The sequence below is a fragment of the Cydia amplana genome, chromosome 3 (genome assembly GCF_948474715.1).
Source record: "Cydia amplana chromosome 3, ilCydAmpl1.1, whole genome shotgun sequence".
Classification (NCBI taxonomy): Eukaryota; Metazoa; Arthropoda; class Insecta; order Lepidoptera; family Tortricidae; genus Cydia; species Cydia amplana.
In genome coordinates, this window is record NC_086071.1 from 22,659,247 (window position 1) to 22,731,335 (window position 72,089).

At 39.6% G+C, this 72,089-nt stretch overlaps 1 long non-coding RNA gene across 1 annotated transcript; it reads left to right on the plus strand.

Annotated features, from left to right (window-relative positions):
• Positions 1 to 10,456: 10,456 nt before the first annotated feature.
• On the plus strand, positions 10,457 to 31,023 carry LOC134662855 (uncharacterized). The gene is made up of 2 exons (XR_010098087.1): positions 10,457 to 10,521; positions 30,754 to 31,023. It is a non-coding gene; the product is annotated as an uncharacterized LOC134662855 (long non-coding RNA).
• The last annotated feature ends 41,066 nt before the right edge of the window (positions 31,024 to 72,089 follow it).

A 72,089-nucleotide genomic window follows, 5' to 3' on the forward strand; every position in this document is an offset into this window, starting at 1 on the left:
AATGATATCGAGGAAGATAAATATCATTTTTTAGGGCTCAAGAATGATAAATATATCATTTTTTAGGGTTCCGTACCTCATAAGGAAAAAACGGAACCCTAATAGGATCACTCGTGAGTCTGTCTGTCCGTCCGTCTGTCACAGCCTATTTTCTCCGAAACTACTGGACCAATTAAGTTGAAATTTGGTACACATATGTAAATTTATGACTCAAAGACGAGCATGTAACGCAAACAAATTAATTTTAAACATGGGGGCTACTTTTGGGGGGGAAATTAGTAAATTAAAAAATAAAGTTTTTCAAAGTATATCGTGTTTCATATCAAATGAAAGAGGTCATTGTAAGAATCTCAAATACCTATATTTTTTTGATAATTTTACGATAAGAAGTTTAGTAGTTGTGGCGTAAAGCCAGTGGACTGTAGTTTTTTAAGTTAGTTCATTCGACACTATACTGCTTTATCTAATGGTAGAAGGGCTTACCGGTATTTGTGGTCTGCAGGTGGCAGAGGCCTCTGCGGGTGGATGGATTGCTCGCTGGTGGCTTCCTCGTTATTTTAAGGCACTGCACACTGTTTTCTGGTATATTTCGCGAATCCAGATATTCTTTCTGTTGCGATGTTTTGATGACACTGACACCGTTAGTTATTACTTTTTAGACCATTGCGAATGTGTCGCCGGCCAGTAGCCTCGCTACCTCAAATAAATCAGTATAGCAGTAGGTTGAATACTAAACACCCCCCACCGAAAGCACTATGTGGCTTTCTCATAATATGAAAAAGAGAGAACAGAACTTGCGCATGTATAGGCGCGAAAATAAAATAAAATATATGCAATTAATGCGATAAAAGAAGGGGATTTAGTGAGTATAAGGCAGAGGACACAGTTTATTAACAGGTCTCAAAAAGGAATTGTTAGCTCTTGTGCGCAGAGTAACCTTGCGCACAATGCCGTCTAAACCGGGATGTTTTTGTTGGACAATTGCAAGTGGCCAACTGCAAGGAGAAACTCGGTCGTCCTTGACTAACACTAAGTCTCCTACATTAATATTGGGAGGCGAGGTGAACCATTTTGACCTTTGCTGTAAGGTATGTAAATAATCTTGGCTCCATTTCTTCCAAAACAGTTGAGAGCAATTTTGCAAATATTGCCAACGTGATAGATGATTTACAGGTACAGACTGCAAATCATACTCTGGTACAGCTGTCAGACTCTTGCCTATCAAGAAGTGTCCAGGAGTTAGGACATTAAACTCATGAGGATTATCACTAGCTGGCAGAGCGCATAATGGCCGTGAATTCATTATGGCTTCAATTTTACAGAAAATTGTTGTCAGCTCCTCAAAAGTCAAGGCTTTGTCACCGACAGCACGCACAAGATGGTATTTCGCAATACGAACGCAACTCTCCCATAAACCACCCATGTGAGGGGCGCTAGGAGGATTGAACTGCCAGTTAATCAAGCGCTGAGCGCAGCCGTTAAAAATATCCTGTTGAGTGCTCTTGTCAGACATGAATTTCTGAACATCAGCAAGATGTTTACTGGCTGCTGTGAAATTCGTCCCGCAATCGGAATAAAAGCATGCCGAGAGACCGCGACGGGATACGAATCAGTCTAGAGTAGCCAAAAAGCAATCGGCAGATAGAGAGGAGAGCGTTTCCAAATGCACGGCTTTAGTTGAAAAGCAAACGAAGACCGCTAAATAAGCCTTCTCTATCTTGGCATTGCGCCGTAAGCTTTCCTTTATATAAAAGGGTCCGGCCAGGTCCACACCTACATGCTCAAACACCTTATTAGGTAACAGACGAGTTGATGGAAGGTCACCCATTTTAGGCTGCAGCAGAGTGGGTCTACATTTGTAGCAGCTCTTGCACTTTGAATGAATGGAACGAATTAGGCTACGAGCCGACAAGATCCAATATCTCTGGTTGAGAATATTCTGCAAGGTCTGCGGACCTGTGTGTAAATGTTTCTTATGAAAATATTCAACCAAGAGCTTTGTAAACCTACTTTGCTTCGGCAACAATATAGGATGCTTCGCATTGTAAGGCAAGTCAGAGTGCGGGATACGACCCCCCACCCTGAGGAAGCCTCGATCGTCAAGAAAGGGTGCAAGCTTCCTTAACGAAGGGATGTACGTTACGCCCTTTTTCAAAGTTTCAATTTGCTCTTTGAAATAAGCTGCTTGTACTAATTTGATCAAGCAATCATGGGCTTGATTCAAGTCTTTTGTCGTTAAAACTTGGTCGCAAATCGAAACGTCACCACGGAATCGTCGCAGTAAACGTAAGATCCAGGCGATGCTTCTTTGCATTCTAGAATAAGAAGAGAACTGGTTGCAAACACGATCAACGAATTCCAGTTTACCTTCTTCTCCCGTTTGTTGAGATAGTAAATAAAATGTATTTGTATTTAATTTCATCTCTGGGATTTGTGTTTCACATTTGTTTATGAAAGTGGAAACAGGCCAATTCTCACAATCGTCATACATCCAGGCAGGCCCTTCAAACCACTGAGTGTTACCAGCCATGAACTGCGACGGAGAAACACCTCGCGAGGCGACGTCTGCCATGTTGTTTTCGCTGTTCACATGACGCCACGCATGAGGAGGTATTGACTCTGTTATTTGTGTAACACGGTTACACACAAATGTCTTTAATTTATAAGCGTCAGTTTGTAGCCACGCCAAGACAATAGACGAATCTGTCAAAGCTGTGATTTTTGTCACATTAACCCGAATTAAGCATTCACACGCGTACTTCATTAGTTTTGCAAGAAGTGCTGCGGCCATAAGTTCCATTTTCGGGATAGTCTGAACTTTGACAGGTGCTACCTTTGACCTTGCCATCAACAATCTGCACTTAACGTTAGACTGATGTCGTGAGATGACGTAGATGCAGGCGGCGTACCCGCGAGAAGACGCGTCGCTAAATCCAACAAGTTCGCATTCAGTTACATTTGGAAGCAAGATATGCCGTTGAATCTGCAACTCGGATAGTCGGGGTAGTTCGTCAATGAACGTCAACCACTGCTCGCATACGTCTTGAGGAAGTGGATCATCCCAACCGAGACCCACCTTCCAAAGGTCCTGAAGAATGCACTTTGCAACAAATGTGCATGGAGCAATGTATCCAACAGGATCATAAATTGACGCAAGAGTCTTCAGTACAGATCGCTTAGTATTGACGGTATCTTGTTTGTTCAATGAGAAGCTGAACGCGTCAAACACCGGAGACCATTTCAAGCCTAAAAGCTTAATTGAAACGTCATCCCTGTCCTTTTGAAAAGTGACAGTAGTTTCACGATGTTCGGCCGGGACGCGCTCAAACAACTGTTCAGAGTTGCTCGACCACTTCTTAAGCACAAGTCCTCCGCACTGTAGCATATTAATCAACTCGTCCTGTAATGCACATGCCTGAGAGAAGGTGGCGCATGACCACAGGATATCATCCATATAGATGCCTTGACGTACAACTTCAGCAGCAGAAGGGAAACGTTCGCCTTCATCACTGGCTAATTGTAGTAAAGTGCGTATGGCCAGAAATGGACTCGAACTCACGCCATATGTGATTGTTTTCAACTCATAGACTTTTATCGGCTCGTCAACTGACGACCGATATAAAATATGTTGATATTTTCGGTCAGATTGGCGCACAAGGATTGCACGATACATTTTGCAAATATCACTTGCGAAACAGTATTCGAATAATCGAAAATTTGTTATAATGGCTCCTATATCACGGTATAGGTTTGGTCCCGTCAACTGGGTGTCATTAAGAGAGACGTTTGTAGACGTTTTCGCACTAGCATCAAAGACTACGCGCAACGGCGTAGATGTGCTGCTTGGCCTTAAAATACTGTGATGTGGTACAAGATATTTGCTCGGCTCGCTACCAGTATACAATTCCATGTGGTCTAGTTTCTCATACTCCAACATGAAGTCATTGTAAGCTTGCTGCAGCACTGGTGAGCGCGCGAGTTTGCGCTCTGTTGCCAGCAGTCGTCGCTCGGCAGCAGCGCGAGAGTCTCCGAGTATCGGCGCATCAGGAACAAAAGGCAGCGGCACGATATACCTCCCCCCCTCATCACGGGAGTGATCACGCACGTAAATATCTTCAGCCAGCTGATCTTGTGGGCTGAGTACAGGTTTGCACGGCAATTCCTCTACTTCCCAGAAGTCACGCAGCGTTTTGTCCAAAGTCTTCTCTAGAGAAATCGTCAGATGGAAACTCTGTGTTGGTGTTTCGGTGTCGTTACTGTCGTTGTATAATCTTCCGCTAACGACGTACCCAAAAATGGTTTCAATAACCTTTGGAATGTTCGGCTTGACAGTAGTAGGCTTGTCCATAATCAATTCGGACACGACGCCATTGTCCAGTAGAATATCCACCGATGACTTCTCGAAAAACAACGGGTCAGCCAATTCAAAATTCTTGTATTCTTCCACAACTTCTGGCGGAAACGAAACATTTGGCATTTCAGATGACACTTTCTCCACGACGACCATCTCCACCTGGAAACTCGGAACGTCCAATTTACACGGCTTCAAGTCGCACGTCACCATGCCAAAGTTTTTGACAAGTTCACCTCCAAGTCCTGATACTGTGTAAGGACATTTGTTGCGAGGTAAGCCCAAACGTTGAGCACAATTCAAAGTAATAAATGAGCTTTGCGCTCCAGAATCAAGAACAGCACGGCAGTTCTGATGTTGTCCGGTGATGTCAACCACTAGAGTCCTCGTAGTCCCCAACACTACACCGTAAGAACCTGAATTTTCACTCACGGAGTGAAGATTCTCAGTTCCAGTTGGAGCGGGCGTCACACTCACGGAGCGCGGCGGCGAAGGCCCCGCTGCATGCACGGCAGCGCGGGGCGTCTGCAGGGTCGGCACGGCCGGAGCCTGCAGAACACTTGCATCCCGATGTAGCAAATAATGATGAGGCTGAGAGCAAACTCCACAAGTCATATTGCTCTTACAACTTGACGCTTCGTGACCACTTTTCAAGCAGTTGCTGCATATCTTCAAGGCGTTGACACGGTCAATCCTATCTTGAATCAACAGTTTACGAAACTGTTCGCAACGATAAATCAGATGATTTGAGTTGCAATGCACGCAAGTCAGTTTGTTTTGGTACGAATTATTTTGAGTATCATTATTACGCGAAACAGTTAATCCAACCTTTTGCGAAGACGAGGTCGCATTCGAATATTTGAAACTGGCAGGTTTATGACTCGGTTGTGTGAAGTTGACAGGTGACTTCACTTTGACTTGTTGATGGTTTATAGTCCGGGAGCTAGTACTAGGAAAAGTATGTTCCAACACTTTTATTTGTTTGTTCACAAAATTTATTAATTCCGCGAAAGTCGGTAATTCATTTTGATCGCGGCTTTCTTCAAACAATTTCCGAGAATGACTGTCTAGCCCGCGAAGTGCCAGATGGCAGAATAGATAGTCGTCCAAGTTCTCAATCTGCAAGGCGTGAATAGCTTTCAAGGAATGGTCAAAAGTCTCCACGAATGAGGTTAAATTCGCTGCACTGTCTTTTGTCAAAGGTGAAAAATTCAGCATTTTATCCAGATACCTGCCGGTCAACGCTCTGACATCTTGGTACTTATCAAGTAAGCTTTTCCAAACTACAGGATAGTTGTAAGACGTGATCGGAAGACTCCTGATAATATTCAGTGCTGGGCCTTTGACACAAGACAGCAGATAATGAAATTTATCTATGTTCTCGAACTTGCGACTGTGAACCAAAGACACAAATGTATCATGAAATGTGGCCCAATTCTCCACCTGACCATCAAATTCAAACAAAGTCAGCTTCGGTAAATGTGGCCTAGCGAAACAATCATCCTTGGTTTCAGTGAAATTATTTTTGGTTGGCTCCTGGACTATACGGTTGCAGTTCAAAGCTACCTTTTTTACAAGCAAAATATAAATCGTCGAAACTTTCTAACGAGCTTGTTGAAGGTTTAGCCTTGGGGTTTGCCTGCATCTCCAGCATGATAATCTCCATGAAAATTTTTTCGAAGTCGCAACGTGCGTCATCGAGTTCCGAAAACTGTACCATGTAATCTTGCACCGAGTCTAGACTATCCAATTTAACAGTTTTGGATACATCATAAGCCTTTTGTAATTTGTTAAACAAATATTCTTTTTTGAGTGTCAACGTATTTATTTGCAATAACAATTGCACCTCGCCTTCCGCCATTGTTTGTCACGGACAAAAATGTATGACGAATTGGATATTTTATTGAAATAAATATCAGTAAAATCGTAGAAATAAATAGGAAACAGCGAGATAATATGCGGATACGATCCGCAAGGGAAACGCAACGGTTAGCCTATAGAAGTAGGTATAGAAGATAGGATTTTGGGGAAAAAATAAATCTGGGAGGGTTCGAAATTTGGGAAATTTAAGAATCGGCTCGGAGGCCAGAAAATGTGGCGTAAAGCCAGTGGACTGTAGTTTTTTAAGTTAGTTCATTCGACACTATACTGCTTTATCTGATGGTAGAAGGGCTTACCGGTATTTGTGGTCTGCAGGTGGCAGAGGCCTCTGCGGGTGGATGGATTGCTCGCTGGTGGCTTCCTCGTTATTTTAAGGCACTGCACACTGTTTTCTAGTATATTTCGCGAATTCAGATATTCTTTCTGTTGCGATGTTTTGATGACACTGACACCGTTAGTTATTACTTTTTAGACCATTGCGAATGTGTCGCCGGCCAGTAGCCTCGCTACCTCAAAATCAGTATAGCAGTAGGTTGAATACTAAACAGTAGTTATTCAAGAAAATAGGCAATAAATGACCATTCCCCCCCACTTATCTCCGAAACTACTGGGTCTAAAATTATGAAAAAAACACACAATATAGTTCTTTACCTATAGATTACAGGAAAACCTATTAAAAATGTGCAGTCAAGCGTGAGTCGGACTTAATGTACGGAACCCTTGGAACGCGAGTCCGTCTCGCACTTGGCCGGTTTTTTCTAAACTGAATAGTTTGCGCGAGAGATACTTCCCCCCTCCCCCATTGTAACTTCTAAAATAAGATAATGATAAAACTAAAAAAAATATATATGATGTACATTACCATGCAAACTTCCACCGAAAATTGGTTTGAACAAGATCTAGTAAGTAGTTTTTTTTTAATACGTCATAAATCCCCTAAATACGGAACCCTTCATGGGCGAGTCCGACTCGCACTTGGCCGCTTTTTTTTCGTCGTCGATATGCTATGTAGCATGAAGTTGATCTAATGCATTCGGAAGGGGTTACTAATGGATTACCGAATTTTTTTTGTCAGTTTTTCATATCCCAAACTATGTTTCCCAAAAATATAAAAGGCAACTAATCATTTCCGAACTAAACAAATCGCATATAAATATTTACCAAGAGAACGATCCAAAAACATATTTTGACATTTCCTTAGATATTACAAATTTATCTAAATAAAGTTTTCCTTAGATTAGCAACTTTTATTTTACCAAATTTTAATTACTCTAAATTATTAGTTGCCAAAGAATATAAAAACCATAACAAAACATGACAAATGTAACAATTATAAAAAAGTACTTAGAAAACACTGACTTAATATAAAAGAAATAGACACACAAAGCAGAACAAAAACGTCAAGAAATGTGGATCCCAATGACGTTTCGCACCATTTGCATTGATGATAAAAACGCTTACGTACATTTTGAGTCAAGATAAATGTTTCGTACAGAAAAGAGCTTAATGTCGTAAGCATTAAGTGTCAAATTTGCAAACATAAGCACCAACACTGTTAAAAAATTTAGTCCGATGGCACTAAACGTAACGTATTTACGTCAAACAACGTCAAACGAGAATAATGAACGAATGGAGTCACTTTGGTAGGTACACTTTAATATGTATTACTGTACAGGAAAACCATCAATTGAAGTAATAAATAAAACAAATTTAATTTAATCGGGAGCTCAAATAAAATTAATTCGTGGTTCAAATTCAAACAAATCAAATTTTTAATTCGTAAGTATAAGTCTTTAAATACTAATTTCCTTGAAATAAATTCTACTTATTAAATAACTGTGTATTTAAGATCTACATTTACTCATAGCGCGGGTGCACGGGGACATTTAGATACTGATTGGATTTTTTTTATAAAGTCTACCTATACTTTATAAAAAAAATCCTGTGGTTGTCACTGTGTTCCGACAGGTTTAGCATTTACAGTTAGTCGATATAAGCCCTTATTGGTGGTGTATATGTCGGAAACAGGGAAATGGGCCGAACACACAAGTGCCGTTTTGCCTTGTTTAAAACTGCATCACCCCTATCTCTTGCTATAATTAAATAGCAGTCCACTTTGCACGTCGCATAGGTTTTCTTGGAAATCTTGAATTTAAACATAATATTATTTCTTATGAATTCCATATAAAAATAATATTGACCTCACATCGACTCATTAGATTTTTGTTCCTTAACATCCCTTCTTTGGTACTAACAAATTAATTTATTCAAAACCATAAAATTACCACCAGATTACATAAATTATGTAATGCTATCCAAAGAACTAACCGAAAGAAATACATTCCATCCTTTTTCCTTGTTTTATCATTGTTATTTTTACATATTTTAACGGCACATTTCGTAATTGTTGACAACTTCACATTTGAGCGTTTCAAACAAGACTAAACGAAAAAGTAATGCATGATCTGTTTTGACATCACTTTTGTGGGGCCATTTTTGGCGGCTGATTGGGTATCCAGTTCTTTATACTATATCAATGTTAGAAAAGAATCCAAAAACCAAAATAAAACGTGACAACTTGTATTTTAGCAATTACTTAAATATTTACTTAATTATTTTAAATATCCCCATTTTTTAATTTTCGAATAGTAACGATAAGTATTCCGAATTTATCGAGTCTTGCTCCGCATCTGCTCCGGCGCTACGGGCAAAGCAGCCCCTTCGCCCTTGCGTATCAAAGCGCAGGCACTAATGCTCGCCTCCGCAGCTTCGGCTTGCTGGTCGCCTTCGGCTTTTTACATACACTCTAGGGGTAGGACAGACAAGACCACGTGGATAGTGGGGTCAGGGCCGGTTTAAGCATGTCGGGGCCCCTAGGCAGTGCAATGCTCGGGGCCCCCTTAGGCCCTTACAGTCAATTCTGCATACATAATGCTCAGTTTTTCAGTACCTGGAAGTAAGTTTGTGGTTTTAATTTCAACCTTCAGGTGTCGGGTGAGCCGATCCGAACATGCCGAGCGATGTCTTTTTCGCTCTTATTGCGTGGACATAAAGCTTTTTTCTATCAGTTTTTGCCGATTCCTATTTGCGTCAAGTGTGGGGAGAGCCCTTTTTTTCTCAATAGGTAGTTAAATATTGTGCGAGGCTAAACAGCGATTGTCCGACCATAAGACCATACGCCGAGCCACATGATTAAAATTAACGTAATAATACCATAGGTTTAAATAACTATTCATTCACTAGATAAGCTAGCATGTAAGTCAACCAGAAAAGCAGGCAAAAAAACGCGAGCGCAGCGAGCGCGAATTTTTTTGTGAAAAAACTGTGAAAGCGTGTTAAAAAGGCCGGGCCGGGCCTATAAATCCGAAGTTCCCCAGTGAGGCGAGCTTTCATGCGAGGTCAAAGCCGTGGTTCAGGATAAGCTCAGCCAGAGCACATGTAGACGCTAACCAATGTCCATTGTATTAAAAAGCGAGACGGCAGGCCGAGCTTGGCGCAGCGAGGACAAAGTGTGGCTGAAGGTCGAGCTCAGCAATCTCCACATTACTGAACAAGCCCGAAGCGTACTTATAACCAGCGAGGTGAGCTTTCATGCGAGGGAAAAGGCCAAGCTTCTGAAATCAATGTTTATATTTGTTAAAAAGCGACGCCGAAAGTCGAACTGTAAGAAAGCAGCGCTCTGACACGAACCAATCGTCAAATGTTACTCAACAATAATATGTGTTAAGCAAGTTACTCGGAGGGCCGAAGTTCCATTGATGAGGTATTAGGCCCTCGGGAGCCTGAAAATCGAGCTATTACAGACTTTAAATCTATAAAATAACTTAATTTATATAATCATCTAATGATTGTGTATCTGAGAAACTGATATTGGACATTAGGTATAAATATTTAGGTACCATAAAAACAATATTTATGAATTTAGGCCATATGAAACAAATATTGTTTTTGGCGCGCGCGGGGCCGCCGGGGCCCCCTAGCCGAGGCGGGGCCCATAGGCAGTTGCCATGGTCTAATAAAACATGGTCTTCTCTTCCCAGAGTGTCACTTGCCTACGTCACAATAACATTGCCACTTTATTTCAACATAACATGTCACATGGGTACATTATATCTATGGTTAATAAGTTAAAATATTTCTTTATAATTTTATAATTTTCATTCATACAAATGAATCTGAAATCTTAAATTTTACAATAACACGTCATTTTTAGGGTTCCGTAGCCAAATAGCAAAAAACGGAACCCTTATAGATTCGTCATGTCTGTCTGTCTGTCCGTCTATCCATCTGTCTGTCCGTCCGTATGTCACAGCCACTTTTCTCCGAAACTATAAGAACTATACTGTTGAAACTTGGTAGAGACAAACCAAAGAAAGTCTGCAGCGCAATAATTTGACATCGAATTAAAAAACTACATATGGCAATGTTTTTTAAGCAGTCAGTAAACGTCATGCACTATGGTATGTGTTTGTCAAAATCGTTTAAATATTCATTGTGTTTTGTGATGAACGGAATAAACATGGTGAAACCTTACAAAACCGGCGTGCGGGAGTTACTTTTCCGCATGACGAATAATTTTACACTTGTAAAAAGTCAGCACGAGGCGATTCAAGCTGAAAAACGACAATGTTTACAAAATTTGGAGTTGATGACGGGTAAGTGGAATGAAACATCTTAATACTTCACCATATGTACCTACTTAGATAATATAATATTGGTTTAGACTAAGGTTTCACAGCAAATTGAACACACCTAATAGGTATAGGCATACTTATGAACTTCCTCTAACATTTCGAGAAACTCATTGGTACTAGCCGGGTTTTGAGCTCGAACCCACAACCTCCATGCTTATGCTCACGGCATGGGTACCTACTAGTTAAAGCTAAAATTAATTTTTAATATATGTTTATTGTTTTAATGGTTTATTTCGTTTTTCCGAAAACTTTAGTTCGCAAATTGCGGGCAATTTCTCTGTCAATCTAATTACGCCTTAATGGGAGTAAAAGAGAAAGATGCTCGCATATTGAGAATTTCGGTGTTCGCGGTAGGCCCTCTGTACCTATTTACCGCCGTCGCGGATATTACAAAAGCTTATTAATTTTGATGAAGCCAAATGTCACATTCTCCCAATATTATTTATCAATATTAGTATATGTCTACATATTAATAGTGACATCTATTGTTGGAATGAAATTTATTTTACCATAAAAATTAAGCTGTGCATACAGCTTAATTTTTTCATAGACGGTAAATATGGTAGAAATTTCACAAGTATCAAGACTATTTAATCCATTTTCTGTGGTGTTGTCGCATACTGATTTTTAAAAACTACTTTTAATCTAGCGCTGCAGACTTTCTTTGGTTTGTCTCTAAGTAGATGTATTCTGTGAACCGCATTAAGATTTTCACACAAAAATAGAAAAAAAACAATAAATTTTTGGGGTTCCCCATACTTCGAACTGAAACTAAAAAAAATATTTTCATCAAACCCATACGTGTGGAGTATCTATGGATAGGTCTTCAAAAATGATATTGAGGTTTCTAATATCATTTTTTTCTAAACTGAATAGTTTGCGCGAGAGACACTTCCAAAGTGGTAAAATGTGTGTCCCCCCCCCCCTGTAACTTCTAAAATAAGAGAATGATAAAACTAAAAAAAATATATGATGTACATTACCATGTAAACTTCCACCGAAAATTGGTTTGAACGAGATCTAGTAAGTAGTTTTTTTTTTATACGTCATAAATCGCCTAAATACGGAACCCTTCATGGGCGAGTCCGACTCGCACTTGGCCGCTTTTTAATTATTCGTTAGCAATATCTTCCGATTCACGAAAGAAATTTCAGACGTTCGGGTAATTCTGTTTACACTACTGGCAACACAGGATAGCGCTGTCACATTTGACAATCCGCCATTTTGTCCCTGACCGTCATCCTTGTCGAACGCGTGTTAATTGTTATTTCCTTCTCGCTCAGTGTCAGCAGTCGCAGTGTTTTCCAAACTTTTCACGTCGTAAGCTTGGTAATTAATGTTTTGTTCCGAAAATGGTTGGCTGTTCTATTCGGAACTGTAAGAGTAGGGGTGAAAAGGGCAGTATAGATTTGTTTTATTTTACTATGTTTCTACATGAATAACTTAAAATTAATGCCGTTAAAATAATTTTCACCGTTCGTTAAAATTCTCCCACATTTTAAAGTTTGAGAACCTGTAAACAGCATGATGACGTAGGCAAGTGACAGTTAGGTCATTCGCGAATCTCGGAAGAGAGTACCAGGCGGAGTATATTATTATACCATGGCAGTTGCCTACTCTGACTCCGGCCCTGAGTGGGGTGCTCCGATTCGGATTTTGGTTAGACTTTTAAGTCTAAGTGCGTTCAAGTCTTGCACTTAATTGGTTTTTTGTTTGTGCACGAATGGTACGGAACACTTCGTGCGCGAGTCCGACTCGTTTTTCAATGCGGGGGGCTTGGTTTGCCCATTTTACCTAACCTAGACGTAACACATTTTTAGTAACATAATGTTTTGGATAGACATAATTTGTCAAGTAGTGGTTTTGCAATACATTTATTTGAACAAACATTTTTTGAGTAAAGATATTTTTGGACAAAATAATTTTGTCCAGTGATTTATTTGACAAAAATAAATTTGAGCGAACATTTATAGTCCAAGTAAAACATCTGGGAAAAAAACAGTTGGTTTATTAAAACTTGCAAAGTAACAGTTTAGGAAATTATCATTTGTCGGATTTTAAGTTTGTCAAATGTTTATATGGGAAAGATTGAGTTGACAAACGTGCAGTTGGCAAAATTTGGTTGGGAAACGAAATTTGGTCAAAAAAGTTTCGGTATTTTAAAAGGATCCCATTCGGAAGGTAGCCAAAGGGGCTATACTACCCCAGCAGGTAATCACAGCAGCATGGTTTCTGTTGCAGTTGTTAGGTCATCAGGCAAGGATGACGAGTTTGGGGAGATACCGTTCGCCATCAAGCAGCGCTGGGGGCGTATATCGTTCAAGACTAAGGGATACGCCGTCGTCCGCTTTTACGACAACTGGCCATCTGAATCAGTGCGGAGCTATGTGGTAATTCACAAATCACAGATGTAATGTTAATTGTGTATGCTATTTTTTACGTGATACGTAACGTCTTATAAATCGATGAACACCGGTAGCATGCACGAAAAAGTGACGTTGAGGACAGATCTCCATGGTAACGATCACATTTTCTTGACCCCTCCCCCTAAACGTGTGATGTTAATTAATGGATGAACCCTTACGTACATATATCTGTCGGCGGCAGAACGTAAAATCGGGCATATCGAGATATTCCTAGGCATATCATGAAACGCCGCCATTTCATGATCTGACCAGCGACTACCAGCCATATCTAGCTAAATCTGTCACGTCCGTCAAAGTTCCTTAGTTTCGACACTGACACACTCACTCACTCACTCACTCACTCACTCACTCACTCACCGATCATCATACTCGATCTCATACTTCTAGCATACCCACAAGCTTCAAATTTTAAACAAAAGTAGGTAGTTTTCAGCTTATCAAGCCATAGAAAACCTAAAAATATTGCAATACTTATCAGTCACGTTTTAAAGATCTAAGAACTGCATAATAAAGTTTGTAGTCCCATAAAAATATATGCTATTACAAAGTAATTGTTGCAGTGGGAGGAGCGCCACTCAGATCGATTACTTTCTCACTCGGAGAGACTATATCGGCAAAGTAGCCACCTGTAAAGTCATACCGGGAGAGAGTCTCACTGCCCAACACCGAGTCCTTGTGATGGACCTGCTCGTCAAGCCCCGAGGCACATACCGGGAGCAGTGCCGTCCCCAAACCCGGTGGTGGTGGCTCGAAGGAACCAAGTCCCATGAGTTTGCTGCCGCTGTCAACGACCTCAGTGTTGTGACGGATGGCCATTCCGTACAGCAAATCTGGGATAAAACTCAGGCAGCCATCACACGGGCGGCGAAGGCGGTGCTGGGGGTGTCTAAAGGGGGTCGCAGGCTTGACAAGGAGACTTGGTGGTGGGACGCTACAGTCCAGAGGGAGACTAGGGAGAAAAAAGCCCTCTTTAAAAAGTGGCAAGCGTCCAGATCTCCAGAAGACCACGCGGCATACAGGGATGCCAAACGTGCCACTAAACGAGCTGTAGCCAGAGCCAGACGAAACCACTTGCGCCCTCTGTACGATAAGTTGGAGTCGTCTGAGGGGCAGAAGTTCATTTATAAGTTGGCACGATCGAGGGTCAAAGCGGCGCAGGACATCTCCATGTGCCGCTGCGTAAATGACCCTCACGGTACCCTGCTATGCGAGGATCGCGCGGTAAAGGAGAGATGGCGCTCTTACTTCCACAACCTGCTGAATAACCAGCACAAAGAGGTGCAACCTCCGGATCTCCCTCCGAATCAAGGACTAGTGCCACCGATAACGCCAGAGGAAGTCGAGGCGGCCCTTCGCCGCATGAAGAATCGGAAAGCTGTCGGAGCCGACGGAATCGCTATAGAGGCGTGGAAGTCGATGGGCTCTCGGGGTGTGAGCATACTCACGGATATTTATAACCGCATACTCCTCACCGGGAAGATACCCAACCAGTGGAGGCTGAGTATCATTACTCCAGTTTTCAAAGGTAAGGGCTCGGTGCGGGAGTGTAGCAAGTATCGCGGTATAAAGGTTATGTCTCACACCATGAAGGTCTTTGAGCGCATAATCGATGCTCGGCTCCGACAGGAGTGTACAGTCTCGGGATGTCAGTATGGGTTTCGGCCAGGGTGCGGAACGATGGACCCTGTATTTGCTCTGAGGATCCTCATGGAGGGATACAGAGCAAAGAACACGCCTCTACATTTTCTGTTTCTGGATATGGAAAAGGCCTTTGACTGTATCCCTCGTGAGATGATCTGGTGGGCGCTGCGGTCCAAGGCTGTACCTGAGACCTATATTGACACTATCCGGGACATGTACCCCGATTCCGATTCAATAGTCAGGACCGCTGTTGGTGACACCAACCCCTTTTCTGTCACCGTTGGAGTACATCAGGGCTCTGTGCTCAGCCCGTTTCTGTTTAGCGTGATATTAGACGCCCTGTCAGCCAGCATCCGAGACTACCATGAGCAGCCACCGTGGCTATTCATGTATGCTGATGATATCGCGCTGACAGACTCTGATAAGGGCCGACTTGTCCAGCGGGTGAACAGATGGAGGGGGTCGCTAGAGAACGGCGGTCTTAAACTAAATGTGGCGAAGACAGAGTACATGGCCTGCAATAGTACAGATCCTCTACCCGTCCGCATAGGCGTGGACATGGTCAAGCGCACGGATCAAGTTAAGTACCTAGGATCTGTACTTAACACTACCGGGGACATCGACAGCGACGTCAAAGCCCGAATATCCGCTGCCTGGGTCAAATGGCGGGAGATGACTGGGGTTATTTGTGACCCCAAAATGCCGATTAAATTAAAGGGACAGGTCTATAAGACCATCATTAGACCTGCCCTTCTGTACGGCAGCGAGACTTGGCCTTTACTAGAGCGGCACAAGCAGGAACTGCGTGTCACGGAAATGAAGATGCTGCGGTGGATGTGCGGAGTTTCACGCAAGGATCGCGTCCGAAACGCCCACATCCGGGGTAGTCTTGGCGTCCGTGACATCGCTGACAAACTGCAAGAGTGCCGCCTTCGTTGGTATGGCCACGTCTCGCGTAGACCGGCAAGTTACGTGGGTAACAAATGCCTGGCCATGCCGCCTCCTCCCGGTACGGGAAGAAAAGGCCGGCCCAGGAAGCGATGGCTTGATGTCGTTAAGGAGGACATGCGTGCCAACGGACTCACCACCAGGGACGCCGAAGATCGGGCAAAGTGGAGGCACACGAAGGAGTCGGAAGGCGGACCCCGGGTCCTCGCGCCCCGCGCGGGGGCACAGCTGGGATTGACGCCAGGATGATGATGATGAAAGTAATTGTTGCAGTTCCTACAAATAGTAGGTAAAGTAAAGGTACACTACGATGTACGATGTGAGTATGAATGAAGATGTGTTTAAAAAAAATCTTTATTTCAGACCAAAAGATCGATCCATATTTTGTTAGTAACATTTTAGACTTAAGGCGCGGTGTATAGTAAAATGCGCTATTTTGAGACGATATTTACAGACTTTTACAAACATGAAGGCTTATAATTTTCTCGATAGACTTTTCAATTGAAAACATGCTTAACATTGTTTTTATATCCTTATTTTAGAAGTACTAGAGTCAGACCAAGAAAAGTCTGCAGCGGATTTGATAGCCCACGCAGTACACGTGTCATTTTAAACGTCAAACTTCTATGAAATTATGACGTATAAATAACACTTGCACTGCGTGGGCTATCAAAATCGCTGCAGACTTTTCTTGGTCTAACTCTACGAAGAAAATGAATGTGAAATTTACTTCATTCGATAGCTTTTAAGTAATTCTACATTCTTCCGTCACCTTTTATTGATACGTTAACTTTTTCATTCATAATTTTATGAATTCAACATTTTGCTTACTAAATAACACCCTACGCGGCAATACCTTGCGCCCACTCCTCACGCCAGTACGCCCGTGACCACTACCATCAGTTTGTCACTGACATAAACGCCGTCGAGAACGTAATTTACTTTCTATACATCTCGCTCGCACTCGCATATTCGTGCAAACGGGATGTACAGAAAGTAAATTACGTTCTCGACGGCGTTTATGTCAGTGACAAACTGATGGTAACCGTACTGTGCTAGTTTAGCGGACGTTTCATAAAATGGGTAATCACAGTATAAATATGCAAATATCTTATACACACAATGTTTTTCAACATGCTAACGAAGAAAAGCAAAATTTTTCGTAAATACGGTGACATTTCAGACATTCGTCCGTCATATTGTCATTTTATAACAAGATGGGCAGCAAAGGCACATAGTACACCCATCAAGCCAATTCGGAATTCAGCCGCGATTGAAAACTGTGTAGTGTAGGAGAGTGTAGGTGAACATATTTTAAAAGGCTTACCTACATTTTTTTTGCCCATCCGCCAAGCCAAGTCCGTACGGTGCGAGCCGTGCGATATGGAATTTTGTTCCAAAAATGCTTTATAGCCATTTTTTTAAACCGTAGTTTTTTTATACCATACTGGTGGCAAACAAAACAAGCATACGGCCCGCATTCACCCTAGCCTATGGACGCCTGCAACTACAGGGATGTGGCACATCATGTCATATAATGTTGATTGATTTTGTGATATAGTCCGAAGTAGAAGTGTGTTTTTTGCCATTATAAACTTTAAATGCAATGTACTCGACTTTTGCTCGTCAAATCAAAAATTGATAAAAAATAGTAATTACAATTACAGTCAAAATTCTTTTTTGTGAAGATAGCTAATTTTATCTACTTATTGGTGCTAGGGTAGGGTGGTGTAAGCTTATGGCCGTATCTTTAAGTCATACTTAGACAAAATATATAAGCTGCAGGTTAGGCTACTAAAGTTAATAGTACCCCATAAAATTAGAGAGGATCGATTGTGTGATGACCTGGCCGCGTAGCCAACGTGCCAATCGCTAACGCTCCGTAGCGATCGAACCGCAACTGTCACTGTCGCACTAATATAGAAGAGTGATAGAGAGACACAAAGCGTTTCGTTATCGAAGCGATAGCGATTGTCAGCTTGGCTAGGCCGGCTGTTCACTTCATGTAAGGTCCTACCGGTTCTCACAAAATTTAAATACCATATGTTAAAAGAGCAATACTTTAGAAATGAAATCCAGCATTTAATCTCTCATCCAATAAATACGAGGCAAGTAACAAATCAAATGTTTCGTAAGCCCCAATTCAATAATTGTTATGGTAGAAGAACATCAGATTATATCATACCAGATTTAATAAATAAGTTACCTAAAGAATGGAAAGATAAGATAACACCAAATAATATAGGAAATATTCTTAAAAAAGAAATGCTTAAACAACTAAATTATTTTAACTAAAATGCATAATTATGTTATTCCATTTAGCATAAATGGAGCAGCCTGTACCCGACCGAGTATGCGCCGACCGACCGGTTCTTGTCTTGCTCGGCCGGCCGGTGTGATAACAGATGCGCTCAGTTTGTAATTTTTAGGGTTCCGTAGCCAAATGGCAAAAAACGGAGCCCATATAGATTCGTCATGTCTGTCTGTCTGTCTGTCTGTCTGTCTGTCTGTCCGTCTGTCTGTCCGTCCGTATGTCACAGCCACTTTTCTCCGAAACTATAAGAACTATACTGTTAAAACTTGGTAAGTAGATGTATTCTGTGAACCGCATTAAGATTTTCACACAAAAATAGAAAAAAAAAACAATAAATTTTTGGGGATACTTCGAACTGAAACTCAAATTTTTTTTTTTCATCAAACCCATACGTGTGGGGTATCTATGGATAGGTCTTCAAAAATGATATTGAGGTTTCTAATATCATTTTTTTCTAAACTGAATAGTTTGCGCGAGAGACACTTCCAAAGTGGTAAAATGTGTGTCCCCCCCCCCCCCCCCGTAACTTCTAAAATAAGAGAATGATAAAACTAAAAAAAATATATGATGTACATTACCATGTAAACTTCCACCGAAAATTGGTTTGAACGAGATCTAGTAAGTAGTTTTTTTTTATACGTCATAAATCGCCTAAATACGGAACCCTTCATGGGCGAGTCCGACTCGCACTTGGCCGCTTTTTTTGCAATAGTTATATTCATTAAGCTGTTTACGAATTAGATGTGTTTTTAAGTGCCTATTGTATATTTAATTATTTAAGTACTGCGGAATGGAGTATCGAGACAAACCACTGTGGTTTAACGATGCTTTTGGATCTAAATATTATGTAATTGTTATTTATCTCTAATAAAAAAAAAAATTATACCCTGAAGCAAGCAAATAAAAAAAACAAGCTATGAAACAAATCAATACCGTATAAGCGTTAAAAGGAACAAAACACCGAAAGAAATACCATTATTTTGCATTATTATGAGTAAAAAAATAGGAATACTAAGTAAAAGTTACAAAACTAAGCTAAAAAACCGGCCAAGTGCGCGTCGGACTCGCGCACGGAGGTTTCCGCACCATCAACAATAAATAGAACGAAACAAGCAAAAAAAAACAAGCAGAAAAATGGTCACCCATCCAAGTACTGGTCAGTACTTGGATGGGTGACCATTTTTTTGCTCCCGACGTTGCTTAACTTCGGTCAAAAATCACGTTTTCACCTCAGCAGCTCGAACAAGGGTACTTTGATTCTTAAAAACAGTGAGCAAAATGCGATTTTGCTCACTGAGTGAGACAAAATGACATTCAAGTGACCTTTATAGTCAAATGTCATTTCAACATGCGGGGTCTAATAAAAGTTCGAAATACTTGGGTTCTATTATCTCTGTCCCTTTCACACTGTTAGCAAAAAGAAACAGACAAAAAAAAGTTAAAACGACATTCAACAGTATATTCACGGTTTATAATAGACCCCCGAAAAACTTCAGACCGCATCGTTCTGTTATATACACTCATAATTATTTTGCTTACCAGGTAAAACTAAAATGTAGGTGAAGCATTGACAGCAATATTACTGTATAAAAATTCGAATAATAGTAAAAACATGGTCATTCGTAATTTACTCTTTAACATAGATCTAATAACATTCTAATTCTAAATCTTTTAGTGTGTAAGTTTGTGCAGTGTATTTTGGTTGAATAAACTGTTTGGGTTGAATTCAAGAGTTTTCTTCAAAACTCCAACGGAGGCTGCCTTATAACAAATTGGTGGCAGCGGTGGGATGACATAAGAGACTGACAGAGGTCTCGTCATTCCGAACTCAAAGGACAGCTTCCAGATCAACGGTTAGTCTCAGCACTGTCGCTGAGCCCGCATCGCAACCCCGGATCGACGATCAGCCTCGGCAACCTAGCCGAGCCCGCATTCGGAACACAAACAACATATCAACCCCACTCGCACTGCTCCAGGTCGACGATCAGTCTAGTGACTCTGTTGGATTCACTAGCCCGCACTTATCCCATCTTGGACACCTGCACGTTTCGAGACAACGTGACACCTCTACTACCTACGTAGTTCGCCGTGTGCAACCTCAATACGACGCATCGTGTGGCCGGTCATCAACCCGTTCGTTGCCGAGTGTCTGCGCATCGTCAGCATTCTGTGAGTTTAATTCAATTATTCGTGAAAGTAACTACATAATTCCTTCAAATTCAAACTAAAAGTGCATTCAAGTGATTATTTCAACAATTTCTATGGACAATTAGTTACTATTTTTACTCTTAGTATGATAATTAATTCTATTTTTAACATTTACTGATGTTCTGAACGGCATAATTAATGAGTAATCTTAAAATAGAGGACATAACCGAGGAATATGACGAATATCAATCGGGTGCTGAGCGTACCGATCCGAATTCTACCGCGCTTGAATTAAAAGTAAATCAAACTTCTCCGAAGCTCCAAAAACCCAAAATGAGTGACAAAATTACTCTATCCTTCTTAACTAAATTCATTAAACCCTACAACGGAGATCGCGAGTCCCTACCGGCATTCTTGACAAATTGCGAAAATGCTATAAGCTTAGCCAGTTCAGAACAGCAGAATGTTCTATGTAAATTTATTTTATCACAACTCGAAGGTAAGGCCCAAATGGCCTGCTGCCTGAAGACCTTCAATACATGGGCTGAAATTAAACAATTTCTCAAAACAACATTCGGTGAAAAGAAACATTCTACACATCTTCTTCTAGAGCTTCAGAATTGTAAACAAAATATTTCGGAATCAGTAACGGAATATTCACTACGCATAGAATCGTGCTTGACTCGAATTCTCGCCGATATACAATACTCTTGCACGGTTGCCAAGGAACTTCCAGGACGCGTAGCTGCCATGGAAGATCTTGCGCTTAACACATTCCTGCTCGGATTAAATCCCAACTTTTCATCTATAGTTAGGTGTCACAACCCCTCAAATCTTAACGATGGAATTTCATTTGCAGTTGAGGAAGAAAAAATATTTAATTTCAAGCGAACTAATACTAAGGCGGTCAAAATATGTGATGTTTGCCACAAATCAGGGCACTCATCATCTGAATGTTTTCGCGCTAGAAAGGAGCGAAATTCTTTCCATGTCCGACCTCAACTCCCTCCAAATCCAACCGGTCAGACCTCTACTAGTTCACAGACTCAGTCTCATTTTCAATTTCCAAACGAACCAAAAATTTGCGCCTATTGCAAAAATATAGGTCATCACATTAGTGAATGTCGTAAAAGACAATACAATAATAACCTTCGCCTAAGCAACTCAGCTGATTCACCGCAAATAGCTGACTCACGGCCTCAGATTTCCAGTGTAAGTTCACGTAACACTCAAGTAAACACATATCCATGCGAAACATGTTATGATCATTTAAACTAAATACGATTCCGGTTTCGTGTCTACCGGAATCGCGTACTTCTCATGACACGTTCACTGTCTCCCACGCCGGTTCCCAGCATCATAAACGTTTGCCACCCATTACCTATACATCGCCCAATCGAAGCCACACGCCACACTGAATCTCATACTAAATCTCGCACTGTATCTTGTACCAAATCTCTCACTGAATCTTATACTAAATCTCCCACTGTATCTTGTACCAAATCTCTCACTGCATCTTATACTAACTCTCCCACTGTATCTTGTACCAAATCTCTCACTGAATCTTATACTAACTCTCCCACTGTATCTCGTACCAAATCTCTCACTGAATCTTATACTAACTCTCCCACTGTATCTCGTACCAAATCTCTCACTGAATCTTATACTAACTCTCCCACTGTATCTCGTACCAAATCTCTCACTGAATCTTATACTAACTCTCCCACTGTATCTTGTACCAAATCTCTCACTGAATCTTATACCAACTCTCCCACTGTATCTTGTACGAAACCTCTCACTGAATCTTTTACTAATTCTCCCACTATATCTTGTCCTAAATCCGTCACTGAATCTTATAATAACTTCCCCACTGCATCTTGTGCCAAATCTCCCGTTATTTCTCGAACTAATTCTTCCACTGAATCTAGCCATAAGGTGGTCAAAACGGACTGCTCTCATTCCTATCAAGAGTTGAATGCACCCCATGATCCAGTTAATCACGAACAACCTACCAATTCTTTCGCTGATCCTTGTGCAGAAACGATTACCAGGACATACTTTGATGTTGTCTCTAATTCCAAATCCTGTAAAGAAGAACTTACAGCGGAATCTTTTCCTCCTCAACCCTTGCCATTGTCTGAAAATAAATTGGAAGCCAATAGTATTAGCCGTCCTATACCCTGCTATGAAATTAAGTCATTAAAAGGAAAAATATCCTTACCACATACTTATTTAAATACTCCCTACTCCAATAAAACTCTCTGCTTTCTGTTGGACACAGGATCTAGTGTAAGTATTGTTAAATACTCCAGTTTAGAACAGAAACCCCCACTCTCGTCTGAAATTATTAAATTGAAAGGTATTAACGACTCTGACTCCTACTGTGAGACTCTAGGTTCCCTACAATTAGGACTCTGTCTTACAAATCAAACAATTCACTACGAATTTCACGCTATTAAAGACGAGATAAATCTCAAATACGACGGTATCATAGGTAACGATTTCTTTAAATTTTATGACGCAAATATAGATTACAAAACAGACTATTTCTTTAAATGGTCAGCAATTACAAATTTATTTCAGTCAGCCTTCTTACATAATTCCTGCTAGATCGGAAAGTGTAATTGAATGCGGTATTTCCAACTCTGTCTTAGAATTAAATGGAAAAAATGAAGGATTAGTATTAGACCATATGTTTTGTGAGGGTGTGTATTTAGCCAACTGCCTAGTCGCCATAAAACAGAATAAACGCGTTAATGTATCTATTTTAAATACCACTGATTCCCCGGTCGAGATAAAGGACCTCAAGGTAAAGATTACTCCAATCGACTACTCCGTCTTTATAGAAAACCCCGCTGAATCTGTCATGAACCTAAATCATGCACCGTCAACGCCAACTAACCGCGTCCAACGTGTATTAGATCTCATTCGTCACACTCATCTAAATTCAGAAGAAAAGAAATCTTTGCTTGATTGCTGCAGTAGATACGCTGATATTTTTTATCTCGAAGGAGACCCTTTGACTCATACTAACGCCCTACAGCATTCAATAAATACAGGCAACGCCCCGCCAATTAATGCTAAGTCTTACAGATTCCCCGAATGTCACCGTCAAGAAGTTGATAAACAAATCAAAAAAATGCTTGACCAAAATATAATTCAACCTTCCATATCCCCTTGGAGTGCACCAGTCTGGATTGTACCAAAAAAGGCTGATGCATCAGGCCAAAAAAAGTGGCGATTGGTTATCGATTACAGGCGCCTTAATGACGTCACTATAACTGAAATCTATCCAATACCCCTCATAACCGATATCTTGGATCAACTAGGCAACTCTAAATATTTCTCAACTTTGGACCTGGTGTCTGGATTTCATCAAATTAAGATGGACCCCTCTGACTCAGCTAAAACTGGTTTTACTGTTCTTAATCCTAATGGAATTTCAGGCCACTTCGAGTTTTTAAGAATGCCGTTCGGCCTGAAAAATGCACCTTCCACCTTCCAGCGTCTCATGAATCTAGCCCTTTCAGGTCTACAAGGCCTACATTGTTATATATACTTGGATGACTGCATAATATACTCCCATGATCTTGAAAGTCACGTCAAAAAATTGCAACTTGTATTTGATAGATTCCGTGAATTTAATTTAAAGCTCCAACCTGACAAATGTGAATTTCTACGTCGCGAAGTGACTTATTTAGGTCACGTAATCACTGACAAAGGCGTGCATCCTAATCCCGACAAAGTAAAAGCCGTCACTGAGTTCCCAGTCCCTCGCAATTCTAAAGAGATCAAATCATTTCTCGGCCTAGCAGGTTACTACCGCAGATTCATAGATGGCTTTTCCAAAATAACAAAACCCCTCACCTCTCTCTTAAAAAAGGACGCCGTATTTAATTGGTCCTCTGAACAAGATTTAGCTTTCAACAACCTGAAAGAAAAACTTACCACGGCACCTCTACTTCAGTACCCCGATTTCTCCAAATCTTTCGTTGTGACTTCAGATGCTAGTAACAGTGCCCTTGGAGCTGTACTCTCTCAAGGTCCCATAGGACGAGATCTTCCAATCGCCTACGCGTCTCGTACTATGAACAAAGCCGAATGTAACTACTCCACCACAGAAAAAGAGCTTTTAGGCATTATCTTCGCTGTAAAATGTTTCCGTCCTTATTTGTATGGTAATAAATTTCAAATTGTCACCGACCATCGCCCACTAACTTGGCTTTTCAACGTAAAAGACCCTGGCAGTAGACTTATTCGATGGAGATTAAAATTGGAGGAATACGACTATGAAGTCGTTTATAAACCAGGGAAACTTAATTCTAATGCCGACGCTCTTTCCAGAATCCCAATTCATGCCTTAACTCACAGTCAGAGCCGAAATCAAAGTCAAATTCCTAATACTACATTCCAATGTCCCTATGAACAGTTCATCAAAGCCCAGTCTAACAAATCCACGGAAAGGTATAATACAAACATAAAAGAATATTCCGAAACCTTAGTCAAAACTAAATTGAACTCAATCGCATGCCCTGCTTCTCTTGATTTTGACTCTTCTATGCCTTATATCGAAGAAATTTTATCTGAAATCCCGAATCAAGAAGACCTCCAAAATACTGAACGTCAACCTGACACCGTCCTACCATTTCCCAGTAGTAATAAGATGTATTACTTCCTATTGACTAAAGTCCATCACTATGATGAGACAAATTACAAAACTATTTTTAACTTACTACAATCGCTACGAGATATCATATTACAAAACAACCCGACACTCACAGACTTGGCGGTGTCGGACTTTACGGAGCCATTTACAAACATTTCTTATGCTAAAATCTATAATATGATTGCATATGTGTTTCACAATACTAACATAACTATACACATTTACAAAAACAAAATAATCTATCCTACACCTGCAGAAATTCCTCAAATCCTTAAAGAAAACCATAACTCCACAGTCGCTGGACACCCCGGAATCAATAGAATGTTTAATCGGATTAAGGCTTCTTACTATTGGAAAACAATGCGCAAAGATATCGAAGACTATGTTAAGTCATGCAAGCTATGCCAAATTAATAAACCCTTAAGAAAATGTAATGTAGCCCCAATGGTAATAACATCCTCGAGCACCAAACCATTTGAACGACTAGCTCTAGATATAGTTGGCACCCTTCCAGAAGCTGGTGTTCAAAAATTTAGGTATATCCTGACTCTCCAAGATGACCTTACCAAATTGTCATGCGCGTACCCACAGCCCCCACAGGTCACCGCCACGAGCGAGGAAGTTGCTCGTAATCTACTTCATTTCATGGCTCTATTTGGAATCCCAAAAATGATCCTAACTGACCTTGGCACGTGTTTTACCTCAGAATTATTTAAACAAATAACCAATATTTTTAAAATAAAGCCCTTATTTTCCACCCCTTATCACCCAATGACAAATGGTGCCCTTGAACGCAGCCATTCGACCTTGAAGGAATATTTAAAATCATTTGTGAATGAAAACCATTCCGATTGGCACAGCTATCTGTATACGGCTATCCTCTGTTATAATACTACCCCACACAGTACCACTCAATACACTCCATATGAACTTCTGTATGGCCACAAACCTCATATTCCTAATTCCCTATACGATACCAGTGACAGTCTCACTTACGACGAATATGTCCGAGCGCTACAGTACCGTATGCGATGTAGTCGAGAAAAGGCCCTCGAATACATTCTTAAAAGCAAGGAAACCTCTAAGCGATACTACGACTCACCCTCTCGTGAAACTTCTTACAAAGTTGGCGGCCTTGTTTATCTAAAACAACACCACAGGCTTCGAAAAGCCTTATCCCCTATTTGGAAAGGGCCGTACAAAATAGCTAAAGTTCATAATAAAAATAACGTCACTCTCTGTATTAACCGCCGCCATACTAAATATCACGTAAATGAGATAAAGCCTGCCCATCCTTGAATACAACCTAATTCTCAACCCCTCCTGCATAGATCATTTCAACTCAACCATTTCCATATTAAATTCTAATAGAATAAAATAAACTCACATCTAGAACACATGACTCAGGCCCTATCTCAAGTTACAAAAGTAAATTAACAACTAACCTACATGTCGCGTGTCAACCACCTTGTAAATGTAATTGAGAGCTCATTACTCACGATCTCCAATTACTTAGATTCTATTTTAAATGCTATTTTATTTTCTAAATAAAACCATCCTTCACCGTTATACCTATCACGAACTAACTGCGTTATACCTACTTTATTAGATAACCTAAACATTTGCACCACAGTGAATAGTGAATATTCCATCTGTCCTCTTTTAACTACCTATTTATTTCAGCATCAGTAACCCATGTTGTAAAACTCTTCTTTTCACCGAAATTCTCAAATCTGTACCAAAAGTATGTAACAAATTGATTTCTTGTGATGTCGATATTTGGCATGTACTTACTGTTATTTAGTAAGTACTTTTGTTCAATAAATGTTTTTGTTCAATAAAAACCCTGTCACTTAGCTGTAAAATGTAATGACAACATCAAAGACTATTTTGTGTCGGTACAGGAATTCTCAATCTTACTTCATAGAATATAAAAATTACTTCTCTAGGGTAACACTAACTTCACTTGCTTTTATTATAATTTATTTAGTTGTCAAATGTACCAAGCGCTTCTGCTGAACATAACTAGCTTTAGTATAGAATAGAATAAGATTAACTATGTATAAGTATAATAAGTCATTGTAATGTATATTCACTAACCATTGACTATTAAGCCCTTTTAATGTAATTTTCTCACTCAGCTTCATCTATTCAAGATAAAGCCTCGTCTTATCGGGGGGCCTGTTATATACACTCATAATTATTTTGCTTACCAGGTAAAACTAAAATGTAGGTGAAGCATTGACAGCAATATTACTGTATAAAAATTCGAATAATAGTAGAAACATGGTCATTCGTAATTTACTCTTTAACATAGATCTAATAACATTCTAATTCTAAATCTTTTAGTGTGTAAGTTTGTGCAGTGTATTTTGGTTGAATAAACTGTTTGGGTTGAATTCAAGAGTTTTCTTCAAAACTCCAACGGAGGCTGCCTTATAACAGTTCCAAACCACGTACGAGTATGAATTCTTAATAAAAATAAAGTTTAAGATTTGATAAAAACTGATAAAATACTATATTTTAGGTATTTTATTGTACAATTAAAATAACGAACTCAAAAAATACACAGATCATCACGCAAAATTAATTATTTTACTTTTAAGAATTTCTACCATACACAATTGACAAATAGTACGTGTCCGCAATTCGGACAGTATCTTACAAAGATTTTTTACAAAAAAAAGTTGTCGATTGAAGTGTCTGTTAATGTTTGTTATTTCTATATTATTTTAATGGAATTTATTATTACGTTTTGTTTTTGTGTTCCATTGCGGTAATTAAACTTAATTGTTTGTATATCTTAAGTAAACATGAGTGCAGGTATTAAGTGATGAAGAAGGATTACATTTTTCAAGTTGTCTAATAGCTATGTTCTCACTGCGCTGAGGTGAAAAATGTTGTGTACTACACGAGATCAAAGTTATTTACATGTCGTGCGCTTTTGAGTCCCTTACTACGCTCAAGATTCTAAATTAGATTCACTCGCTACGCTCGTGAATCTATTATAGAATCTTTCGCTTGCACGGGACTCAAAATAAGCACTCGAAGAAATATCAAACTTTGATCACTTGTTGTACAAATAACTATTGTTGTATGGGAGCCCCACTTAAATCTTTATTTTATTCTGTTTTTAGTATTTGTTGTTATAGCGGCAACCACCGGCAACAGAAATACATCATCTGTGAAAATTTCAACTGTCTAGCTATCACGGTTCGTGAGATACAGCCTGGTGACAGACGGACGGACGGACAGCGGAGTCTTAGTAATAGGGTCCCGTTTTTACCCTTTGGGTACGGAACCCTAAAAAATATGTTAGAGAAAAGCGCAGTGTTAGTTTAAAACAACATTGCGTGCGGAATATTTTCTCAGTACTTCGCAATGTAGGTATAAAACAACACTCGCATCGCATTTGCCATCTAATAATGTCCCAAGATCACTGACAATCCAACCTCTAGACTGAGCTTAGGCCAATTATTTCATGAAACCGATGCTGCCAAAAATGCGGGGGTGCGGGGGGACGAGGTGAGCGAATCCCGTGCCGTGATTGGTCCGTTCAAAGACACGGACCAATCACGGCACGGGATTGACTCGAAGATGGAGTAACGCTACCGTATGTGTGGCAGAGGGGGTAGCGCGACTATGCTATGTCTAGAGGTTGGATTGTCTGTGCCCAAGATTAATCCAAAGTGCGACTGTATATGTTATAGCCCATAAAGCACATTTTTGAAACATATGTTTTAAATGAAGCACGGAGCAAATAACAGAGATAAATAATTTTAAATATTTTTTATTTATTTTGTCTCTCGCCGGTGCGCTCTTACTCGGCGCCATTTTGCCGCGAACTGAGGGCCTACCGCGAACCACGTTCGACGTGTTGCCTCCCTGTCTCACTTACGTACAAATTTACAAGTGCAACAGAGAGGCAACACGTCGAACGTGGTTCGTGGTAGGCCCTCTGTCCACTGGAGTGGGCAGTATGATAGCTACAAAAAACATTAGAAAACTAAGGGATTCAGATCTCATTTGATATCAAATAACATATCAATATTACAAAGTAGGTACGTAACAGAATGGTAAACAGTAAAGTTGAATCGTTCGGTCGTGTTCCAGGTGACCTTCAGCAACAACAAGGAGTACAATAAGATTGTGCAGGAGGACGGGCAGTCTGACACGCCGTTTAATAATAATAATGAACCTGCAGTCAAAGGCGGTGATGAATCCTGGACGGAGTACACCGTCGTGTGGAGCGGGGCCAACGGCTCGATTTTAATATCGCAGCCGCACTGGCAAAACTGGGGAACGAAAGTCTACTTTCGGTGGGAGCCTAAGGCGCACCGCAGGAGCATCAACTACTTCGACGTGTCGGGTAGATACAACTACCCGGTCACCTGGGTACTTCACGGTGTGTACACGAGCGAGTTAAGGGTGCCAGCACCCCTGATATATCCTTTGTCAGCAATAAGTAAACAGAAGATTCAGCATTGCCTAACTAGAACACACGTCAATGCTGAATTGCATTATTTGAGTATAATTACTAGCTATTAATTAATTTTAAGTTAGAATAATCTTGATTGTTAACTAGGCTAATATTTTCTTTAAACTAAATCCTTGTCGTTATCTTAATTGGCGCTGAGGACAGGATACCCGTCGTTTTCCTGACACGTTCAGAGGCCGATCAAATATCGCGACTGTACCGTACCGGACTACGTACGTTTCAACGAGTAGCCGAACAAATAAATTTATTAAGATAGACCAAGAGGACCTGCCGCAGAAGAAACCAGTCAACCTAGCTGTTCCAGGAAGCTATCCATCTCCAGCTGACCGGAATCAATCCAGAGTATTCCAGACCAGCTGTAAGGTGTCGTGAAAGCTGCCGGAAGGAATGTGAGTAAATCTTTTTGATTGAATAATTTTACGGTTTAGACTCACTTGTTTTAAGTTACTCGCGCGACATGTTTCGGAGAGCCTAGGTCCCCTTTCTCAAGCACTAACAGTGCGAGCAGCGTTCACGACGGCCGTGTATCGCGTACTGCGGCACGCCGCGTCGCACGCTCCGCGCGCGCCGAGAAAACCGGTTGGGGGAAATCTTTTTGATCATCCTTTTTGTTCCTTTTATACGTATCCTCTTGTTTTGAATATATGTGTTACTAGCTGTTGCCCGCGACTTCGTACGCGTGGATTAGTATATTGGTGGTTATATATTACACATTAGCTTAGAAAATTATGCAGAAAAAGATAGCCGTGGGGAAGGTTAATCATTTGTTAATTATTATACAATGCATGAGATTTGTATTTCACAACCTGGCTAATAAGTTTCAATAAACTGAATAAAATTGTTCTCGATATAATCCCTCTCACTCTCAAAACCCTTAGATGATTTTTAAGTCCACTAATTAATTAAACCTACTAATCCCTGTACGACCTAGCTACCTATACCTACTCGTATACTATTACCTATAAAATTTGAACCCTGTACAAACTTTCAACCCCTTTTCGACCCTTTTAGGGGATGAATTTTTAAAAACGCTGAAATTAGTATTCCCTTTTTAGGGTTCCGTAGCCAAATGGCAAAAAACGGAACCCTTATAGATTCGTCATGTCTGTCTGTCTGTCTGTCTGTCTGTCTGTCTGTCTGTCTGTCTGTCTGTCTGTCCGTCTGTCTGTCCGTCCGTATGTCACAGCCACTTTTCTCCGAAACTATAAGAACTATACTGTTGAAACTTGGTAAGTAGATTTATTCTGTGAACCGCATTAAGATTTTCACACAAAAATAGAAAAAAAACAATAAATTTTTGGGGTTCCCGATACTTCGAACTGAAACTCAAATTTTTTTTTTTCATCAAACCCATACGTGTGGGGTATCTATGGTTAGGTCTTCAAAAATGATATTGAGGTTTCTAATATCATTTTTTTCTAAACTGAATAGTTTGCGCGAGAGACACTTCCAAAGTGGTAAAATGTGTGTCCCCCCCCCCCTAACTTCTAAAATAAGAGAATGATAAAACTAAAAAAAATATATGATGTACATTACCATGTAAACTTCCACCGAAAATTGGTTTGAACGAGATCTAGCAAGTAGTTTTTTTTTGATACGTCATAAATCGCCTAAATACGGAACCCTTCATGGGCGAGTCCGACTCGCACTTGGCCGCTTTTTTTTAATAATATGCCATTATACAAAGATTAATGTCCCGCGCTCACAAAAATATTTGAATCCATACAAACTTTCAACCCCTTTTTAGGGTTCCGTAGCCAAATGGCAAAAAACGGAACCCTTATAGATTCGTCATGTCTGTCTGTCTGTCTGTCCGTCTGTCCGTCTGTCTGTCCGTCCGTATGTCACAGCCACTTTTCTCCGAAACTATAAGAACTATACTGTTGAAACTTGGTAAGTAGATGTATTCTGTGAACCGCATTAAGATTTTCACACAAAAATAGAAAAAAACAATAAATTTTTGGGGTTCCCCATACTTCGAACTGAAACTCAAAAAAATTTTTTTCATCAAACCCATACGTGTGGGGTATCTATGGATAGGTCTTCAAAAATGATATTGAGGTTTCTAGCTAACTGTTTTATTGATATTAAACTAAAACTACCCTAAACTTAGTAACAATCATACCCTACATTTCTTCCCCCTTATAGATAAATAATTAACACTTCAGTCTTAGCCCTATTTAAGGCATACCTACTTAAGAAATAAGAATAAGGCTTTGTAATAAGAAAATCCTTTCCCTTATTAACTAATACAAGTATATAGGTACTCAATACAACTTATATGCACAACACATGAGTCTGTAATTGATATTATGTTTCTATACATAAATAGGTACAACTTAATAATAAATTAACACTATCAACTTAATACTAGGCACATTTTACTTTCTCATCGGCGCGGCGTCGGCGTCGGCACTGGTTAACGACTATAATGAAAACTTAGGACTAGTATTATTTTAATCTATTAGTTAATAACTAATATGCTATTTATTTATTTATTTACTCTATTCCACCCCCCGTAACCTTTTCTCCCTTCTAAATGCCCTTTTAGCGCGATCGCTGCTGTCTTCCGTGGGAGGTGTTAGACTTCGGTTTTTGGGTAGGTCTGCCGAGCATCCCTCGGATCCTTCCGAAGCAGAATCAAACTCGCTTTCACCTGCTGAACCTTCCTTTGTTGGACTTACGGCTTCCTTTGTTGGTGACTGAGGAACAGCGTCCGTGTTTTCCGTGTGTCCTTCGGACGATGAACTCGGGCCAGCTAAGGAAAATCTCGTGCGGCGCACAGGTAGTATCTGATCCGCGTGTCTACGAAAGCTGGTCCCTCCGTCTAAATTTATTTTATAGGACACCGGTCCCGTTCTTGCCCCAATCTTACCCGGAGTCCATTTACCTCCGCGACTCGAATAATCTCTTGCCAGTACTTCGTCTCCTAACTGAAATTCCCTATCGCGACCGCCGGCTCCCTCCACCTGCCTTTGCTGTGCCCGGCGCACGACCTCAGCGGTCTCCGGTCGCAGGGCGTCGAGCCGGTTGCGCAGGCGTCGACCGAGTAACGCGACCGCGGGCGCTACTCCAGTACTCGCGTGTTCACAGTTTCTGTATTGAAAAAGAAACTTGTGTAGGCCTGTTGCTAGATCCTGTCCCTTGTACAATGCCTTTTTTAAAGCCTTTTTTACTGATTTAACAGTGTTTTCTGCCGCCCCATTGGTTTGTGGTTTGTACGGGGCGGAGGTGGTATGCTTAATCATATTGTTTGCGCAATATTGTTTAAAATCTTCGCTTTGGAACGGGGGTCCATTGTCGGTCACTAATTGTCGCGGAAGACCAAATCTCGCAAAAAGGGATCTTAGGAATGTTATTGTATCTTTTGCTGACGTACTACGGATCTCTTCCGCCTCCAACCACTTAGAATGCGCGTCTACTAACACAATATAATACTTTCCATTAAATTGTGCGAAATCCGCATGCAAACGCTGCCACACGGTGTCCGGAAACTCCCAGGGATGTAGGCTGGCACGCGGGGGGGGGTCAATTTCACCAAACGAGCATTTTTGTCTAATTCCCATGGAATTTTGAAATACCAACATTACACAAAAAAAAATATGCTGATAATTTGATAAAAAATATAATAACCATTAATTTTCTTATGGGGTAAAAATATTCATAAAACTATAAAAGTTATTTCAATTTAAAATTTTGGTCAGGGCACGGTAATTAGTGTGTCCATGGGAATTAGATTTTACTAGCACGGAAATTAGAACATGGCACAGGAATTGTTTTCTTAGCTTATTTTGGTAGTTAAAACTATTATTTATGTATATTTTAATCTACAATAATATACTTCAACCATACTGAAGCGGCATCGAACATATTTATCTACTTTAATTTTAGTTTCGGACGACAAATCTACGAAAGTATGATACACTAAAAACTACGTATTTGACTAATAGTTTCCTTGATTTTAATGGCAACAAATCTCTCTTTCTTAGTAAAATATATATATTTCAAAACAATACTTTGAGTAGTTGCGTAAACATGTCCGCCTTACATACAAAACTATTCATTAAAAAGTGTTATTATGTATCTGCATGTAGATAGGTACAAGGTGTATGATCTGCTTTATGGCCGTATAGGAAATGATACTAAGAAATAAATAGGGGCACAGAGAGAAGAAGTTATTGTGTAAGTTAATCTGAAGAAATCGAATATGCTGCCTTCATAAATTCATAACACAAACAATTGTTTAACCACATATGAGGTAAGGTGGGGTAAGACTATCACCGGGGTAAGACTATCACAGACAGACAGACATGACGAATCCATAAGGGTTCCGTTTTTTGCCATTTGGCTACGGAACCCTAATAAGGTATCTAATAGTATTACGGTTTAATACCCCCCTGGCATTGTCTAAAATAACCGACATGGTTTCACATTACATCTCAAAACTTTTTTTGTAGTAGAAGAACTGCGTTGCGAGACTTGCATCTTTTTACATGTAATGTTTTTGATAGGATCCCATCTCTTTTTGTAGGCTGTCCTTCTTTTCAGGTAATCATACCCATACCATACTGATACTATGTATACACATATCATAACTATATACATCTTTATTCATACTCACATCGTACATCGTAGTGTACCTTTACTTTCCCTACTAATTGTAAGAACTAAAAGGTAAATTTGTTATCGCATATATTTCTATAGGATTACAAACTTATTTATGCAGTTATTAGATCTTTAGAACGTGACTAATATTGCAGTATTATTAGATTTTTATTGGCTTAAAAAGCTTAAACCTAATTACGTTTCAAATTTGGAACTTGTGGGTATGCTAGAAGTACCTTAGAATAATGATGATCGTGAGTGATTGTGTCAGTGACAAAACTAAGGGATTTTAAAGTGCATTAATTCTTAGATTACATGTTCAAATTAAATGTTATTTTGACCGTGCCACTTTGTTTTGCTCGACTTGGCGGCGGCACTGCCGTGTCCCCAGATCCTTTGTCCTTCCCCGGGCCTCAAACTATCTCCATGCCAAATATCATCAACATGATATTGGTTCAGCGGTTTAAGCGTGACGAGATAACAGACAGACAGACAGAGATACTTTCGCATTTATAATATAGTAAGAATAGGATATATTTAATTTTTCTTGTATTAGAAAAGCTAATTTATAACAACTAATCTATTAAACGAGCAATTCTTGTATATATTTCGGGGATCTCGGAAACGGCTCTAACGATTTCGATGACATTTTATCATATATGAGGGTTTTCTGGGGTGAAAAATCTATCTAGGTAGGTGTTATCTCTGGAAAAACGCGCATTTTTGAGTTTTTAGGTAGGTAGGTACCTATATGTTTTCCAAGCAAAGCTCGGTCTCCCAGATATTTAAACTTTATACGGCATACGCTGTCAGCTGTCAAATTTACAAAAACAAAACATTGCAAATGTGATTCATTTTGTTTCATGTAACCTTAGGTACAGGTATTATAATATGTAATAATTCCAGAAATAGTTTTATGTTTATATAATATTTTAATGTTATAATATGATCAATGAATAAGGTAAGGTGGGGCAAGACTAACAGTACAAGGATTCCATACAAGTGATAGTCTTACCCCGGTGTCGTCTTACCCCACCTTACCTTACGTATTAAAATTGCCCGGGTTATTCGGGTCGATCCTGTATGTAAGTACTATAGTACTTATACTAAAAAACTATTCACAAATTTTTGTGCATTCTTTAAGATTTCCTTAAATGTAAAATAGAAAGATATACGTCGTATTATTATTACATATAATATATATTCAATGCCAATATATATAAGTAATAATAATATGACGTAAACATTGCCAATTAACTTACAGTGCCCCCAATAAAAGATTTGTTGGCAATATATGTAATACTTTCTAATTCCCGTGCCACTTAATCAGCTGTTTTAGGTAAATTTGTTATGGGAATTAGGGCACGGAAATTAGAATTCGTAATAAAAAAATTCGCCAAAAATTTAAATCGTGTTTGACCAAACTGTTATGTTATCGCTTACATAAAGGGCTCCTAAATATGACAATTGCTATTAAAAAGCTATGTGGAAAATAAAATTTATAAGGAGCATCGAAATTAGAAAAAAATTGTCGCCCACCCGGATTCCGAAATACTTACGCGATTTGCTCGAACACGCCGCGGCTTGACTTACATCCGCTTGCTTTGAGAGACAGCCGAATACTGGCAGTACAGGTGAGGCGGGATACGAGGCGGTTCAAATACAAACGTCGGCTGTCAGAGCCCTTTGAGTTTTGCCGACGAAATTTAACTCGCGCGCTCGGACAAAATTTAAACATCGATCACGAGTTATTTACCACAATGAAGTTAATAGTATATGTGCTCAGTGATAGTAAATATCATCTAGTTTAAGTATTTGACACTAAATTAGTGATACTAATGTAGAATTTTTCGTAGGATTTTTCATTATGCTCAAAAGTAGATTCCGGACAGGGCACGGGAGTAGTAATTTGAGCCTTTAGGTATTTTTATGTGTACTCTAAAAACCAACTAATCAGTGAATTCATATGGAACTCGGTGTGAAAGTGTGACTTCTTTATGTAAAAAAAAATTGGTAAGTATTGTCTGATGCTAACCCGCGATTTTCATCACGGACAGAAAAAAAATCGTGTTCAGAAATTGACCCGGGGGCGTCGCGCACGCTGCAGCACGCGTCACATTCCTTGGCTATTGTTTCGATATCTTTATCAATGGATGGCCAGTAAACATAATTACGCGCGATCGATTTCATTTTAACAACTTCTAAATGGCCTTCATGAATTTCCGCCAACACTTTTTGTTGGTATTTCGGTGGAATTACTATTCTATATTTATATACAATACACCCATGTTGTAGATTTAAGTCCGCTCTTCTAAAATAAAAAGGTTTCACTGGTTCATCGTCACATCGATCCGGCCAACCGAACAAAATAAAACCTACCACTCTACTAAGTATCGAGTCCTTCTTTGTTTCTATTGCTATTTCTTTAAAACTTATCGGTAAAGTCTCGTCCGTAAAAAATAAATAGTGACAATCTTCTTCCTCCCTTATCTTCTGTGACTTACTTTGTAACGGCAAACGCGACAGTGCATTTGCGCTCACGTTACTTTTTGAAGCAACGTACTCATTATTAAATTATACAACGGGACTTAATCGCGTATCTAAGTTTTAAGATTTACCTCCGACGTTTCGAGGACGGCGTTGTCCCCGTGGTCTCGGAGAAGACTGGCTTAAGTTGACATCAGCATCGTCTAACCGCGCGAGTTTTTCGAACTACCCGCACTTGGTCTTGTTTATCCGCTTGAACGTTTTGCGCACTAGGGATGTCACTCTGTCGACACACAACACTAACGATATTCGATTTATCGACTGTCGATATTCGTTTACGCTTACATTTACTAATGACTGGATTCCATGTGGATGAGATCTTGAAACCCTCGTCCCGATTGAAATTACTATGTTTTTTGATTTCAATGGCTTCCCGTACTTTCCTGCTGTAGAAATGACGATCCGTGGACAGGATTTTAGGGTTATGCAGCTCAATCCAGTGGTTTTACTGGAGTCAGGACCAAACCACTGGATTGAGCTGCATAACCCTAAAATCCTGTCCACGGATCGTCATTTCTACAGCAGGAAAGTACGGGAAGCCATTGAAATCAAAAAACATAGTAATTTCAATCGGGACGAGGGTTTCAAGATCTCATCCACATGGAATCCAGTCATTAGTAAATGTAAGCGTAAACGAATATCGACAGTCGATAAATCGAATATCGTTAGTGTTGTGTGTCGACAGAGTGACATCCCTAGTGCGCAAAACGTTCATGCGGATAAACAAGACCAAGTGCGGGTAGTTCGAAAAACTCGCGCGGTTAGACGATGCTGATGTCAACTTAAGCCAGTCTTCTCCGAGACCACGGGGACAACGCCGTCCTCGAAACGTCGGAGGTAAATCTTAAAACTTAGATACGCGATTAAGTCCCGTTGTATAATTTAATAATGTGTAAAAATCGTGAAAGTTTAAATCAGTGCAACGTACTCAATCTGAAAGTCATATGCAGCCAACTTTGCCGCCCATCGCTGCAGCCTGCTTGCTGCCGTTTGAGGAATGGGGTATTTGGTCCAAAAATATACGTCAATGGCTTATGGTCCGTTTTCAGTAGGAATTGCCTACCAAATAAATATTGGTGATGTTTTTGTACTCCATAAAAAATTGCTAATGCTTCTTTGTCTAGCTGACTATAATTTTTCTCGGCATCTGTAAGCGTTCTTGAAGCACAGCTGATTGGCATTTCGGTACCGTCGGCAAACTTGTGTGTTAAAATCGCTCCGATGCCATAAGCACTACTGTCAACCGCTAAAATTAAGGGCAACTTTGGGTCATAATGTGTTAAAACTTTGTCACTACTTAATAAAGATTTAATTTTGTTGAACGAATTTTCACAATTTTCATTCCACTCCCACGTGACCTCTTTTTTTAATAGGTTGTATAGAGGATGTAATAGAGTGCTTAAATTAAGCAAAAATTTACCATAATAGTTAACCAGTCCCAAAAACGCTTTTAATTGAGTAACATTACCCGGTCGCGGTGCATTTGAAATAGCTACTATTTTTGACTTATCGGGATGCAACCCGTGTCGGTCGATCACAAATCCAAGATATGAAACCCTTTTTTGTAAGAATTTACATTTTTCAATTTTTACAGTTAAACCCATTTCTGCCAGTCTTTCGATTACCGCTCGCAGATTTTTCATATGTGTCTCTCTATCGTTGCCTGTAACACAAATATCATCTAAAAACACCACCGTGTTTGGTAAACCTCGCAAAGTTTCTTCCATAATTTTCTGGAATTCGGCACGGGCCGAGCGCGTATGAAAACCGGTTCATTATCTGCGAGTTGTAATCGAATTGACTTTTTACACTTTCCTAAACCATCTGTAAACACTTGTGGAAATTCTCGAGTTAACTCGTTGACAAATCGATTCTGAACAAAATTATCCTCGTCTGTCTCAATATTGTGTATGTCGAAGTACTTAATATTGAAACGACGAATCCACGATCTACCTAGCAATGGGCGGCTACCATTTTTAATAACATACAACTTTAAATCTCTTTTTGTAACATTATTTATCGATGCAGTTAATAGAATATAGCCCACTGATTTGATCAACGAGCCTGCATACGCACAAAGTTTAATATCATCATTAAACAAAGGGTAATCAGGGAAATAACGTAAATAATCCGCTCCGTTAATGGCAGAAATTCGACTACCAGTGTCCACTTCAAATTTAATCACAGAACTGTCAATTGTAACATCTGCAAAAAACGGTTTTTCTCCTGACGCGCACACCCGGATGTGATAAAAGTCACTATCGGACTCATCCGACTCCTCCTCCATAAAAAAATGTCTCCTATTTTGTCCCTTATTCTCAGGCAACTTACACATATTTTTAAGGTATCCTTTACGTTGACACTTATCACAATTATATTGTTTAAAACGGCACTTATCTGGTCGGTGTTGTTTACCACATCGCCAACAAGCCGCCGCCGCCGCTGCCGCCGACGCCGCCGTCGCGGGCGCGCCGGGCCGCGCTCCCCGCACGGCGTGCAGGCCCTCGCCCGCCGCGCCGCCGCCGCCGAGCGCGCCAGCGGCCGCGCCGCCGGTGCCTGCGCTCGCGCCGCTGCCACTCGCACCGCCTGCACTCGCACTCATGCACCCGCGCACACCACTCGCACTCACCTCCGCATGTTTCTCGGCCGCCTCTAACGCCAGAGCTAGCTCCACCGCCTTTTTGTAATCGATATTAGTCTCCGCGAATAACCGCGATCTCATATCATCACTCGCCAATCCGGACACAAACTGATCTCTTAAGTTTTCCTCTAATGTAGTACCAAAAACACAGGTTACCGCTAAATGTTTTAAATTTTGTAAATAATCCGATAACGATTCGCCCACTCGTTGTCTACGTAATCTAAAAACATGGCGTTCGGCGATAACCGACCGCTTGGGCTCAAGATGATTTGTCATTAATTGTTCCAACTCCCCAAACGTTTTGTCCTCCGGATTAGCAGGCGCGCACAGATCACACATTAAATTATACGTGGGTTCACCGACTAATGTTATTAACGTTGCCACTTTCAATTCTGTTTTGATTTCGTTGAGTAATATAAATTGTTTTACGCGGCGTATGTAATTTAACCACTGTTTCGACTGTAAATCGAAAGGTTCCACTTTACCGATCGGCATTTTGACACCGCGTAACGAAATTTATCACTGATTTGTAATATTTGTAATCTAAAACGGTAAAATTCCCGAGTCGTCGCCAATGCAACGTCAATGAAAGTCTGCAGTCGGAAGCTAACTGTTTTATTGATAATAAACTAAAACTACCCTAAACTTAGTAACAATCATACCCTACAAGTGTGACAGCTATTTATTGACTAATTCGGCGCGGGCGCAACCGCGCGTTATATCTAAAGTGCTTACGTTTACTACATTCCCTCCACCTTAACCTAAAAATACTTCCTAAAATCTACAATGGTTTTGTTCCTCTTTAAATATCCTTCACGGGGAGGTTCTCCTTCAACTTCAACTTCAACTTCAACATTTATTCAGCAAATAGGCCACAAGGGCACTTTTACACGTCAACATTGAATTTACATACAAGCAAAATAATAATAATTATACATCAACAATTATTAAATACAACTACAACTACCAAATCAAACTAACGTAATACAATTACTTAGAGATGTATAAGGTCTCTTAATGTCGAATTACATAAAAAAACTATAATAATAATATTAAAATAAAAACAAAACAGATACATGGAAAAAAAAAATCTAATCTTATTTAGAGGTGTAAATGTCTCTAAGTGTCAGAACTAAAAAATAACATAGTTTATCAAATTATCCTTAGAGATGTATAGGGTCTCCAAGGGTCACAATCCTGTATGATTAACACATTACGAGAAAAAAAAAAACATACGAGAACCGAATGAGGCGTCTCACTGCAATTAAATTAAAAAATAAAGTTACTGAATATATTCGTGTTAGCTTAAACAGACCCGTCTCCACAAACAGCACCCGTTCACGAGTACGACGCGTATCTCAGCCATCGCCTCCCTCAACCTTCATTCGGGAAAGTGGCGACCCGATCATCGCTTCCGCCGGGGCATCGACAGCCGCTTGGCCGGCCACGGAACTGTCTGTTGCACCGGGTGGTGCCGCCGTGGCAGGGCTCTCGTCGCAATCCGACCACAGAACCGCATCAGTGCCGTCGGCGGGTTCGGCCGGCGGTGGCGGTACTGGCGCAGGCGTGCTCGGGCCGGGCACCGCAGCCGCAGATTCTGGCTCGACTGGACTGGGCGTGCCACTGTGCTGAGCTGCGTGCTCCGGTGGTACATGCTCGTCGAAAATGATGACCGGTATTGCGTCCTCCTCCGGCTCCGGAGCGCGTACATTAGTAGGCTGCTCCTCCAGATCATCCGCTGTACACTCCCTCCCCCTATATAACCAACTATAGACCAATTATAGAGAGACTGTATAACCAATTATAGACCAATTTCCTTGTTGCCATCACTATCTAAAGTAATCGAAAAACTTATAAATAATAGACTTAGATCACATTTGGACAAAAATAATGTACTTTCAGCTAACCAATTTGGTTTCAGGGAACGTAAATCCACCAGTGATGCAGTTAAAAATGTAACTTCACATATAGTTGACCAAATTGACCATCACAAAAAAGTCTTAGGAATATTTCTTGATATAAAAAAGGCCTTTGATACAGTCTCCGTCCCCATCCTTCTCAAAAGGTTAGAAAGCATAGGTGTTCGAGGTCTTCCACTTCTATTACTAACCGATTACTTGTCAAATAGGACACAGGCTGTGAGAGTAGGGGAACTTCTTAGCTCTGAACAAAAGGTCAGTTATGGCGTTCCACAAGGCAGCGTCCTTGGACCTACCCTCTTTTTAATATATATTGACGAGCTGTGTCACCTTAAACTAACTAATGGTCAAATCGTAACTTTCGCTGACGACACAGCCCTAGTTTTCCAAGATAGTACTTGGTCCAAGTTGGCAAAGACAGCACAACTAGGTTTTAATCAAGTAATCAAGTGGCTAGACTATAATCTCCTTACCTTAAATTCCTCTAAAACTAAGTATATCACATTTAGTATACGCAATAACACCCAGCCTACACCTGGTTTGATTACAATCAAAGCTCATTCGTGCTCACAGTTGATTGCGTGTACATGCTCTGTTATCCAAAGTACTGATTCTATAAAATACTTAGGCATTGAGTTAGATAAAAACCTGAATTGGAATAGGCATATTACAAATTTAACTAACAGAGTTAGAAAGCTTATATATATTTTTAAGAATCTCCGACATGTTTGTGATGTTAAGTTGCTAACCACCATTTACTATGCACTTTGTCAATCAATAGCAACTTATTGCATCACGGCATGGGGAGGTGCTGCAAAAACTACATTAATTACACTTGAGCGCGCTCAGCGTGCTGTTCTCAAAGTTATGACGTTCAAGCCCTTTAGATATCCGACACAGTCCATTTATAAAGATACGACGGTTTTAACTATAAGACAATCCTTTATAAAAGCTTTAATACTAGCTCAACATAAAAACCTACCAGACCAACCTACTTCACGCCGTAGACTTGACATTGTTTATAATATCCCCGCATCTAGGACTGCGTTTTCACGAAAATTTCAAAAAAATCTAGGTCCTAAACTGTACAATAGATTAAGTAAACACATCCAATTGCGTGACCGAAGTTTATATGAGTGTAAAAGACTATTAGACACGTTTCTGAATACCCTTAGCTACGAAGACACAGAAAAATTATTAATATAAATGGCAAAAACACACATACCTACCTATCCATACACACAAACACTCATACACATATACATACGTATACATTCACATACACAGTACATACTCAACTGTTAATATTATTTTTATTAAGTAAATAAATATCCAATTATGATTAAGGAATGCATCTGTATTGTTTGCGTACTCTACTTGTTTACGTTTAAGTTAACGCATAGCAACATGCCGGTGCCGGCATGCTAGAAAGAAATGGAAATTACCGTCAGCTGATATTGTTTGTTTGTCTCATAAATGTATACGATTCTAATCTTATTTTCTCAGACTTTGGTAATGACTGTTAACATAAATTCTATGCAATATTATTATCAATGATCGGAATAGGTAGTGCCATTTGGGGTCAATGACCTCAAACATTGTACTTAACATGGATAAGATTCGGGATTCCAAGACTCTTATTTTTCACGAAAATATTTCTTGTCATGTCTTTAATAGGCTACATGACTAATTTTCATTTATGGTATCAATCGATCGGGTTTGTTTTTAGGATCAAATGTCTATATGGGACCCATTGCATTAAAGCAACACAAAAGTCAGAAATTATAGTAAAAGTCCGACAGTCGCACTTCACTCGCGAAACGCCCCTCACAAACGGATAAGTGAACGTGACGTCAAGGTCATTGAGATCCCATCTTGAAGTATGGACAAAACAAGAAAATTGCGTTTTTGCCCGTGAAATATTGCGTTTATGTATATAGTTTTTTTTTAATCTTTTATTCATGATAAACTAACATACATTTTATAAATTACATAAAACTCGCTAAACTGTTGAGTTGCTATACAATATTTTTTTGGATAAAATGTAATGAATCGAATGGTACCCTTACTTTATCGTTTTTGGAAGTTAAAAAAATCTTAAATTTTGAAACTTTTAAGTCCTGTAGTTTTGTAACATTTCCGTATTTTATTTTAATATCCACATTATTATGATAAATTGCTCATTTGCTATCTATTTTACTAGATTTTGTTATATAATTCAACATGTGTCATCATACTCATCATCCCTAACCCGGGGTGAAAAGGTATATCCATACTAAGCTTACGCACCGAAGTCCCGTGAAATGGCACTACCAATTCCGATCACTGATTATTATATTTGCGGGTGACGAATCTTACTTCACCGTGATACAGTTTTAACTAGTACGGGGAGTAAAGGACTCATTCATCTCATAATATAATGTATAACCTTGCAACTAATTAGTCTTTACGTAGGTACCTAAATCAGATTGATGTATGTACCTCCCTACCTTAAATGTAACTTTTACTTGTTGTTATTTTAGTTGTGTTGTGTATTGAAATAAAGAAATTTTATTATTATTATTATATATTTGAGGAGTTGATTGGCATGTTTTTTTTCTAATTTATTAGAGTTCGAAATTCTTACTAAGAATAATGTCCGGTCTATCTTCTTCATAATTACACCGCGTACCCAGAACGTCTTTTTATTTATCACACTTTGCACTAACACTGACTCATCTTAGTCATCTATCTTAAAATCTACGTTACGGTTACCAGAGTAGTATTCACGCTGCAAGCACTGTTTGCCTTTGACTACTTTATCGAGTGTTGGGTCGGTAGGCGAGAAGACGGCAGGTTTTAGCAAACCGACCGACCGAATAATACCTCAGCGGGAGATCTGTTAGTCGTGCTGTGAATAGAATTCCGGTAACGCAATAAAAATTCTTGTAATTTAATATTTATATTTCTCGGGCTAGTCCCTGACAGAATTATGGATTTAATAGATTTTTTAATTATTTTTACATAGCTCTCTGCTTGGCCATTGCTGGCCGGGTTATAAGCTGGCGCGGTAATTAGTTCGATTTTATTACGCGAGCAAAATTCCTTAAATTCCGATGACACGAAAGACGTGCCGTTATCTGAGACAATTGTATTAAACAGTCCAAACCGCGCCATCACTTCGCAAAGCTTATCAATGACCACCCGCGAACCATAACCAGAAGTAACATAATAAAGCATTCGACCCACTACGAGTACGCGTCTACAATGACTAAAAACACCATATTATTGAGCGGGCCTAAAAAATCCACGTGAACTCGTTGCCATGCAGCAGCTGGATAAGGCCAGGGCACAAGAGGGACGCGTGGTGGGGCGGCGCGGAGTGTGCTGCACACGCTGCATGATGCTACACAGCGCTCAATATCAGCCGACAGCCGGGCCACCACAGTCGTTCCCGCGCTTCTGACTTCATTTTATTTACGCCGAAATGACCCTTATGTAATTCGCTTAAAATTTGCTTATGCAACCTAACGGGAATAATAATTTTATGGCCCCTCATTAAGCAATCTTGCTCGACCGATAACTCGTGCCTACAACTATAATATGGTTTTATTAAAGGGTCATTGACCTTATGTGGCCAGCCACTTTGTACGTACCCCATTACTAATGAAAGAATAGCATCATTGCGAGACTCTTGGCTTATATCCTTTAAAGTGAAGTACTGCTGACCTTCACACACGAAATGTACATATGTCGCCTTATCTATCGGGCTATTGTTCTCGCGGCGGGTTTCAATAATCGCTCGACTCAAATAATCCGCGGAGTTATGAGCGCTAGAAACATATTCAATTTTAAAATTGTAAGCGGACAGAAATATCGCGTAACGCTGTAACCGGTTCGCAGTGATTTCAGGGACCCCTTTATCCGGGTTAAAAATGGACAGTAATGCGGTTGCGGGTTCAAGTCCTGCCGGAAGCGTAATTTTTCCATTTTTTCCTTTAATATAAAATTTCGAATATCGCTCGCAGACGTAATCTGTTAGAATATAACTTTTGTCAAAAAGTCGACGAACCCACTCGAATCACTAGCTCTAGCGCTACCTGTATTGATTTACTGTTTACCAACTCCAAAACAAATCAAGAAAAACTTGACATTAAGGAATTAGGTTTCTCAGACCATAGAGGTATTTTATTCAATATCCCTAACATAAACCCAATATTGCGCAACCGGATTATCCACAAAACAATATTCTCAAAATCAAACATACTTAAATTTCAGAAAGAAATCGAAACTGTACCTTGGGATAATGTAATCACATTAAGAAAATCAGTAAATGATAACTATAACTCATTCAGCGAAACCCTGACAACAGCCCTAAATAAATAAAATAATAAATAAAATAAATAAATAAAAATATTTATTTATCAGCTCACAAAGGATTTGTAACAGTTTCACAGTAAGATAACAAAAATTAAAATAAGAGATGCCGTTGTGATCCTTTGTGAGAGACTGGAGTCTGAACTAGGTATAAACCTGTATTACAGTTCACCAGGCTCTCACCCCGGAGATAACATTAAGTATACCTATATTATTATATAGGTTATGGTACTAAATCTACAAGTGTACAACAGAACTGATAATAAAAATAAAACTAAAACTAAAAGTATCGGAAAGTACATAGTATGTATAACAAAGAGTTAACACTATTTACGTAAATGCATTCCTATAACTAAAATTGTTATTAAACCCAAAAAATCAGACTTAACAAAAGGTCTAAAGAACCTCCTGTCGTAACAAAAGACTCCTAAAGCTACTTGTATCACAGTCAAAAAGTGAGGTCTTAAGAAAATACTATAAAAACTATTGTAAAACTCTACGGAAAGCCATGTACAACTGCAAAAAACTCCACAATAAACAATCTTTTGAAAAAGCCCAAAACAAAACTAAATCAATGTGGCAAATAATAAATAGAGAGACAAATAAAAACAAACTCAGTTGTCCAAATAACATTCAAATTAAAAAGGGTGATGGTAGCCTAGAAAATGATCCTAAATTAGTAGCAAATATCTTCAATATATTTTTCACCTCCATTGCAAATGCCCACTCTACATATACGAAAAAAATCCCCATGAACAACGCAGTTAATAACTCTTTTTTCTTAAGGCCAATAGAACCCGATGACAAAACTTTTTCAATACTGATACTGATACTACTGATACTAGGGGTAACTCCAGCCAGCAGATCCTGCAGCAAGGACTAGGAAGAGGAGACTACAGGGGGGAGGCGTAGTTGAGGCAAATAGCCCTGTAAGCTCGTATGACTCTGCTGATTCAACCTAAGCGGCATCGAGTCAGTGGAGGTGTCAGCGTCACCTCACACCGGCTAAGCCTCAAACGCGAAATCAAACAAAGTACGCGCGCAAACCAGATTATTATGCAACAACCCCTGCCACCCCTCCGTAGGCGCCCGCAGCCTGCCCGAGACACCGGAGCACCCAGTAGATAGGACTGGAGTGTAGGGTTTGCAGTCAGGATAGTAGGAGAGACGGGAAATTTTGAGCCGACCCGAATACAGGCATCGTGAAGTCAGCATGGGGTAGATAGATACTATACTTGGTGTGTAATAAATACTTGGTTGTGAGGGAATATGACTGCTTTTTCTTCCTGTCTTCTTCATGTCTTCTTCTTCATCTTGTCTTTATTACGTAATCTCTGATCTAATCAAAGCGTGCTAGGTCACTTGGGGCTCCGTATTAGATATCCTACCGCTAGTGCCGCCACCGTTTTCCGTTTCCTCTGGCTCTGATTCCGTGTCCGTTTCCGGTTGTTTGTATATTTTTTTTTCCGCTTGTTTTTTTTAGGCTGCTTCTGTTTTCAGATATGTACTCCCAATAGGATCGGGGTCGGTTAGTAAGTATAGTGTCGAATGTCGTGGTTAAGTGAGTCCTCCCACGTATATATCGGGCGTCCCTCCTTCCTCTCTTTCTCTTTATATTCCAGAGCTGCGTGGAGTGCTGCGTTTTCTTGCGATAATGAAGAAGGCAGGTAGTGGTCATAAGTTTCTTGATCGACGACCAAGTATGTGCTTGCGTAGCGTACGGTGAGCTTCGGTAAGGTGGACTTTGTCCTGTTGTATAAGTGTAGTGTAGCACAGGTAGCGCAGCTTGTAGATATAGGAATTTCTAGGTGGACCTTTTTTTTTTCCAGGAGGCACGAGTAAGTAATATCTACCGGTTGGTATAATGGTTGACGTTTGTTATATTATTACTCAGTAGGCACGAAAGAAAATCACAACTTGCGAGGTCCTTTACTTTATATAAAATAATAATAAAGATAGATAGTAGTTTAATCACGCTAGGACATACAAAACTTCTACTTCTTCTTCACAGACACTTCTAACACAATAAAACCGCAAAAACACAGAGTTTGCACATCAGCATATTACATATTTACTTCGAGCATGAGAAAATTGCACTATCACTTTGATTTAAAAAAAAACACAAACGAAACAATTCAATAAAAATTACAGAAAGATATATTAATAGAGTTTCACTTGAATTGATTGTTAAACCTGAATATTATTTGGTAGTTAGGGCTAAAGACCCATGACACCCTCTTCCCGTTCCGGTATCTTAACTTCATATTTCTCAATGCAAATACTCCATTTACGGTTATACTTGGTAGGTATCTCTTAGTTTGCAATTCATATATCGACGATATAAATATATAAAACAATTGTATGGTATTATTTTGAAGTCTCTACCAGCATACCTGTTACATTCCTTCAATTCCTCGCACCCCGGCGTGGTCGTGGTGAAAGTAGCCGTGCCTCGTACCCTTTTTTTTGGCATTTATTGCAACTGCACATGTTGTGATGGGCTGTAAGACCCTTGAAGCCGGATAGTATAAAAAATAATTCTGAAGCGGTGTCCGCCATTACTTCTGCGGGCCTTTGTATTTTGATTCGTTTCTTTGAGCCGACTGTCTTGCGTATTTTGCTCGCCTTTTACAACCCTTTACAATCGCCCAGTATGTCTCGCTGTACATTGAAATCAGTGGGTTCCGTAAGAGGTCCCTTCTTTCCCTTTTTAAGCTACACCCACCTACAGGCATAGGCATCTTTCTTACTCAATTACCTCTATCCTAACCCAGTCCAGTTGTTAGGAATAAAATAAAGTTGCCGCTATAGGTATACAGTAGGCACATGAGACCGCCACGACATTATCTGAAGTAACAACTTCCACCAACCAAACTCGTGCGAAGGAAAAAAAAATTGTGTACAAGCAGCGTCCCTCGTGAGTCGTGACGCATGTTAATTTAGAACAAAATTGGAATGGTATTGTAACGACGAAATTAACATAGAGTTCGTTTTATCAACTTGCATCTTTCGGTATACTAGTATGTAGTTGCCTGTTTTGGGGCAAGATTGAAGGTAATCGTCTACATTTGCTCGTAAACAGACAGCAACATACAGGTACTCAACATAGTTCAAGTATTGCTTGTACTGCTACCCTGCTTAAAACAGACAATGCAATTATACAGAGATTCAATCCACATGAGCATGTTATTTGGAGGTAAAATGGAAATCTCTCACCAGGTAACTCGTACTCATGTCTCGACTTCGCTGAGGTTTACTTCGGCGTATGCGCAGTGATTTTACACATTTTAAAATAATAAAAAATACGTTAAACCGGCATTTATCGGGATGAGATATTTTAATAGAAATGAATAGAATCATAGAATCGAAACCGAAACACACAAAACGCGCGCGGTCATTTATATACAAAAAAAGCGGCCAAGTGCGAGTCGGACTCGCCCATGAAGGGTTCCGTATTTAGGCGATTTATGACGTATTAAAAAAAAACTACTTACTAGATCTCGTGCAAACCAATTTTCGGTGGAAGTTTACATGGTAATGTACATCATATATTTTTTTTAGTTTTATCATTCTCTTATTTTAGAAGTTACAGGGGGGGGGACACACATTTTACCACTTTGGAAGTGTCTCTCGCGCAAACTATTCAGTTTAGAAAAAAATGATATTAGAAACCTCAATATCATTTTTGAAGACCTATCCATAGATACCCCACACGTATGGGTTTGATGAAAAAAAATTTTTTGAGTTTCAATTCGAAGTATGGGGAACCCCAAAAATTTATTGTTTTTTTTTCTATTTTTGTGTGATAATCTTAATGCGGTTCACAGAATACATCTACTTACCAAGTTTCAACAGTATAGTTCTTATAGTTCTTAGAGAAAAGTGGCTGTGACATACGGACGGACAGACAGACGGACAGACGGACAGACGGACAGACAGACAGACATGACGAATCTATAAGGGTTCCGTTTTTTGCCATTTGGCTACGGAACCCTAAAAAAGGCACGGTCCGGCCCGGCCCGCACATCTGGCGACAAAATGGTATAGCGTACACCCTTGTAAAACACCCCGGGACGCGTCCTACCTCGGTGACGGTCAAAACAAAACTCGATGACAAAACTTTTTCAATAATAAAAAAGCGGCCAAGTGCGAGTCGGACTCGCCCATGAAGGGTTCCGTATTTAGGCGATTTATGACGTATAAAAAAAAACTACTTACTAGATCTCGTTCAAACCAATTTTCGGTGGAAGTTTACATGGTAATGTACATCATATATTTTTTTTAGTTTTATCATTCTCTTATTTTAGAAGTTACAGGGGGGGGGACACACATTTTACCACTTTGGAAGTGTCTCTCGCGCAAACTATCCAGTTTAGAAAAAAATGATATTAGAAACCTCAATATCATTTTTGAAGACCTATCCATAGATACCCCACACGTATGGGTTTGATGAAAAAAAAATTTTTGAGTTTCAGTTCGAAGTATGGGGAACCCCAAAAATGTATTGTTTGTTTTCTATTTTTGTGTGAAAATCTTAATGCGGTTCACAGAATACATCTACTTACCAAGTTTCAACAGTATAGTTCTTATAGTTTCGGAGAAAAGTGGCTGTGACATACGGACGGACAGACAGACGGACAGACAGACAGACATGACGAATCTATAAGGGTTCCGTTTTTTGCCATTTGGCTACGGAACCCTAAAAAGGAGCAACGTCAGATATAAATAATTACCGACCGATTGCTTTACTTCCTACATCAGCTAAAGTTTACGAATCTGCAATGATAAGACGCCTCTTTTCTTTCTACGAAAAATTCAAAATTTTAGACGAAAACCAATATGGATTTAGAAAAAACCGCTCTACCATTCTAGCCATCTATAAATATGTCCAAACAATTTTCGATGAAATAAACAACAAAAAATACGCAGTAGGCCTTTTACTCGACATGAGTAAGGCATATAATAGAGTTAGCTATGAGTGCCTACTAGTTAAATTGCATAACACAGGAATTAGAGGATCCACATTAAAATGGTTTAAATCCTATTTGGAAAATCGTTTCCAATACGTTGAAATTGCAAATACTAATTTCGAAAAAGGGTTAGCACAACACGTCAAATCAGACAGAGTCCCTGTAACTGGCTCCATCCCGCAGGGTAGTGTGTTGGGTTGTTTGTTATTCCTTGTCTATATCAATGACCTTCCAAAAATATTAGATGTACATTGCACGTTATTTGCGGATGATATCTCAATATTATTCCCCTGCACTCACCCTGAGGAAGCTGCCACAATATTAACCCAAACACTACGTAAAAAAACAGAAGACTGGCTACAAGCCAACAATCTTGAACTTAACCTAAATAAAACATAAGTCATCCAATTCAAACCTGGTAAGGAGAACCTGGAAAAAAAGAAGACTTGCCAATTAGCTTAACTTATAATAATATTAAATTGGAATGCATAAAATCAACAACTTTATTAGGGATTGATATAGATACAAGTACAAATTGGAAGCAGCATATACAAAACCTGACGAAAAGGATATCGTCACTTATTTATGCCCTAAATCATCTCAAACGCGTAACGGACATAGGGACAGCTCTTGCAGCGTACTATGCATACGCTCACTCCAGAATATCCTACGGGATAGTTTTGTGGGGTAATAGTACCGACATAGATAAAATATTTATACTCCAAAAAAGATGCATCAGAATTCTTGCCAACATTGATGAAATGGAATCTTGTAAGCCATTTTTTGTTAAATATAAAATACTCACCCTTACCTCTATATATATTCTAGAGATCCGCAAGTTTTTAAGAAAACATAGTGAATTATACTCTCCGGAAACAATACCCAAAAGAAATGACCGCAACCTAAATAAACTCAAACTTCCTTTCTCTAAACTTAAACAGTACGGTTACCATCAGTTTGTCACTGACATAAACGCCGTCGAGAACGTAATTTACTTTCTATACATCCCGTTTGCACTAATATGCGAGTGCGAAGTGCGAGCGAGATGTATAGAAAGTAAATTACGTTCTCGACGGCGTTTATGTCAGTGAAAAACTGATGGTAACCGTACTGGTCACATCTAGCCCACACTATATGTCAATAAAAATATATAATCACCTCCCTAATTACATAAAAAAACTTAATAAACTTAAACTGTTTACCAAGAAACTAAAATCATTCCTATTAAATAAATGCTACTATAATATAAGTGAATTTTTTGAAGATACATAAATTACATAAGATCTCTTTTGTGTACTAAATCTTGTGATGGTAAATATTTAATTAGTTTTTGTGCATGTCAGATTTTATCAAAATGTAAAATAATTCATTATTAGCCTTATATGTTAATAATATGTATAATTTTAGATTAAATTAGTATATGTTTCCCTATGTACTTATAAGCGCCTTGGTTTATTAGACTGTAAGCTTATTTGTGAATAAAATGAAATGAAATGAAATGAAATGTGGAACAATGTTGCTGTGCCCTAACAGGGCGTCACATGAACAGCTTATATTTAAGAACACCTGTACCTGCTATGTGATATGCAATAAACGATTTCAATTTCAATTTCGAACTACGGCGTCGTGTGTTCAAGGAAGCACAAAACATATCCGAAATTAATTGAAGGAAATGAACTAATAATTTTACACGTCGGTGCCAAGCAGAGGGAAAACAATTCGAGCACCTCTTGTAAAATTATTTAAATAAATCAATAAAACTTCAACCTGTATTTTATTTTCTTTGAACCTTTATCAAATCAATGATATCCTTAAAATGAGAGATAAGCACTTTCCATCTCTTTCTTTCCTTTTGTCGAATGCCTAAAGCATTCGACAAATACTGAATGGGCGTTTTTTTTATTTCTGTATCTATAATCTTAACATTAAATCGTTATTTTTACTAAGTAGCAACGGATTGCAGGTTTCCTAATTTTAACTTATTTTTTATGAAACATTCGAAAGATGATAATTGTTGTGGAGAATTACAGGAGTAAAAATTAAAAACGGCTTTCCTGGTTTTAGCACAAGTGTAATGTCTAAATTGACACATACAGAATGGAATAAAAGAAAAAGCGCCTGCACGTTTTGCGGAGCAATATTACGTATCAGTGTAAAGTAAAAATGAGTTCTTAAATTTAAACATGCCCCCGGGGTTGAAAGGAAGCCTTTCAAGCAGAATCGGTAGCCACAGGAAGAGGACAAATCTTGCTGAAAGCGCGTCGAACGACTCCTCCAGCTGTCTTCACATCAGCCACTCGAGATATGCCATCCTGTCCAGGGTGAATGGCTACAATGTGTCCCAGTCTCCATTTCAACGGAGGAAGGTTGTCCTCCTTCAGAACAACGAGAGTATTATTCTTAAGGGACTCATGGTTGAGTCTCCACTTGATTCGTTGTTGCAGTTCTGGAACGTACTCTTTAGTCCAACGAGCCCAGAAATGTTGACGGAGTTGTTCGATTCGGTGGAATCGGGACAGATGCTGATAAGTATGGTCCCGCAGATCCTGCACCGGCAATGACGTCAGTGAGCGTCCGACAAGAAAATGTCCAGGGGTGAGCGCTGAGAGATCGTCCGAGTGTGATGACAGAGGCGTGAGTGGCCGAGAATTCAACAGGGCTTCAATATTGATGAGTGTAGAGTTAAGCTGTTCATAAGTTAAGTTACAGTTGCCCAACACTCGTTGCAAATGGAATTTAACTGATTTGACACCCGCCTCCCAAAGACCCCCGAAGTGAGGTGCATAAGCAGGCAGAAAATGAAATCTAGTATTTTCACGAGCTAACGTCTCAACCAAAGAGTTGCAGTTTTCCTTCAGAAATTTTGTGGTTTCATTATAGGCTCCGACAAATGCAGTGCCGTTATCGGAATACACGTTATCTGGCTGTCCCCGTCGAGACATAAAGCGAGACAGTGCTAACAAATAAGTTTTACTAGTTAAATCTCCCACCAATTCTAAATGTATCGCCTTGGTTGTGAAGCATATAAAAATAGCAACATAAACTTTAACTAGTGCGCAACCACGACCTTGACGGCTGGCTGCCATGAGTGGACCTGCGTAGTCCACGCCCACATTCCTAAACGGGTAGCCTCCAGATGACAACCGAGAATTTGGCAAATTCCCCATCAATGGAGCAATTACTTGTCCCTTCATGATTTTACATCGCACACATTGATGGTAGCAAGCCTTTGCCAAATTACGACCCCCTATGGGCCAGTAGGTTTCTTTAATCGTTGCTAACAACAACTGGGGCGATGCATGGAGAAGCCTTTTATGTTCCTGATTAAATAATAATTTTGTGAATCGATGTGTGGACTGTATAATAATGGGATGTTTTTTCTCGTATGGAAATTCTGAATTGGAAAGACGGCCTCCCACACGCATTAAGTTGTCGTTGTCTAGGAATGGGTTGAATTTCAAGAGCTTGCTCTTTTTTGGTAAATTTTGTTTTTTGGATAATATATCATATTCTGAAAATGATTCGCTCTGACTGAGTTTGGTAATTACCTTTAATGAATTATTTAATTCGTCATGATTGAGGTACGTGGACGATGTCGACGTTGCATTTTTGCGGCATTTTTTAATGAAACGGAGAGCGTATGCAAAAGCACGAATGAGCCGCGAGAGGTTAGAGAAACGATTGAAATCTATTAATGGCTCATTAATGATGTTAACGTGCAATGAAACCTCAACGCGGGTTTCAGGCAGCTCATCGCAGTGCTTTGTGGTAGGATTCGAGGGCCACTGAGCCACGTCTTGTTGCAAGAAACTGGGACCCGACCACCACAAATCTAATGAGTCTATAACGCTTGCATGCAATCCACGGGAAATTAAGTCCGCTGGGTTTTGGTCCGTTGGAACATGCCTCCAAGTACAACTGCCGGTGATTTCTAAAATGTCCGACACTCGGTTCCTAACAAAGGGTTGCAACCGACTTGGCATCATCTTCAACCAACCTAACACTATAGTCGAGTCGGTCCAAAATATCGTGCTTCTTACCTGAGCTCGAAGTGAGGTCGTGACCTTATCATACAGATGAGCACTAACCAGAGCACCACACAATTCAAGTCTAGGTATAGTCGTAGGTTTAATCGGACTGACTCGACTTTTTGCGATCAATAACCTAACCAACACCTGACCTTCCTTGTCTACACTACGTACGTACACACAAGCGCCGTACGCGCGTTCAGATGCATCTGAGAAAATGTGTAGATCAAAGGCTACGTGTGAGTTGCAAATGACATGACGAGGGACTCTGACATCATTCAGTGCCGGCAATCCTTCCAAGAGTTCTAACCATTGTTTAGTGATCTCTGGAGACAGTTCTTCTTCCCATGTAATCTTTTGCAGCCATAATCGCTGCAGTAGCATTTTCATGGTGATTACGAATGGAGACAGAAGTCCCAACGGATCAAAGATCTGAGCAATCACTGAGAGCATGTCGCGTTTGGTATTTCCTTTGGAAACTAGTTTTCCTATAGGAAAATACAGCTCATCGGACACAGGATGCCAGCCTAAGCCTAACGTTTTGCTGGGCTCATTTGATCCTATATTCAAATTCACAGAGGATTGATAGGGTTCACATAGAAGGCGAGGCTCGTTTGACTTCCACTTACGCAGGTTCATTCCTGCGGAAGAAAGTGCTTGAGTCACTTTATGGCGAATCTCTTCCACCCCAGTAAGCTCATCTCCTCCTGTCAGCAGGTCGTCTACATAAAAATCATGAATGATGATTTCTTTGACTGTCTCATCTTCACAATCTAAGCCATTTTGCTTGAGACACCTGGTGGCTAGGAAGGGAGCACTGGCTGTCCCATAGGACACAGTATTGAGCTCGTGCACTAATAGTGGCTTGGCCTCCGAGCTGCGCCAAAGAATTTTTTGGAGGTGGCGGTCGTCAGGATGCACCCATATCTGACGGTACATCTTCTCCACGTCCGAAGAAATGATGTATCGGTGCTGCCTGAATCTGATAAGGATAGACAGAAGGTCGTCTTGCACAGTGGGTCCGACCATCTGAATGTCATTCAGACTGATACCTGAGGTAGACGGGCTGCTAGCATTATATACGACACGTAGCTTTGTCGTGGAGCTGTCACGCAAAATTCCATGGTGGGGTATATAATAACCCTTTTCTGCCCTTAAAGCCTGCCTACCATGCGACATGTGACCCAAACTTTCATACTCTGCCATGAAATCAGTATATAAACTTTTAAATGAGGGCTTGGTTTTAATTCTACGTTCCAATGATAGCATGCAATGCTTTGCGCGTTGGAATGAGTCGCCTAAAACACTTTCGCTTTGTTTTAAAGGAAGCCTGACACAGAATCGTCCGTCGGCTAGCCGCGTAGTATTTTCAACGAAATGTTCTTCGCACATTTTCTCGTCAGGTGAATAATGAGACGACTTATGGCTAACCTCTTCGAGTTGCCAAAACCGCGTTAATTGGGTTTGGATGTCGTCGTTACATTTTAAATCATTATTACCTGTGTGCGAGAGACCTCAAGCAAAAAAGCACTGCATACTGGAAGGCAGATAGTCGGTAATTGCCCGACCAGCAACCAAAAAGCCAAACCGAGTTTCACAGAGCATCGGCAGTCCGGTACCTAGTCTGATGATCTGAGGCTGTGTAGGAAACGAGTCCCAAAACACTTCAGCTCCTAATATTATGTCGACAGGTGCAGGTTTATAAAAGTTTGGATCGGCTAAACAAATGTCGCTTGGGATATTAAGATCCGTCAAATCAATTTGACGACATGGGACGTCATCAGTAAGAGATGGCATGACGTAACAATTTACTGTCACTGAATATGTGTCATTTAAAGATTTAATAGGAAGTAGACACATTTCTCCTATTTTAGTAGTCTGTTTATTTATACCAAGAACAGAAGTGTTAATTTGATTCGTTGGTAAATTTAATTTCTCACAGAAACTCTGAGATATTAGACATGCAAAACTACCATTGTCTAACATGGCGCGAGCGACATGCTCTTTATTGTTGCTATCGTAAACCTTTACTAACGCAGTCGCCAGCATACCATGTTTCCCTTGTCGCGAATTTGAAACCATTTGAGCCGATAATGCCTGTACAGAGGCGGGGGAGGAATCATATGAACCATTTCCTAAGCCAGAATGAGATGCGACGGGCGCGGCAGGTGATAATTGATTACCAGGAAAAATCGATTTATTATTTTTAGTTGAATTATCCTCCTCGCCGCGGCCGGACGCGCAGTCACCGCTCGATCTAGATTTGCAATCGGTAACATGAACTAACGTGTTATGTTTTCGCTTACATAATTTGCATCCCGGCTTTTTGCAATGATTAGCATAATGTCCACCGCGTAAACAGTTATAACAAACCTTTAAACTGGGTAACAATTCCAATCGCGCAGCGTTGCTAAGGGCGAGAAACTGTAAACAACTAGGTAAATAATGTTCACCGCTGCATTTTGGGCACTTAGCGACAGTGTTCTGTTTCGTATCTTGTACGGACATGGTTTTCAGTTTCGGAGTGTTTTTGTGAGAAGTGTTAACTCGACCGGCAGTGTTATTTGTGGACAGTTCCAACGTTTCTAATAAATCAGAGCGATTTCGCATGAATGTTAATAACGCTTCGAGAGTAATTGGCTTATCTTTATCTAAGCGACCTTTGTATTCTTCCCATTCCCGATACGACTTAGCGTCTAACTTATGTGACACAATGTAAACGAGTAACGTATCCCATTGTTTTACTGGTTCGCCGAGTGATTCTAAGGCAAGCAAGTTTTTGTTCAATTGGTCGATCATACGTTTTAACGCAAATGAAGACTCCTTGGTAATTGTTTCGATGTTAAAGATTGCTGAAACATGATTTTGTAGCAATAAACGCTTGTTATCGAAACGATCACATAGGAGCTTCCATGCAGTTTGATAATTTTTAGAACAAAATTCGACCGATTTAACAACCACTGCCGCTGAACCATCCAATGACGATCTCAAATAGTGAAACTTATTTATCTCGTCAATTTCGTCATTTGAATGAATTAAGCTTAGGAATGTGTCGTGAAACTCGAGCCAATTTTCGTAAGAACCTGAGAATTTTGGCAACTGTATGACGGGAAGTTTAACTAGCCTATGATTGCTAGCTATTGAGATACTTGCACGTTCGCTACCCAGGTCTTCTTGATTTTTATTAAATGAAGTTAACATATCTTGCGCTTTAGCAATTGCACTGAAGTACTGGGTTTCGAACTCAGTTCGCTCAGATAACTGAATATCAATGCTTGCCGCCAAACATTCTAACTTTAGCTGCACTTCATCGTACTCACTAAATAAGGTTTCCATTCTACTTATTCTTAACTGCAACTCATTGGCGGCAACAGAGGTAAGTGAAGAACTTTCCAAAGAATTCATGTAGTTTGAAAAGTTAGTTAGCCGGCCTTTGTAACTGCCACGTTTTTTGATTAATTCCTTTTCTTCGGTCATTTTGAGAGGCGTGTGTTGTCAACTGAAATGTTATACAATGCAAAATTAACTTAAATGTATAGGCAATGTATGAAAGTACAGTTGTGCCTAAGTTTTACTACGTTAACAGTTTATTTAAGTGTAAATTGATTTTATTTACTTAGTTTAAATTTTAACACTAATAATTGTATATAAATTCAATGTTTTGAAAGAATTATTTAATACGATTCGAGGTGAAAGCTAACCTATTGTTTTATTTAACACCTACATAGGTATGTCTAATCGTCCAGTTAAATAATGATTTACTTATTTCACAGTTCGTAGATTTATTCGTTAATTAAAAGCCTAGGCAAATATCAGTGAATAACTAATACAGATTAACTAATTACGAAATAAATTTAAAGTGAAGTAGCAATCTGACGTGACAAAGGTTAACCTATCGGTTAGTTACGTGGTTAAATTAAACAATTAAAATGATACTAACCGTATTAAATCGTATCCTTATACTTAATTACTACCTGTATGACGAGTGATGGGTGAAAATTAAGAACACTGAAGGCTTAACTCTGTCTTCAAGTCCGGCAAGCCCACGTGAACACGATCCTCCTTTCCCAAGTCAGCTTGATCTCTTTATTGTCGGACGAATTTCTTAATTTATTCACTCGTCAACTCCTTTTATCATATAATCTGGATTATTTTCTGTATATTCTTAATCCGGCTCGTTCCAGGACCATGTTGTGGAGAATTACAGGAGTAAAAATTAAAAACGGCTTTCCTGGTTTTAGCACAAGTGTAATGTCTAAATTGACACATACAGAATGGAATAAAAGAAAAAGCGCCTGCACGTTTTGCAGAGCAATATTACGTATCAGTGTAAAGTAAAAAAGCGGCCAAGTGCGAGTCGGACTCGCCCATGAAGGGTTCCGTATTTAGGCGATTTATGACGTATAAAAAAAAAACTACTTACTAGATCTCGTTCAAACCAATTTTCGGTGGAAGTTTACATGGTAATGTACATCATATATTTTTTTTAGTTTTATCATTCTCTTATTTTAGAAGTTACAGGGGGGGGGGGACACATTTTACCACTTTGGAAGTGTCTCTCGCGCAAACTATTTAGTTTAGAAAAAAATGATATTAGAAACCTCAATATCATTTTTGAAGACCTATCCATAGATACCCCACACGTATGGGTTTGATGAAAAAAAAATTTTTGAGTTTCAGTTCGAAGTATGGGGAACCCCAAAAATTTATTGTTTTTTTTCTATTTTTGTGTGAAAATCTTAATGCGGTTCACAGAATACATCTACTTACCAAGTTTCAACAGTATAGTTCTTATAGTTTCGGAGAAAAGTGGCTGTGACATACGGACGGACAGACGGACAGACGGACAGACAGACAGACATGACGAATCTATAAGGGTTCCGTTTTTTGCCATTTGGCTACGGAACCCTAATAAAAATGAGTTCTTAAATTTAAACAAATTCCTATTTTACTGCAGGAAGGTACATGTATTGTACCATTTTTGAATCTGCATAATATGCTTAATAAAGTGACGTTATTTGCTCATTACTTTTCTAGTATTTTTTTTTCACGACAGGTGGTCAAAGTCGAAATTAATGTGATTTTATTTCAAGATTAAGATTAAACCAGTATTTTATTGCATTTTACATTGTTTATCGACAAAATACCTTCCGTTATCTTAAATAACTATTCATGATGCCGTACACATAAAACTAACTTTGAGTGCTTTCCGAGTGCACACTGACACTAACAATGTTATAAACGGGCAAAATTCATGAAAAACCTTAATTTGGCAATAACTCGAAAACCGTGCCACTTTTACTGGGGTCATGTTAAGTTAGTTTGGGTCCTCTTGGCCTGGTCTACCTCCAGTGTCACTGTGACGTGTCACTTATGGGACACCCTGTAGAGAAGCAGCAAGCCGCCACCGCCGGGCGAGAGCGAGGCGCGACGCGCGCGCGGGCGGCGGCCGGTACCGCTCCCGTACCCCGCTTGTACACCTCGCTCCCTACACACTGCTCCCGATATGTTTAGTTTTATTAATACGCTCGTTATTTTTTTAGATGTTTTTATCTGGTTTTTATAGTTGAATGGAAAGAAAACTGTGAACTTAATTCAATAAATAAAATGGATAGAGAAATTTTCCACAGCGAAAAAAAGGCAATTTCTGAAAATAGTATAGTTCAATGGTAATTTTTAGGGTTCCGTAGCCAAATGGCAAAAAACGGAACCCTTATGGATTCGTCATATCTGTCTGTCTGTATGTCTGTCCGTCCCTATGTCACAGCCACTTTTTTCCGAAACTATAAGAACTATACTGTTGAAACTTGGTAAGTAGATGTATTCTGTGAACCGTATAAATGATATTGAGGTTTCTAATATTTTTTTTTTCTAAACTGAATAGTTTGCGCGAGAGACACTTCCAAAGTGGTAAAATGTGTGTGTCCCCCCCCCCCCCCTGTAACTTCTAAAATAAGAGAATGATAAAACTAAAAGAAATATATGATGTACATTACCATGCAAACTTCCACCGAAAATTGGTTTGAACGAGATCTAGTAAGTAGTTTTTTTTTCAATACGTCATAAATCCCCTACCGGAACCCTTCATGGGCGAGTCCGCTTTTTTTAGGTATTCATTTTGTAGTTATAAAACGGCAATAAAATGGCCTTCCAGTGAAAAAATTAGACTGAGCAATTTTCCGGTCCAAGACACGCCAAAAAATAATATTTTATTAATATTGGTATTTCTGCTGTGGTTTATTTTATTTTATTTTATATAGGTGAGTTCGACTAAGATCGGACATCGGGTAAGATAGTATGATTCAAATTTCCGCCTATTGTGGGGATATTTATTAATGCTGGCAAGGTGATGCGATGCGCCATTTTGTTTCGCACCCCCTCTTCAGTCCGCACTTGTTGCTGTGACAGACCAGACGCGTGCATTGTGCCGTTAAGTAAAAAAAAGCGGCCAAGTGCGAGCCGGACTCGCCCATGAAGGGTTCCGTATTTAGGCGATTTATGACGTATAAAAAAACTACTTACTAGATCTCGTTCAAACCAATTTTCGGTGGAAGTTTACATGGTAATGTACATCATATATTTTTTTTAGTTTTATCATTCTCTTATTTTAGAAGTTACAGGGGGGGGGGACACACATTTTACCACTTTGGAAGTGTCTCTCGCGCAAACTATTCAGTTTAGAAAAAAATGATATTAGAAACCTCAATATCATTTTTGAAGACCTATCCATAGATACCCCACACGTATGGGTTTGATAAAAAAAAATATTGAGTTTCAGTTCGAAGTATGGGGAACCCCAAAAATTTATTGTTTTTTTTCTATTTTTGTGTGAAAATCTTAATGCGGTTCACAGAATACATCTACTTACCAAGTTTCAACAGTATAGTTCTTATAGTTTCGGAGAAAAGTGGCTGTGACATACGGACGGACAGACAGACGGACAGACGGACAGACGGACAGACAGACAGACAGACAGACAGACAGACAGACAGACATGACGAATCTATAAGGGTTCCGTTTTTTGCCATTTGGCTACGGAACCCTAAAAAGTACAAAAAAATGAGTTTTTATTTCGCATCCGGATATACCCTCCGCTAGTTTTTTTGGAATAACTGGTAAGTTTGAGCATTATTTGTTTCTTTTATAAATTGTATGTTATTTTTATTAAATTTGTGACAAATCTGTATATTTGGAATTTTGATACGATGCCTGTAGGCCGAGATCCGGTCTTACTCGAAGTGGTCAAAGATCGGATGCATTTCATCCGATCTTATTTTCTCAGGGATACTCAAACCTTAATACGTGTCACCACGATGCTTGATTAAATTTCTTTAACAGACGTATATACAGTGTGTAAGTCTAATACGGGCAATAAATTAAACCAGATATAGAATTTACCCGTCTTATCATTAATTAAAATGTTTTTTTAAGTTACACTTAATTATGACCCCGTGATTAATTTTTTCCACATGTACCGAGCAGCAATGTACTGCAAACATTAAGAAACAGAAGATGACATGACATTACGAGATACGAGCTTTTTATAGTAACTGCCAACAAGCGTTGACAGTTACTTTAAAAAGCTCATATCCCGTAACTTGTGTGGTGTATTACATTGCGGGCCGAATTATTTTGTATGGTTAAAATTTTCAATGCATTTCTAAGTAAAATCTATCTCAATATACTTTTTAGGTCCTATGCTAACCACCGTTTAAATATTCGCCCATATTGGATTTACACACTGTATAATGGTGTTTTTTTTACATAACCGCAAATTTAAATGAGAAGTAGGTTTAAGTGCTATGAAACGAATTTTAAACATAGTTAATTAATTATACAACTGCCTAAAATATGAGTGTATTGATTTCAACGTTCAGGGTTGCATGCATTGATATAGTATAAAGAACTGGATACCCAATCAGCCGCCAAAAATGGCCCCACAAAAGTGATGTCAAAACAGATCATGCATTACTTTTTCGTTTAGTCTTGTTTGAAACGCTCAAATGTGAAGTTGTCAACAATTACGAAATGTGCCGTTAAAATATGTAAAAATAACAATGATAAAACAAGGAAAAAGGATGGAATGTATTTCTTTCAGTTAGTTCTTTGGATAGCATTACATAATTTATGTAATCTGGTGGTAATTTTATGGTTTTGAATAAATTAATTTGTTAGTACCAAAGAAGGGATGTCAAGGAACAAAAATCTAATGAGTCGATGTGAGGTCAATATTTTTTTATATTTTTATATGGAATTCATAAGAAATAATATTATGTTTAAATTCAAGATTTCCAAGAAAACCTATGCGACGTGCAAAGTGGACTGCTATTTAATTATAGCAAGAGATAGGGGTGATGCAGTTTTAAACAAGGCAAAACGGCACTTGTGTGTTCAGCCCATTTCCCTGTTTCCGACATATACACCACCAATAAGGGCTTCTATCGACTAACTGTAAATGCTAAACCTGTCTGAACACAGTGACAACCACAGGATTTTTTTTATAAAGTATAGGTAGACTTTATAAAAAAAAACCAATCAGTATCTAAATGTCCCCGTGCACCCGTGTTATGAGTAAATGTAGATCTTAAATACACAGTTATTTAATAAGTAGAATTTATTTCAAGGAAATTAGTATTTAAAGACGTATACTTACGAATTAAAAATTTAATTTGTTTGAATTTGAACCACGAATTAATTTTATTTGAGCTCCCGATTAAATTAAATTTGTTTTCTTACTTCAATTGGTCTTCCTGTACAGTAATACATATTAAAGTGTACCAAAGTGACTCCATTCGTTCATTATTCTCGTTTGACGTTGTTTGACGTAAATACGTTACGTTTAGTGCCATCGGACTAAATTTTTTAACAGTGTTGGTACTTATGTTTGCAAATTTGACACTTAATGCTTACGACATTAAGCTCTTTTCTGTACGAAACATTTATCTTGACTCAAAATTTACGTAAGCGTTTTTATCATCAATGCAAATGGTGCGAAACGTCATTGGGATCCACATTTCTTGACGTTTTTGTTCTGCTTTGTGTGTCTATTTCTTTTATATTAAGTCAGTGTTGCTAACGCACGTGCCGGGATTAAAATTTCGAGTTTTAGTGGTTTTTCTTGTTAATAGTCACTGAGGATATAATATTTGTGTTGGTGGTGGGTTAATAAACTCTTGAGGTGAGTTTTTGTGGTGTATGGTAGTAGTTAACATGGAAACGGGAGATGATACCGAGCCACCGGATAAAAACGGTGGCAATATAGGGAGTCAAAAGCGTCCTAGTCCTGAGTATAACAATGTAGTAGACCTTCATGGGAAAAAATCTAGCCCTCCAAGCGCGTCAATTCAGCACACATACGTTCGTCCGGGATACGAAAACGCAAATGATTTTAAGTATGCGTCTACTGATTTAGGTCCATTCGTAGTCCATGTGTCTCGTGAAGACATTGACCAATCTAACACCCCGAGCAGGATGAAAGCTTTAAAAATGGCCCAAATAATATATAATAGCAAGATTTCGGGCATTAAGGAAATTAAAGCTTTAGGTAAAATTAAAATGGAGATTCACTTCGCGACGGCGTCAGAGGCAAATGCATTTTTGTCTCACAGCATTTTGGCAACGCATAAGTTTTCTGCAGCAATCCCGCGGTTCCAGGTATCTCGGATGGGGGTAGTTAGGCAGATCCCCTTGGACTGGACTCTAGAAGAGTTCATAAATAGCATTGATTGCCCTTCGGGGGCCGGCTCAGTGGTCAAGGCTCGTAGGCTTAATAAAAAAAAAAAGTGGAAGGACGACGCGTCTGGGAACCAACGGGAACAGTTGTGTTAAAATTCCTAGGTCAGATTTTACCTGAAAAAATCTATAGCTTCAGTATGTCTATACCAGTCGACACTTATAAACTACCTATAATCCAATGCAGGAAATGTGTCCGATTTGGCCATATAAAAGACCAATGCCGCTCCAATCCCAGATGTTCACGTTGTGCGCAAAATCACGAGGCAACTGAATGTTCTGTGCCGGATGCAGAGGTATCCTGTCTCTTCTGTTCTGGCCCCCATGCTGTAACCGATCAAGGCTGTCCAGAGTTCTCTCGCCAAAAATCAATAAAGTTAGTAATGGTAGAAGAAAACATAGGATATATCGAAGCTGCGAGACAATTCAGGCCAGTCAGAACATCATTTGCTGATATTTCTAAGACGAATCAAGCAAGCCAATCAAGCCCAAGAACTCTCTCCTCCCCTTCTCAAACTTCAGTCCAATCTTTATCAACTCAGAACGTCAACCCCAACGCCAACCAACAAAAGTCATACAGAAAAACTGTCCTGGTTCAAAGGCGACCCAAGCCTATGCTTGGTAAGTCATATGATGTAGAGGCGCATAGGAATATCACTTTCACCCCTCGATCTTCTCAATCTAATGGATGTGCACTAGGACAACAGTTCTCAGAGACAACCTAGGCTATGGAATTTCAATGATTATTGACGACCTCCTAAACAGATTTGCAGATATATTACCGTACAATGCTCTAGAAGCCTTCCAGGCTCATATTTGTGCTACGATCAATAAAGCTATTCAAAACGGCCTCACACAGCCTGATTCAATGGAATGCTAGAAGTATAAAAAATAAAAAGCATGAAATTATTAATTTAATTAATTCATATAGCCCAGTTATTCTTGCCATCTCGGAGACATGGTTGAAGCCTCAATCCCGCTAGGTACAAATACTAGCTAGAGTCTGTGCGGAAAGAGAAGAGTCGTGCAATGTATAGGGCCCAGTACATTCCACGACTCTTCTCTTTCCGCACAGACTCTATTAATTAATTTTAAGTTAGAATAATCTTGATTGTTAACTAGATTGTCACTATGCTAGTTTGAATAAATATATTTAAACTAAAACCTTGTCGTTATCTTAATTAGCGCGGCTTCTTTTGCGGAGGCTCGAGCGTTAATGGATTAGTTAATTTTAACCCCCGACGCATAAAGAGGGGTTTATACTTAGTCAGATCATAATAATAAGTTCTGTCACAAAGGTTTTAAACGTTTAACCCTCTAAACCCCCATGCTGTTTGTCCTATGGCACCCCAGAGGTGCAAAGGTCTCAACCCTCATAGAAGAGGACATTTTCAAAGCGCTAAAATCAGTTTTCTTGTATTTAAACGACCGTAGTGGGTAATGACCCTGCCTGTAAAGCCGATAGTCCTGGGTTCGAATCCCAGTGCGGGTATTTATTTCTGTGATGAACACAAATATTTGTTCCCGAGTCATCAGTATTTTCTATGTAAGTATTTATAAGTACTAGCTTTTGCCCGCGACTCCGTCTGCGTGGAATTAGTGACAGCAGCTAAAGTACAGCGCCTGGATAATGGTAAAAGCAATCATTCAATTTGCGCATTGCTTACTTCAATTATTAAGTAATTCATTAACTCTTTGAATTCCACCCCCTTTGCACTCTCTTGAGGGATGATACATGAATGACATGAAAACTATCCTATGTATTTCCCCGGGAATATCTCTATGCCAAATTTAATCTAAATCGGTTCAATAACGGTTTAAGCGTGAAGAGGTAACAGACAGACTGACAGACACACTTTCGCATTCACAATATTAGTATGGATGTTGTACGCTGTCGGGCCGCGGATGCCCTATCCTATGGCGTGTAATTACTATAATTTTACGTTTTTTTTTTTCAGATTTACCATACAGTAAGTATATATATATATATATATATGTCGGCGACGGATGGTCCCGATGGCGGTGGGCGCGTGGGGGTAGTACCTAGATGTATTACTTCACAGCCAAAATAGTAGGTATGCTACCAACGCATGAAATAAACATTCGGACTCATTAACCATACTAGTGCCTACTAATATTTCAGTACTAAATGATGAAAAGAACTAATTGCTATTAGAATGTTGACTGGTTAAATTCAAAATAAAAAGATCACATGAAACCGTTCAAATCTTTATTTTACAAAAGTAAGCTTCTAATGGCACATAAGAAATCAAAATAACACTTGGAATAAAACACTTAGCTAAACGGTTAAACAACGTGAGAATCTATAAGCTTTCAGAATAATCCTTCAGGTGTAAGCCTTCAGGAACGTAGCGAATTAGGCACGAGCTTGGCTAACGTCCGATCTCTAGCGCGGTCCGATCAAGAAGAAGGAAGCCAGTTCCAGCGGCGGAGCCAACCGCTCCCGCCTCCAATTCAAGTTGGTAAACCTGCCTGACCAGTCTACCAACATAACGACAAAAATGCCCGCTCGTGCCTACGTTCACTCAAGATACTACGTCATCTTGACGTTCCAAAGCCTTCTACCTGTCATTTAGTTCAACAATACGCCAAACATTGCTAATCGATTTTATACAGGCGTCTAACTATGAACTGTAATGCTGCAATACGTCTTTCTGGTGTCTCGCTCCGACACGGCCGTCCTGCGCTACACACGTCCTCGTGTGTGGGTGTACGCATTTGATTCTGTAACAAAACATACAGCACAGTATCTCATCGCTCGGTCATTCCTGACCAACAAATTGGGTCTCACTCAAATTACTATTAAAATCAAACTTTGTTATCAATCAAACCAGAAAAAATAATTGTTCAAAATTACTTTAACAATCCTCAATTCTCAAGTCAAAAATAGTCCATCGAGCAACGACTAAATAAAAATAATCATCAGTAATCATCGCCGCTATCTAACGGATACACTCCAATAATCATCGCCTCCATCTGGCGGATATTCTCAAATTTATGTGAAAACAGAACAATCCCAAACATCAAAAACACAAATCACAACAGCTCTAATTCATTGCTCGACAGTATCACTACTATTGTCGTCAATATCAATTTACGGGGAAATTATCTGGCATTAAAAAAAAAAGGTCATATGTGATCTAAATTTTTGTAAGACATCTTAAAATAAATAATATTCTGAATTGATAGTTCCAATTTTACTCATATGAACACAGTACATAAACGGGAATTCATTTTTAACAAAACAACACCAGTCCTTCGGTGCATTGCCAGTCCTTCGGCAGATACCAGACCCTCGTCAGAAGTAACCATCTCAGCCGCGTAAGTGCTACTCCTCGCAAAGAGCATTCTGCACATAAAAAGCAGACCACGTGCACCTCTTACATGCTCCGGCACTTCTGATGCGGTCACTAAACAATACCCAGTCCATCGGGCATACTTTCAGTCCATCAAAAGCAAAACAGTATTGCCCAGTCCATCGGGCGTGCCTTCAGTCCATCGAAAGCATGATGGTATTGTCCAGTCCATCGGGCGTGATTTCAGCCCATACGAAAGTACAAGCTTTCAGTCCGTCGAAAGCAAAACAATGTTAACAGTGAATTCCAAAAAAAAGAAAATAAAAACAGGTCTTTAAATCATGTAACTCAGAACTCGAAACCATTGGTACTATCAGCGTCAACTGATCAACTGAAACTGAACATTACTGATCAAAATCACTAAAAATAGCTTTATTCTTTAGCTTTAACAACAGAAACTCGCTCAAGACTTCTATGCAGAAGTAAAACATCTCAAAATAATCCCAACGAAATGGGAACTGCTCACCAGCTTAATAAAGTATGATGCACGCGACCAAGTCAAAGGTGGTGGTGGTGAGGTCCAACCCAAGCACGGAGGCTGATCCTTTCCGCTTGCCGTTGCCGTTTCTGCGGCAGATTGCGAGAGACACGATGTGGTTCAACATAGCTGGCTGTTACTTTTATTTCATTCCATGAACAAACAAACACATGTTCCAAAAATAAGTAACACGGTCAAATGGGCCAATACGAAAAGTGACAGCTTATTAGTTACGTTCGACTGTTGTGCTTCGCCATTACACTCAAAATAAAATTCACTAATAAACAATTAGAACGAAACCTGTCCTTTTATTTCCAAATCTCCAGTACAGAAGATAATGCACAGCTGCTTCTGTGTCACGGGCGTAATGGTGTCTGCAAGTTCGCTCGGCTCTGGCTGCAGGACACTTACCACGTGTTCAGATTATGGAATGTAGGTCACCAGAAATACACCACGCTCCCAGGTGGCTGTGTAAGCAATACATGAAACTCCGCATCGATCCCACTTGCTGATGTCGGGGACAGATGGTCCTAATGGCGGTGGGCGCGTGGGGGTAGTACCTAGATGTATTACTTCACAGCCAAAATAGTAGGTATGCTACCAACGCATGAAATAAACATTCGGACTCATTAACCATACTAGTGCCTACTAATATTTCAGTACTAAATGATGAAAAGAACTAATTGCTATTAGAATGTTGACTGGTTAAATTCAAAATAAAAAGATCACATGAAACCGTTCAAATCTTTATTTTACAAAAGTAAGCTTCTAATGGCACATAAGAAATCAAAATAACACTTGGAATAAAACACTTAGCTAAACGGTTAAACAACGTGAGAATCTATAAGCTTTCAGAATAATCCTTCAGGTGTAAGCCTTCAGGAACGTAGCGAATTAGGCACGAGCTTGGCTAACGTCCGATCTCTAGCGCGGTCCGATCAAGAAGAAGGAAGCCAGTTCCAGCGGCGGAGCCAACCGCTCCCGCCTCCAATTCAAGTTGGTAAACCTGCCTGACCAGTCTACCAACATAACGACAAAAATGCCCGCTCGTGCCTACGTTCACTCAAGATACTACGTCATCTTGACGTTCCAAAGCCTTCTACCTGTCATTTAGTTCAACAATACGCCAAACATTGCTAATCGATTTTATACAGGCGTCTAACTATGAACTGTAATGCTGCAATACGTCTTTCTGGTGTCTCGCTCCGACATATATATATATATATCGGAGAAGGATGATGGTCCTAATGGCGGTGGGCGCGTGGGGGTAGTACCTAGATGTATTACTTCACAGCCAAAATAGTAGGTATGCTACCAACGCATGAAATAAACATTCGGACTCGATAACCATACTAGTGCCTACTATATTTCAGTACTAAATAATCAAATTCAAAATAATTAAACGATCTTACGATGGAATCGGATTCAATTAAAATAATAAAAAGATCAAATGAAATCGTTCAAAACTTTAAGTCAAACTACACCGGCTCCAACCCTACACCTCTGACCCGAGAAGATTTAACCCGGCAACAAACTCGTCGGGACACATCTTTTCAAAACAACACATAGTTTCTTTATTTTACAAAAGTAAGCTTCTAATGGCACATAAGAAATCAAAATAACACTTAGAATAAAACACTTAGCTACACGGTTAAAGAACGTGAGAATCTATAAGCTTTCAGAATAATCCTTCAGGAACGTAGCGAATTAGGCACGAGCTTGGCTAACGTCCGATCTCTAGCGCGGTCCGATCAAGAAGAAGGAAGCTAGTTCCAGCGGCGGAGCCAACCGCTCCCGCCTCCAATTCAAGTTGGTAAACCTGCCTGACCAGTCTACCAACATAACGACAAAAATGCCCACTCGTGCCTACGTTCACTCAAGATACAACTCTTGACGTTCCAAAACCTGTCATCTTAGTTCAACAATACGCCAATAGATGGTGGCGTATTCACTACGCAACTTTATTATTTCGTTACAAGCGAATAATACGTAGCCAAACATTGCTAATCGACTTTATACAGGCGTCTAACTATGAACTGTAACGCTGCAATTCGTCCTTCTGGTGTCTCGCTCCGACATATATAATAGTACCCAGAGACGTGCACCAGCGAGCAGCGTCTTTCGGTTTATAAAAGTTCCATACTGTTTACATTATTGGAATATTCAATTTAGCTAGAACCCTAAATGGCGTAACAATCACGGAGCGTGACTGTACAGTGTTAAGAAAAGGGAGTATGTGTCATCGTTTTCCAATAAAACACAAAACGTGCCACAATATTAATAATAAGGGGAAAACTATTAGTACCTATTTAAGTACAAAAATGACAAAAAAATTTTTTGATAAATAACTTTATGGGCTCCTTGCCAGTATTAATCTGGGGGCACGTCAGTGCCCCCGCCAAGTCGAGCAAAACAAAGAGGCACGGCCGTACCATCCTTTTCTCGAAGCGATTTAGGCCATTTTCGACGTCCTGTAATTTTGTGCTGGCTGAATAGACCGCGAGCCAGGCGCAAATTTCGTCAGTCATCGCCTCCCGGGTGAAAACTCGTATACTGGTTAACGGCCATATATGATGAACCCTCGTGGACGTCAGCTGCCGCTACGTTGGTGGGTTGAGGAATGGTAGCCACCGAAACACGTAAATAAAAATTTTTTTTCAGTCATCGCCTCCCGTTTGATACTTAGTCAAATGAAAGTTTAGGTGCTATTGTTAATAAAAAAAATCGTCAGCCGGTTGTCACGCGGTGGAATCACCGTCAGCTGGTCACATGAACATGTAAAAAAATTTTTTTTTTCAGTCATCGCCTCCCGCTTGATACTTTGTCAGATGATAGTTTAGGTGCTATTGTTAATAAAACAAATCGTCAGCCGGTTGTATCGCGGTGGAATCACCGTCAGCTGGTCACATGAACATGTAAAATAATTTCTCGCGTTCATAATTTATCGTCTATTATAAATTTTTGTCTATGTTTATGTTTTTCTTTTCTTTTTGTTTTGTTTGTATTCATAATTCGTTTTCATGTATAAATTTTTGTATTCTCTGTTTTCTTATTTACTTCTTCTGTGTATCTTTTTCAAATGTTTTAATATGTATCTTTTTGTGTTATCTGTCGTGGCATCACCGAATGGGCCCTACGGAAGACCAGCGCTGGCTTTATAGCTAGCATTATGCTGAGTTGGGTCCATTTCGTGATGCACACTTATTGTTCTCTTCTGTTCTTGCTGTTGTTGTCTGTACATGTTCGTACATGTTTTGTGAACGTCACGAATAAAAATCTTTTATCTTTATCTTTATCAAAAAAAAATTTTTTTTCAGTCATCGCCTCCCGCTTGATACTTTGTCAGATGATAGTTTACGTGCTATTGTTAATAAAAAAATCGTCAGCCGGTTGTATCGCGGTGGAATCACGTCAGCTGGTCACATGAATATATAAAGCAAATAAATAAATACAATCTAAAATTTCAAATAATTGGTTTCAGTCATCGCCTCCCGTTTGATACTTTGCCAGATGATAGTTTAGGTGCTATTATTAATAAAAAGAATCGTCAGCCGGTTGTATCGCGGTGGAATCACCGTCAGCAGGTCACATGAACATGTAAAAAAAAAAATTTTTTTCAGTCATCGCCTCCCGCTTGATACTTTGTCAGATGATAGTTTAGGTGATATTATTAATAAAACAAATCGTCAGCCGGTTGTATCGCGGTGGAATCACCGTCAGCTGGACACATGAACATGTAAAAAAAAATATTTTTTCAGTCATCGCCTCCCGCTTGATACTTTGCCAGATGATAGTTTAGGTGCTATTATTATTAAAAAGAATCGTCAGCCGGTTGTATCGCGATGGAATCACCGTCAGCTGGTCACATG